This window comes from Capsicum annuum, chromosome 4, assembly GCF_002878395.1.
Source record: "Capsicum annuum cultivar UCD-10X-F1 chromosome 4, UCD10Xv1.1, whole genome shotgun sequence".
Classification (NCBI taxonomy): domain Eukaryota; kingdom Viridiplantae; phylum Streptophyta; class Magnoliopsida; order Solanales; family Solanaceae; genus Capsicum; species Capsicum annuum.
The window spans coordinates 197167649-197239737 of record NC_061114.1 but is presented as its reverse complement, the minus strand read 5'-3'; the positions used below and the strand labels follow the sequence as shown (position 1 = coordinate 197239737).

The 72089-nt window shown below is 34.9% G+C and overlaps 1 protein-coding gene across 1 annotated transcript; it reads right to left on the bottom strand.

Moving 5' to 3' along the window:
• Nucleotides 1-25825: 25825 nt before the first annotated feature.
• Nucleotides 25826-64974, bottom strand: LOC107867603 (ATPase GET3A). The gene is made up of 7 exons (XM_016713914.2): nt 64180-64974; nt 63124-63248; nt 55467-55617; nt 47137-47247; nt 26647-26785; nt 26385-26500; nt 25826-26214 (listed from the first exon to the last, which is right to left on the bottom strand). Exons 1-7 carry the CDS (start codon nt 64441-64443, stop codon nt 26032-26034), a joined length of 1089 nt encoding a protein of 362 aa, XP_016569400.1. The 5' UTR covers nt 64444-64974; the 3' UTR covers nt 25826-26031.
• Nucleotides 64975-72089: the final 7115 nt, after the last annotated feature.

The following is a 72089-nucleotide window of genomic DNA, read 5'->3' as shown; positions in this document are numbered from 1 at the left end:
GCAACAGAGTTCGAGAAGAGTTCTATATTTGTATTTTTTCCTAAAAATTAGGGATTTTTAGTTAATAATAAAAAATAAGACTTTTATTTGTATTATCTTCAAGAATAGGTTAACAATTTTGAGTTTTGATGCTAAAAACATAGGAAGAACCCAAGAAAATCCTAGTTTTATTGCAGTGTTTTGCTGACTATTGTGGTATTATTGGATGGTGTTTGTGGTGTTATTGGTGGTGTCGGTATTGGTGGTCTTGGTGGTGGTGGTGGCGGTTTTGGCGGCCTTCGTGCGGGTATTGGTGGCATTGGCAGTGGTGTTGGTGGTGGTCTTGGTGGTCCATCTATTGCAACAGGTGAAATATCTGTTGAGAGATATTAAATAGGTGTTCAAATAGATTTTCCATCTATTCCAACTGATGGGTTATCCGTTGGAGTATTTATTTGTAATGTGGCATATAATAATTTATTAAAATTTGCCTTAGATTTTTTTTAAAAAAATTATACAGACATCAAATGTAATGTATTTTTTATTTTTCTGTTGTTTGTAGTTAAAAGAAGTCCTCCAAAAGAAAAAAATTAAAAGTGGATCAACTTCTGACCACCCAACAACAAAGGCTGGAGTACAGATGAATTCGGAGGAACTTCTTGAACAATTTAAGTCAGGGAAAAATAAGGCTGAGAGAAGTTATGAAAAGGAAGGTGGAGAAAGGTATATAGAGGTTGGTGAGAAAAATAAAAGTGAGGAGGAAGAAGAAGATAAACAATATGATAATGCCTCACCAATAGGGTGTGAAATAAGATCGAAATCCCAACATGAGGCTGTCAAAACTATTAGTATTGACAGGTTTCAAGTTGCCACCGATAGATGACCCTGTAAAAGTAACTGATGATCTTGTACTTAAATGTCAATTAGGGAAACATTTTGATGAATTTAGTAATATTATGAAGAATGAAAAAATAGACGGACCTTTTAAGAAAAGCTGCTTTGGACACTTTCTTCGGCTGCCTGCAGACCATACTGTCTATTTCCAAATGAGCATGGTATATGATCTTCTCAAGCGCAGGATCAAGTACGTGGAGGATGATAAAGATTTGAAGAGGGGAAAAAATATGGATGAAATCTGAATCAACTATTGTGGAAAGCCAGTTTATTTTGGCTTGAAAGAGTTTGTCATAGTGACGGGCTTGAGATGCGAAGAATCTCTCATCAAGAAAACACCACCTGAAAGGTCCAAGTCAAGCAGGACAGTCAAACCACCACCATCAAATAGACGGAAGGCATCGTCCAAGCAACCACCCACCAAAATGAACAAACAAAAAGAAAAAATAGATGGGTTGTTGGACATTGCTCGACGTAGCTATAAAGCGATGAATTTGATAGAATATCTCAAGGATAAAACCATATCAAAGTAGTACAGGGAGAAATTGTGCTTATTTTGGTTTGCCCATGTCGTTATATTGGCAAGAGACATCAACAAAATCATAGAAAATGATTTGTTGAAGCTTGCTGATGATTTTGAGAAATTCAACAATTATCCCTGGGGATATGAAAGTTACTACTTGACTATCAAATATTTACTGACAAAGCTATACCCAAAGAGGATCATATTATACGGCTTTTCTTGGGATTTCATGGTAAATTTAATCACTATTTGTTTACTCATCCATTATTTTATATTAAATAATTTTTATGATTTTTTTTACTTGCTTCCTGTTTACATATTTTAGGCTTGGGTATTTGAAGCCATTCCTCCCCTCCGAAAGCAGGCCAAGGATTACTCGGATGAGGTTTTCCATCCAAGGATCCTTAGGTGGTTAGCTGTAAAGAGCAACACAAGAATTAAGCAGGTTAATCTCTTTAACCCTCCAAATGATGCAATACGTCTGTTTTTGCATAAAATAATTTGACTCAAAGAAAGATATTGAAATAGATGTGCCACCTGTTGAGATAAATGGGTCGTCTGTTGTAATAGATTAACCATCTACTACAACTGGTGCAACAGATGGATAATCTGTTGTGACAGACGATCTATATTTTGCAATAGATTAACCATATGTTGCTTTAGTTCTCTAAATCCAACTCAATAGATTACCCATCTACTGTAAATTATTCAATAGATGAGTAATCTGATGCAATATATTATTAATCTGTTGTGACATATAGATCAGCTATTGCGACAGATAGATCATCTGTTATATAAGTTGACTGTGTTAACATGTAACCCAAATAACTGTAAATTATTATTATATAATTTAAATGTATCTATCTTTTTTATAGAATGTGCATCCTTGGATCGTTCCTACTGAGTAGGAGTTGGGGATGAATTCTTTTATTACTCTAGGTGTTGTTGATATAATAACAGACCCAACAATAGAGTTAATAAAAAAGGGATTGGCTGGAGTAACAACCATAAGAAGAGCAGTTAGGTAAGGTCATCCTAATGTTGAAGCTCTTCATTACCAAACTACTGCAATAGATCTGGGTACTTCTTCTGGGGGTATTACTGGTGGAGTTGTTGATGTTGGCTAAAGCCATCCTGATGCTGATGCTCAAGAAAAAATAAATACATTTGAAATCACCCCTTACATAGGTCCCTCTCGCCCATACATCGGTCCATCTTACCCTTACAGCGGTCTCTCTCACCCCTCTTTACCCTCATGTTCTCCTAGGACTCTGTTGAACCTTAGGCTCTGATACCAAGTTTTTAATGCCCCGAGTCTATACCCCGGACACAACACGATGCTCATTATCCCGAAGGACCACAAACTAACCCATGACTGGTACTTACTGCAATAACTTAATAACAATACTGTAATTATGCAAAAATTAGGCAAAAATCTGCCATAAGGTTCAAATCTAAAATAAATACAAAATATCAATACTGAGAACTGAATAATGATACATCTCTCTAGTCTTAAAAGTCTCTACTGTCTGAACAAGGAGTTGATGGGACAAATCCCCAACTAACTCTAACTAATGAAGTAAACTGAGTAGTGATATAACTGAAATGATAAATCTGTCCTCGAACTATGAGGACTCACAACTAACTCTGTTGCTAATAGATTGGGCTGCTAAGTGTGGTCGGGAGCCCGTGCGTCTAGACCTATGATATAAGCCATCATAGCACAAGAGAAAAGTATATGTTAGTACTTTGAATATACTGGTATGTTAAGTGAGGTAGGTTGATATGCATGGGTTCATATGTAAGAACAATAACTGACTGAATAACATAAAACATAACTGAACGAGAGTACATACATAAATGCTTAAACTATAACTGATATCATGGTTACACTGAATACTGAGTTTTGAATCACTAGTTTACTGATATCTAAGTTTACTGATATTGTATTACTGATAACTAAGTGACTGTATCTGACAGCCCTGATGTCTGTAAAACTATTTTGAGTTTCGTACTGAACTGAGTGACTGTGTCTGACAGTCCTGATTTTTGTAGAACTGAATTGAGTTCTATTTTGAGACTGAAACTAAAATTGAGACTGTGAGAGGTAATCATCTAATTGATATGACCCTTCTCTGAACTGATTTGGGGTCCAACCTATAACCCTTTGTTGGAAAGGTTTCAGTACCGTGCCACGAGTAAAGACAAATGCTGAGTCACCATCATATGGCAGGTGCTCTGAATGAGAATGGTGGTACCCTTAACTGGTTGGTTGATGTCTCAACCTATGCTAGCTACATAGTTCTAGAATACAAGGACTGTTTCTAAGGATTACACCCTCTGTTGGCAGGTGAGTCCCCATCCTTAGATTCACTCGGTGCTGAATCCTACTCCCAACTGAAAGACACTAAAATGAACTGGACTGATACTGAGTTTACTGAGTTTTCCTGAGTTCTACAACTGACTAAGTTCTACTGATCATAACATGAATGGTACTATTTTGTCACTGACACCGGCTCTAGGTAAATAGTTAAATTATTGGGTATAAATTACCCCCAGGAATCAATAGCACAGATAATAATAAGACATGGCAATTCTGGATAATATGATAACAGTCAACTATTCACAATGCAGTCACTGAGACATTTTACCATATTCTTGTTAAGGAACCGTGGTCTCCATCGCTGGCTTCACCTAGCACCGGACTGGGCGAGGCGCCGCGGGCTAATCGTCTTGAGCTGCTGTTTTGGAGTTTCAAACACGCCCTTACGTTTGTCTACAAATTTCAAAACTCACCCGAGATTTACCACTGAATCTCCCGATCATGAATCAACTTAAAAACTAACTTTCAGAGGTCGGGAAGGTCGTAAATAAATTTCTCAAAGTTTGAGGGCTTTAGAAAAGACTAAGTTCTAACACTTAGCTGAAATTTTCTAAGTCTGGGACCCCTTATCAAGATCTAAGGGACTGAGTTACTCTTAGAATTTTAGCAGGGTCTTATAATATCTCCCCCTTGGGAATATTCATCCTCGAATGAGACTGACTAGGCTAAGAATACTGATAGACTGAATTCATGTACCAAACATGCACAATTGAACAAGATTGCATGACTGTCACTACTGACATACTGAAAATTCATACTGAACATGCATATCTGATACATGAATAAATGACTGAACTGATTCATGAATGTATGACTGGGATTGCTGATAAGCTGATGTCTCATACTGAACATGCATATCTGATGCACGAACATCTGACTGAATTGACTCATGAATGTATGATTGAATATGCAATGGTAACTGATACCAAGTTTGTAAGGGAAATATTAGCATGAAACTGAGTAAGTTTAAGAAAAACTGTTACCTTGGAATGAGTCTGAGTTTGCAGAAAAGAGGTGAGGATACTTGGTCCGCATGTCTGCTTCTGTTTCCCAAGTAGCTCCCTCAACGGACAAATTTCTCCAAAGAACTTTAACTAGAGGGACTTCTTTATTCCTTAGTCTGCGAATCTGGTAGTCAAGGATTTCGACTGGAACCTCTTCGTAAGATAGACTGTTCTGAATATCTATGCCCTCTATAGGGACTACAATTGCTGGGTCATCAATGCACTTCTTAAGCAAGGAGACATAAAATACTGGATGTACTGAATCTAGGTCTGAAGGAAACTCAAGCTCGTAATCTACCTTTTCAAAATAGTTGAGAATTTGGTAAGGACCGATATATCGGGGACTAAACTTCCCCTTCTTGCCTAATCTCTTCACTCCTTTTATAGGAGAGATTTTTAAATACACAGAGTCACCAATATCAAACTCGAGATCCTTTTTGTGCACCTCTGCGTATGATTTATGTCGTCTCTAAGATGTCTTAAGCCTTTCCCTGATCAATTGAACTTTTTCCAAAGTATCAAATACCAAGTCAGGCCCTACTACTACAGCCTCATCCACTTCAAACCAACCAATGGCAGATCTATATCTCCTTTCATTAAGTGTCTCAAATGGAGCCATCTGAATACTGGAATTATAACTGTTATTATATGCGAACTCGATCAAAGGCAAGTGGTCATCCCAACTACCTTTAAAATCAGTGACACATGCTCTTAACATATTTTTCAAAGTTTGAATGGTCCTTTCTGCTTGACCATCTGTCTGAGAGTGAAAGGCTGTACTGAACTGAACTTGGATACCAAGACTCTTTTAGAATATTTTCCAGAAATGAGAGGTAAAATGGGTACCTCTATCTATGATAATGGATACTGGAACTCTGTATAACTTGAAAAACTCTCTGATATAGAGTTTGGCATAGTCCTCGACTGAATAGGAGGTATGAACTGGTAGGAAATGAGCTGATTTCGTCATTCTGTCTACAATGACCCAAACTGAATCATGTTGACGATGGGTGTGAGGCAAACTCATCACAAAATCCATGTTCACCTCCTCCTACTTCTAAGTGGGAGTACTGAAATCCTGTATAGACCCACTAGGCTTCTGGTGCTCAATCTTAACTTGCTGACACACAGAGCATCTACCTACAAACTCTACAATGTCTTTCTTTATCCCACTCCACCAATAGATTTATCACAAGCCGTGGTACATCTTGGTGGCCCCTGGATGAATCCAGTAGCACGCACCATGCTCTTCTGCAAGAATTCGCTGTCTCAAGTCATCTATATCTGGCATGCATAACCAACCCTGGCAACGTAATACACCATCTCTCTTGGGAGAAAACCTCTACTTTCTAATCTCTGACTGATTCTTTCAATTTAACTAAACTGGGATATCTGTCCTATTTTTCCTTCACCTCGAAAACCAGAGATAATTCTAAACTACTCTGCACCCATACACTACCTTCTGCTGAATCGAATAAGAGGACACTAAGTCGGGCAAGTTGATGAACTTCCTGTGCTAACTTATTCTTATCATCTTCCTTGTGAGCAACAATACCCATAGACATCCTACTGAGAGCATCAACCACTACATTGGCCTTGCCTGGATGATAAAAAACACTCATATCACAGTCTTTTAGCAACTCAAACCACCTTATCTAACAGAGGTTTAGGTCTTTCTGAGAGAACACATATTGCAGACTCTTATGGTCAGTGAACATATCAACGTACACCCCATACAAATAGTGCCTCCAAATCTTTAAGGAAAATACCATAGTTGCTAACTCAAGATCGTGAGTGGGATAGTTTTTTTCATGAGGATTAAGCTGTCTAGAGGCATAGGCTATGACCTTACCTCTTTGTATCAATACACTGCAAACTAACTCTGGAAGCATCACAATAAATAGCAAACCCATTTGAACCATCTGGTAGAGTCAAAATTGGGGCTGTATTAATTCGAGTCTTCAACTCCTAAAAACTCTTCTTATAAGAATCTGACCACTGGAACCTAACTTTTTTCTGAGTCAATCTGGACATGGGGGACGTAATAGATGAAAATCCTTCAACAAACTGCCAGAAATAGCCACCCAAACCCAAGAAACTCCTGATATCTAATGGAGAGATGGGTCTGGGCCAGTTTCTTACCATCTTGATCTTTTGAGAATCAACTCTAATGCTATTACCAGAAATGATATGGCCAAGAAAAGCTACCGACCTTAGCCAAACTTCACACTTATTGAATTTGGCGAATAGTTGATGGTTTCTGAGAGTCTGTAAGACTATTCTGAGATGATCTGCATGATCATTCTCATTGCAGAAGTAGACAAGAATGTCATCTATGAAAACTATGATGAATATGTCCAAGTACTGCTTGAACACCTGGTTCATCAAGTCCATGAAAGCTGTTGGGGCATTGGTAAGACCAAATGACATGACTAAGAATTCGAAGTGACCATACCGAGTTTTGAAGGCTATTTTTAGAATATCACATTCCCTGACCCTGAGTTGATGATAACCTAATTGAGGTCTATCTTGGAAAAGTAACTGTCACCCTGAAGTTGGTCAAATAAGTCATCGATTTTAGGGAGTGGATACTTTTTCTTGATCGTGACTTTATTTAGCTGACGGTAGTCAATACACATTCTAAGGGAATCATATTTATTACACACGAATAGAACTGGCGCACCCCAAGAGGATATGCTAGGAATGATGAATCCCTTATCGAAGAGATTCTTCAACTATTCTTTTAACTCTTTAAGTTTTGCTGGAGCCATTCTATATGGCAAAATAGAGATAGACTGAGTATCTAGAAGAAGTTCTCTTCCAAAGTCAATTTCTCTTTCGGGAGAAACTCCAAAAAAATCTTCGGGAAATACATCTGGGAGTTCACATGCTATTGACATTGATTCAAGATTGGGGGTTTCTGATCTAGAGTCTTGGACTCGAATGAGATGGTATACACACCCATTAGATATCATTTTTCTTTCCCTTAGGTAGGAAACAAGCTAACCCCTAAGTGTTGAAGTACTAACCCTCCACTTTAGGATGGGCTCATTTGAAAACTAAAACTGGACAATTTTGTTTTTGTAGTCGACTGAGGCATAGGAAAAATAAAGCTAATCCATACCAAGAATGACATCAAAATCGATCATCTTTAATTTGACTAAGTTTGTTGAGGTAACTTTTTGAGATACCATAACCAAATAGTTCCTGTATACCCGCCGGGCTATGATAGATTTACCACTGGTTAGAGACTTAGAAAGGCTCTGTTAGAATTTTGGGAATGACTCCGAAGTCAACAGTTATATATGGAGTAACAAAGGACAAAGAAGCTCCCGGATCTAGCAAAGAATAAATATGTAAATGATAAAATCATAACGTATCACTGACCACATCAGGAAAACTTTCCTGATCCTGTTGGTACTGAAGGGCATAGAGTCTATTTGGGTGTTGCCCATTGGTGGTACTGGAAGAGGCACCTTGCTAATTCAGGCAACCTGACTGGGCTGGGGACGATTATGCTGAACCTGGGAACCTGACTGAGGATAATCTCTGACTCTGTGTCTTAGCTTTCCACACCCAAAACACACATCACTGCCAACCCTATAGATACCATGGTGGTTTCTTCCACATTTTTGGCAAAATAGATTGGTTCGGGCGCTACTGACACTACCCAGAGGCTTAGCACCTGGCACCCTGTGTCTGTTACCACCTCTGAATTTTGGCACTGGAGCACTGGCTGAGGATGAAGCTGGAATTGAGGATTTTGGGTAGAATTGAGAACAATATTCTCCCTCTGTCTTAGGTTGGGCAAAGTTAAAACTACTTGTCCTCACCTTCTTATTCTCCCTCTTATTCTCTCTATTCTTAGCCTCCTCTATTTGCTAAGCATGGACCATGAGTCTGGATATGTCCATCTCCTTAATTAGAATTGCGGTCCTACACTTTTTGACCACACTACTAGACACACCTGACATAAACTTACTCATCTTAGCGCTGTTATCCGCTACCACATGAGGAGCATATCTGGCTAACTTAGTAAACTTGAGAGAATACTCTTTCACTATCATGTTGCCCTACTTCAAATTTATGAACTCCAAAACCTTAGCTTCCCTCAACTCCAGTGGGAAGAACCTATCAAGAAAAGCAATGGCAAACTCCTTCCATTCTATGGGCCTTGCGTCAGCTGCCCTCTCTGCTTTCTACTATTTGAACCGTGAGTGAGCCACATCTTGCAACTGATATGCAGCTAGCTCAACACCTTCACTAGCTGTCACCCTTATAATATTTGTAACCTTATGCACCTGATCAAGAAATTCCTGTAGGTCCTCATCTGACTTAGACCCAGTAAATGATGGAGGGTTCATTCGGTTAAAGTCTCGAATTTTAGCTGTAGCAGTATTGGCCACTAGGTTGGACGGAATAGCATCTGGGCATTCATTCTAGGCCTCTACTGAATTGGCTAGAGTAGTAAATGGAGCCCTGAATTCAGCATGGGAGACATGCTCATTCAGAGGATCTGCCTGAATGGGTTGAGGCATTGGTTGATTTCTTGTTCTTCTTCCAATCTTCTTAGGAGGCATGTTCTGTAAACGGAAGAAATAAAGAATAAGACTGAAGTTTTTAACTTGAGCTCACGCTCACTCGCACAACATGAATACTGAAAAAAGCAAAAATTTTCCTAAAAAAGCCTCATAACTTCTTGCCCATAAGTGTGGCGCGTTACACACCCATGTGCAAGACTCTACTAAATGCGGATTTTAGAATTCCTAGGACTCTGTTGAACCTTAGGATCTGATACCAAGTTTGTAATGCCCTGAGTTTATACTCCAGACACTACACAGTGCTCATAATCCCGAAGGACCACAAGCTAACCCATGACTAGTACCTGCTGTAATAATTGAATAACAATACTATAATTATGCAGAAATTAGGCAAAAATCTATCATAAGGTTTAAATCTGAAATAAATACTGAATATCAATACTAAGAAATGAATACTGATATATCTGTCTGAAATACTCTAGTATGAAAATCCTCTACTGTCTGAACAAGGAGTTCATGGGACAAGTCCCAACTAACTCCAACTACTAAAGTAAACTGAGTAGTGATATAACTAAAATGATAAATCTATCCTCAAACTATGAGGAATCACCACTAACTTTGATGCTTATAGATTGGGTTTCTAAGTATGGTCGGGAGCCCGTGCGTCTGAACCTATGATATAAGACATCATAGCATAAGAGAAAAGTATGTGTCAGTACTTTAAATGTATTGGTATGCTAAGTGAGGTAGGCTGATGTGTATGGGTTCATATGCATAAATAATAACTGACTGAATAACATGAAACATAACTGAATGACAGTACACGCAAATATGCTTAAACTGTAACTGAGATCATGGTAACAATGAATATTGAGTTCTGAATCACTAGTTTACTGATATCTGAGTATACTGATACTGTATTACTGATAACTAAGTGACTGTATTTGACAGTCCTGATGTCTGTAGAACTATTCTGAGTTTTGTACTAAATTGAGTGACTTTATCTGATAGTGCTTATTTCTGTAAAACTGAACTAGGTTCTATACTGAGACTAGAACTGAAACTGAGAATGTATGAGATAATCATCTAACCAATATACCCCTTCTTTGAACTGATTTGGGGTCCAACCTATAACCCAAGTTGGAAGGGTGTCAGTACCGTGCCACGGGTAAAGACAAATGTTGAGTCACCCTTATCTGGCAGGTGCTCTAAATGAGAATGGTGGTACCCTCAACTGAAAGGTAAGACACCTCATCAACCCTCAACTGGCAGGTTGATTTCTCAACCTACGCTAGCTACATAGTTCTAGAACGCAAGGACTGCTTCTAAGGATCACACCCTCTATTGGCAGATGAGTCCCCATCCTTGGATTTACTCGGTGTTGAATCCTACTCCCAACTGAAAGAAACAGAACTGAACTAGACTGATATTGAGTTTACTGAGTTTTCCTGAGTTTTATAACTGACTGAGTTCTACTGATCATGACATGACTGATACTATTCTGTAACTGATACTGGCTCTAGGTAAACAGCTAAATTGTCGGCTAACTGATGCAGTCACTGGATATTTTATCATATTCTTGGGCTTGTACATGAATGGAAATACATGCTAGCATATCATAATTTCACTATTCAATTCTCATGGACATTCCATCAATCACTTACAAAGTATAGCTTTAACAAGGGAGGAAATTTGGAACATGTAGTTCTAGTATGATTTCATCATAAGGTCACCAATGGACCACAATGCACAATTTATTCCCTTAGGCATTTTGACAAACACATGGAAGGCATAACCTTATACTTGGGCATGAACAACATTCTAAAGCATCATGACTACCATAATAAATTTACACATTCAAGAGTTTAACATGGATTCACGTAATACTACACATACATCAATTACCTACATATGAAACTTGTAATAAAACATGGATTAGAAACCCAACTAGTCATTATAATCAAACCCAACATGGAATTCATGGAATCAATACACTTGAAGTTTTAAAAATAGTTTCTTGAACTCCAAGGGTGAAAGGAACCCTTGGATGAACACTTCACATACCTTCATTGTTAACTTCGTGGAGATTGGGGTGAATTCTTGAGGTTTGTTTCTTGAACTTGATAAAGCGAGGGCTTGTTCTTGAGAGAATTTTGTGACAAGAACGAGTGATTTTGCTATTTGGGGCTTTAATCTCGTGTTATGGAGCTGTGGGGTGAAGGAAAATGATTTATTTGCCCTTAAAAATGTGCAACCTGACTGCAGAAATTACACGAACCGAACTGGCCAGGGCACCGCGAGCTCTAGAGCGCAACTCTGGCCGAGGAACTGCGGTCTCCATCATGGGCTTCACCTAGCATAGGACTAGGCGAGGCGCCGCGGGCTAATCGCCCTGAGCTTCTATTTTGGAGTTTCAAACACATCCTTACGCTTGTTGAAAAATTCTAAAACTCACCCTAGATGTACCACTGACTCCCCCGATCGTGAATCAACTTAAAAACTAACTTTCAAAGGTCGGGAAAGTCATAAATAAATTCCTAAAAGTTTGAGGGATTTAGAAAAGACTAAGTTCTAACACTTAGCTAAAATTTTCTATGTCTGGGACCCCTTATCAAGCTCTAACGGACTGAGTTATGCTTAGAATTTTTGCGGGGTCTTACAATACCCAATGAAATTTGTCACCGCAATTGATTGTGATGTACACTTCACTGACCAAATGCCAAGGTAAGCCAGCTGGAATACTAAAATCTTTGATGATGTTGATTAAGCATTCCTTAGTTCGGGAAACTTCTGGCTGTTGTTGACAAAACCTATCGTAGGTATTATTCTTGTGTTTGCAACTTGGTATTCTTTCAGAGGTAGTAAAAAATAACATCTATGTGCAGAGGCGAACCCAGGATTTGAAGTCTGTGGGTGCACCAGTGCTGTCAAAGATGTGCTTAAGCCTCGCAGGAAGACTCAAAATGTGCTGAGCGCTCGCCTCGCTTAACGTGCAGCTTAGGTTCTAATTTCTGATACATACTTTCCCTTGTCAATGAGGCTTTCTGAAAAGATGAACACTAAACAAATGATATTTCATTTTATCAAAATAATTAACTTTTTTGTTCATATATTTGTCATCCATGCCTGTATTATTTGTCTTGGACAAGACATATATTTAAATCTTTTCTACCTTTATGCCTTTTTTCATTAAATCTAAGTTTTATTTGTACTTTGTGCTTAAACACAATAGACCTTGAAGCTTTTTTATGCTTGTTGCTTTTGATAATATTGTGGAGCACCAATATTATCTTAAGACATTAGAAAAACTTTCGGTGTAGATTAAGGGATATTATCATATTCAATTGGTCGTCAAAGACATGAACAATACTTAAAAATAAATATATTGAAAAAATAAGAGTTTTAAGCTAATAACTTTACTTTCTAATATCAAGTTTACTTTTAACATTTTTGAATAATCAGTCATGGTAGCTCAATGGTCAAGGAGGTTTTACCCTACGGACTGGTCGCATGTTCGAATCTCCAGTCCAGTAATTTTGTTGTTATAAATTTAGTAATAAGTCTTTTAAATTTGAAGTATTGAAAATAAAAACTAAGGTGTTGTGTGACCCGGGGATCGATCCCTGGTCGCGTGGATGGAAGCCCAAGTTTCAACCAACGCACCAAGGTGCATTACCATTCATCTTAGGGTGCACTATTAACTATATCCCAATTTCTCAAGGTATATACACATATATACATAATTTCTTTGACGTAAACGGGTGCACGTGCACCCCCACCTATAAATGTGGGTCCGCCCCTGTCGATGTGCAGCACATAGTATCAAATATTTTAGATTACATGATAATAAAATTAATACACAGATGCAATTAAATAAAATATTAATTAATAGTAATATGTATGGCATTTAAACCTCATCATTCCTTCAAGTTTGAGGCTGTGACATCAAATAGAACCAATCTTTCATTCTGGGATGTGCAATGATAAAGTCGAACATATCAAAACCAAGACTCGATTCATTTAGTTTGTAGTGTTCGTCATTTTGTTTTATATGATTTATATGTGTTAATATCATGTTTTAACAATAAGAATTGTATGGATCAATATCTTTGAAAGCTTATTTATGTACCTGCCGGCGTGATGCTTTAACAGTCCATCGATAATCCATTTTAAATAGTCGTTGATCAACTTTGATAATTTTTTTGGAGCCTCGTTTGAGATGTTGAACCCTTCAAATGGGTAATTCTTCTGCTCTCCCAAACTAACAGGCTCTATTTTTTCTTCTTCTTTGAAACCAGTTGATGGATTATCAACTGTGATATTATGTTGTTCAGCAATAGCTTCTATTGTAACATCCACCTGAAAAGCTAAAATTTTCAATGCTAATCACAGATATAAAACATATTATCTATCTTTTGTATCAGATGGATCATCTGTTGGGACAAACTCGAATAGATAAAATAGAGTTGTACGATAATTTCAAACAGATGACCCGTCTGTTGCAACATATAACTCATTTGTTCTTACAAATTAAAACTGTACTAAGATCCGTTTGTTTTACTGAAATAGATGGACATATGTTATAACAGATAACACATCTGATGCAACAGGTTATACGAAAGTTTCAATAGATATATATATATATATATATATATATATATATTTATATGTTTGATAATTTTTCAGCAAATATATAATCTGTTGAAACAGACGTGTCTGTTTGGTTGTTGGAACAGATGATATACATTCACCTTTTTCAGCTCATGCTGCTCTCCTGTGGCCCTTGTACATTGATTAAAGGTTCAAGACAAAGACAGAGGAGTTGCAATTTTGCTTTTTTCAATGCTTGATGATACCTTGGAAATTTCTTTCCTTCTCCTCTTAGCCACCTTGATCTCTAGTGGAGTGTATGGATATGAAATCCTCTTTGATGGAATGACACCCCTCTTAGATGTTACTTTTTTTAGAGAAGCAGTTAATGCATTAATGGCATTAATCACTCCATCATGTTTCGCCTTGCAGTCATGACATTTGCACGCAGAACATTCGCTGGAAGTGGAAAAATTTGTATAACCAATATGATCATAATCATAATGGTTTGTTGTTTCAAAAATTATAAAAGGAGCACCACTACCACTACCACTACCACTACCATCATCATCAACAACAAGCTCACCCTCTAAAATTATTTTTTTGTGATGGCTATTGCTCTAAAAAATTTCTCCTTTATTCTGTCAATGACCTTAGGGTCCGATAAAGTTTGCACACACCCTTAAGTAAGAAAAACTGGCATCTTCAACTCTCAATTGATCGGAACAAGCTACAGATGGACAATCTAAAATAAATCAGTACATATATTAGAATGATGAGAAATCATTTTAAGAAATCATTAATTAAAACAAAAACTTAAATAAAAAAATTTTGCATTTTTATCAGTTTTGACCGACAACCATCTCAGGATTCTTGGACAGGAAACTTCTTCCTGGTAGGTCACTTGTTGTCTCAAATAAGGAATGACTTCAAGTGCTCAAACCTATAAAATAACGCCAATAAATCAAAAGCATTATTGAATAAAAAAAAGAATCATGTCATGATAAAAGAAATATTTACCATGAAAGCCCATGGAAAACCATATAAGTTAACTGTCCTTGGCGTTAATAGAGTCAACAAATATTTGACAGTTATTTTATAGCTTTCATAACCCCAAGGATAGCTGTTATATGTCTCAAGATCCTTGGAAAGCCTTATCAAACCAAGTGGTATGTTGTTGTTAACGTCTCTCGCTCAAACTCCTTCCAACCAAAACAAACAGGCATGCCACAGTAATTTATCCACACCTCATCCATCTTATCTTTGTTTTCATACATAAACCTACGCTTGAGAAGATCATATATCATTTTCATTTGGAAACGAGCATTGTTGTCCTCCGGTAAATAAAGATATTGCACAAAGCAGCTGTCCCTGAAATAAGCATCCAATTTTTATTCTCGAAGTATTTTTCTGAAGGCTTTAAAATATTTTCTCATGGATGACTTAACCACAAAATCATCCGTTAAATTTGTGGCACCATTGCACTGCATTCTCACATGATAACGATCAATGATGAAGGTTTTGATCAACTCTTTGGTGGAAGGGCTATTAGCATTTGGATCTTCTCTTTTGAAATATTCCTCCTCCCCATGTTCATCATCTTCTACTCCTGATTGAGATAACGCTTGTAAAGAAAGCTCATAGAGTGATGGATATAGTCTAGCTGCTTTACTTGTTCCTTTACTTGGACTTGATTCGATTTATTTTCTTTTGGGAGCCATATTATCTAAAACGAATAAGAACATAAAATAGATTATAATTGATTAATGCATAGTTAAAAAAGGAAATCAGTAAATCAAATATATACAACAGTAAAATAATAGTTCCACCAGACCATACATCTATTGCACCAGATAAGATATCTGTTGCAGCATATAACCAACCTATTGCAGTGGATGATCAATCTATTGGAAACAATAAAACTAGGCCACACATTTGTTGCACCAGGTAGGATATCTGTTGCAGCATATAACCAACCTGTTGCAGCGGATGATCACTCCATTGGAAATAATGAAAATAGGTCATACATCGATTGCATTAGGTAGGATATCTGGTGTAGAATATAACTAACCTATTATAGTGGATGAGTAATCCATTGGAAATAATAAAAATAGATCACACATCTGTTACACCAGGTAGGATATTTGCTGCGACATATAAGCAATCTGTTGCAGTGGATGAGTAATCCGTTGGAAACAATAAAAACAGATCACTCATCTGTTGCATCGAGTAGGATATCTGTTCCAACCTATAACCAACTTATTACAACGGATGAGTAATCCATTGGAAACAATAAAAATAGATCACTCATTTGTTGCATCAGGTAGGTTATCCATTACAGCCTATAACCAACCTGTTGCAAGAGATGAGTAATTCTTTGGAAAAAATAAAAAATAGATCACTCATCTATTGCACCAGATCACTCATCTGCTGCTAAATGAGTTCTCTGTTGGATCAATATTAGTAAGATCTCTTCCAAATAAAAGAGTCATCTATCGCAACGGATGAATGGTCTGTTAGATTGTTCATCTGTTGCAGCATATTTTCATTGTAACATCAAATTTTCATGTGTTGCTTCAGATTTCTATCTGTTTTACCAGATGTTTCATCTGTTGCATCAGATGGTTCATATGTTGCATCAGATGGTTCATATATTACATCAGATAATTTATTTGTTGCATCAGATGATTCATCTGTTGCAACACCATTTTACCAAGAAAAATAACAAATCAACCCACCAATACCAACACAACACACACACACTAAGAACATCAATGGTGATAAAAAATCACCAAAAAAATCGAATCAACACTCTAAAAATAAGAACTGCAGTAACAACAAAAAATTATATTCCACGTCGGAAAGAGTAGAGATGAAATATCAGAAATTAGAGTTTTATTCAGTCCACATTTTAAATTTAAGCAAGAAATATTAAAATTGTTAACCAATACTAAAAGATAAGTTGGCTCAAGTTCCTCTATTTCTTCATAACTAAAAAGACATAATTTTTTACCTGTGAAAGAAAAAATGGGACGACGAAAACCCACTACAAAATAAGGCATGTATAGCTATAGAATATCTCGTAGCTAAATATGAAAATTTTCATGGCTAAACACTTTACCCGTAATTTTTTCTTCCGTAGCATTCGTAGCAAGAAGCGGCGTAACTAAAAGTTAGCTACAGACTTTACAAGGTCGGTGGTTAAGGACTAATACTTACAGCTATAAAAGATATTGTGTTGTAGCTATGATAGTAAAAAGTTCTTGCTACGGATTATATACTTGTAGCAAAAAGTTTTACCTTGTTGCCACAATAAAAAAAATCTATAGCATTTTTTATATATAGCTACAATATGTTCTACTGTGGCAAAAGACAAGATTTATTTAAAAAATTATGGCTATTTTACATTTTAATTTCCTTATAACAATATTTTTATTAGTTATGAATTAGAATATCTATAGCAATAAATGAAATTATTTGCCAAGAATATTTTTAGAAATGGCTAAAAAAAAATTTTTATGGCTTCAAAATACTCCCTCCGTTTCATAATAAATGAATTATTGGATCTTGACACACATATTAAGGAAAAAGCATTAAAGACATAAACTTAACACAATTTTCTATTTTTATCCAAAAAAAAAAAAAAAACTGACCTTGTAATCCTTTTCAAAACAACTTTTCATTATGTATTATATAATTCTTTTAGGGATCGTTTGTTGGAAAACAAGTTATCTATAGATTACTAATCCGGAAATTAGCTATCTCGGGATTAATTATTCCACCCTCAAGGAGGGAAATAAAATATTAAAATCCCCAAATAACTAATAACGATATTTATCTGTTCAATACCAATTTTTAGTGAAACGATATTTATTTGCTCAATACCAATTTTTAGAACCCATGCATATAAAATGCTTATTTTTTTATTAGCAAAAAAATATATAATCCAATGCAATACTTATATTATAAAACTTACCTCATCTATTTGAAAATTTTCATATTGTTAAAACCTAAAAAAAATAAAAAGTTGATAAGCAAAACATTACACATAAAAATTCAAATGAAACCAAAAACTAAGATAAGAAATGATGGGGGCGGAAAGGGAGGGGAAGGGGCACAGAAAAGAAAGAAATGTGGAAAGGGGAAAGGGATCTAGCTGTTCAAAGTGGTAGGAGGATTAGGTTATTTGAATAGGTTTTAAAATTTTAGAGGGAAATTTTGGTTTTTCTAATTTTTAATTTTTTGGGTGGGAAAATTTTGGGGTTTGGTTTCAAATGGAAAGGGAGGGGGCCATGGCTGGAGAGTGGAGAAAGATTTAAGTTTGGGATTTTTTAAATTTTTATTTCGTTTGGTAGATGTTTAAAAATTTTGTTGCTTCGTCTTTTTCGTTTCATTTATCTTAGTACTGTGTGTATGATTTTTACGTTTTTTTACAAAATATATTATTAATACCAACAAATTTTCTCTAATGAAATAATAATAAATATATATTTTACTTTAAGTTAATAAAAAAATTTAACTATTTTATTTGAAATAAATATTATTTCGAAATATATATTTCATTTTAACTTTTTTGGTCCTTTACAATATCGTTAATTTTGTTATCTTAGAAAAATTTAACTATTTTATTTGAAATAAATGTTATTCCAAATATATATTTCTTTTCAACTTTTTTGGTCCTTCATGATATCGTTAATTTTGTTATTTTTTCTTTTATTTTAATAAATGTTTAACTTATAGTGTTTAGTTAAATTTGTGATTATTCTGAATTTAATTTTATACTTTTAAATTACACTAAAATATAGTAACTCAAAAAAATAAATATATGGAATTAAATTTAAATGATTTTCTCTATTTCTAAGGTAAGGATAAGATCTCTACTCTTCTTAGACTATATTAGGTATGTTGTTGCTGTATATAAATTTAGAACGATTTATATGAAAGAAAACATCAAGTTTAAAATAGAAACTATATAATAAAATAAAATTATCAATATTAGAAAATCTATCTATGCAGAATTAGAGAAAAAAAATAATATTGTGATGACAAGTGTTAGTTACTATAAATTCGAGTTTGAAAATTATTTTAAGATAGAAATTTCAAATAAAAAATATTAATTCAATTTTTCTTATATTAATAACTTGAATTCAAATTCGTATTAAAGTGTTCTATATGGCAGAGTCATACTTCCACAATATTCGATTATTTTAATTTGATTTTAAATAAAAATACGAATTTGAATTAATATTTTTAATTTAAAAGACAAGAAAAAATTATAGTTAATCTAAAACGTGTCACATAACTTGAGATAGAGGGAGTAAAAAAACAGAATGTGTATAATTTTTCTAAAATTGTAAGAGCCACGTAAACTATGCACTTTAGTATAAAACACGTGCCCTTAAAAAAGTCGACATTTGGTGGAAGAAAAAGTTTCAATTATGAATATTTAAATAACTTATTTTAAAAATAAAAATAAGAATTAAAACCTACAAAAATAACTTATTAATCAACATCGTTAAATAATATTAATATCAAGCAATTGTTTAACACCTAATGGGACACTTAATATCAAATAATTTACTACCCCCACACACATACACCCCGCCCCCACATATATATATATATATATATACTAATTTAGGTGTACGCATCTTGCGCGTGTACCTCAATTTAATGAGTTCAAATATTACATTAAATAGGATATTTGTTTAAATAATTAAGATGAATATAATAATTAAATTTAATATCTTTTGAGTATGTAAAGATGGAGAATTTATTTATTAAACCTAATCTTCACAAAAAACTATTTTTAAAAGCCGATCGACATTCATCTATCATCTATAAATTGCAACAAAACAGTACAATGATAGAGACATCAAAATAATACAATTATTTATAATCTTTACACACAAATTTTCTCAAAGTCGTCTGGCACTCATTTACCACCTGTAAACAATAACAAAATAATACGATAATAGAGATATCAAAATAATACAACTAAACCTAACCTTTACATAAAAAAAATCCTCAAAGCTGACCAACACTTATCTATCACCTGTAAACTGCAATAAAATAATACGATAAAAGTGATATCAAAACAATACAATTAAACGTAAATTTTACGTGCAAAATATTTTTAAAACCAATCGAGATTCATCTACAAACTGTAAACTACCACAAAATAACAAACTAATAGAGATATTACGATAATACAATTAAACCTAGCCTTTACCTAAAAAAGTTTTTCAAAATCGTGCCACATTCATCTAACATCTGTAAATTAAAATAAAATAATAAGATAATAAAGATATCAAAACAATAAAATTAAACCTAACCTTTACACAAGAAATTTTTCAAAGTCAACCGACATTCATCTACGACCTGTAAATTATAAAAAAAATATAATAGTGATCACAAAGCTTCGATTTTGATCCATCTAATTCTTGTTTGAGTGAAAATTTTGATCCTAAAGAATGATTTTGAATGAAACCAAAGAACATACATATATACACACATGTTGAATTCCATTATGCTGACAAAAACAATAAAGAAGTTAAGGGTTAGAAAATCAAGCATTCATCAATCTAGACATGCAATCGAATCAAGTTAAATGAGCATCAATCATATTCTCCATAGGCAAACCAGGTTGTTCTCTAGTTTAACGTACATCTCAATATTTATAGAAGTATTTCCTTAATAGAGTCCTATTTTAAAATTATTTTTCTAATTGAAAAGTAGAAAGGAAAATATTAATTAATTCTCATACCATATATTTTAGGAGTCCCATGTATTTTAAGAAATCTAGTAGAAAGAAAAATATTAATTAATTCTCCTACCATATATTTTAGGAGTTTCATATATTTTAGGAAGCCTAGTTAATATATAAAAAATAATTAAATAATAAATTTAAAAAATAGTGAAAAGGTAGTTTTATCTAAAGATGAGTCTTTTAATGAAGGGTAAAAAGTTCAAATCACTTTTCTAAAGATCTTCACACTTTTAATATTATATATATATATATATATATATAAAACCTACTTTAAATAAAAATTTTAAAAATATTTAACCAACACTACTCAAAATAAATAAATTTGTTAAACAATTGTGCTAAGTTAAAACCTGCAAGTAAAATTCTATAAAATTGAATCAAGTCGAATAATAAAATTCTTAATTACAATGATTTTTTTAAAATGTTATCTCAATAAATCATGTCCAAGTCAAATAACAGTTTTGAAAATACTTGGGCAGGATAAAATATGAATGAAATAATTAGAAGTTTTTCTAAATTTGACATGATCAAGTATATATTTAAGTTGTATTTAAGACTTGCAAGGTGTAACATTGAATTAACTCAAACGATTAATACATTATATCGATAAATATATTATTCTGATGAAACATGTGCAATTGAGTCAAAATAACATTTTTGAAAGCTCTTGATCAAGATGAAGTTTCAGTGAGACTTAATGAAATTATATTTAAGTTTGGTATAATTAATGAATTAACATTAATTAGATTCTATAACCTATTTATTTAAATTATATTTGAAATTGGCAAGTAGTCATTTAAAATTGAATCTAGTCGAACGATCAATACCTCTTAATACACTAGATTAGTATTATTGCAACAAATTTCAGCTCAAAATAAAAAATAACTATTAACTACAATTTTTTTTATAATAATAATTCTAAATTATTTTTCATGAAACTTATTACTATATATTACTATATGGTTATTATTAAGTCATGCCATAATTTTGTTAATATCCAAACAAAAATATTTATTTCGTTGTAAATTTTTTATTTTAAATAACCCTTTTCGTGATTAAAAGGTCATTATTGCTGCAACAAATTTCAACACATGACAAAAGTTAATAATTTTAGCCATGAACTTCATGGTATCAAAAAATATATGACCTTATCGTTTAAGGTCTATTTGGAAAGTCACCCTGAAAATTAAATTTTGTGTAATTGAGTTTAATTACAATATCTGACATGTATAGTTGACCAAGTAATTACTTGATTAGCAGGTAATTGGGTGTAATTGACAGAGGGTAATAACACTCTCCAATTCTCATGGAGGAGCTGTGAATTGCTGATAATTACAAGGTTACTTTTTAATTTTATCCTTTTATTTTTATTTTGAATTACTTTCTATTTTTATTATTTTTTATTTTTATTATTATAATATTTTTGAAAAATATATGTTTTATTTACTGTACTTATATTTCATTTCCTTATTTCTCATTTTGCAACACTTACTTGTGATTTTTTGCAATTGTTTATATTATTTATTCTTTGTTTATTTGTTATTTTGTTTTATTTATTTATTTTCATTTAGTATAATTGTATTGCTATTCTGATTTTTTGATTAAAGTAAATTTCATTGTCAATAAGGCTATACAATTGTGGTTTCCTGTTATTTTGAATTATATTTATGTACATTATCTTGAAATTTTATGTAAGTGTTTTATGTTAACTTTTTTCATTTTGAAAATTGAACTTAAGTCATATTTTTTGTTCCAATTAATTTGCTTAGTATTATTGATTTGATATTTCACATTGTTTTAGTGATTAGAATTTATAGATTATCTTTTCTTCAAATGTCTAATAATTTGTTGTATTATATTTATAATATTAATCTTTTTGTGAAACATGTATTTCATGATGTTCTTAAATAATTATGCATTTTTAATTTTTATGCTGAATCCATTAAAAAATATTAGTTTGAAAAATATATATTAATTTTTTTCTATAATATTAGTTAAGAACATATGTTTCTTAATTAATATATTTTTAAAAGATAATATATATCTTAAATACCTAAATTAGTATCCTTTTAAATTTCACTTATTTTTAAATATTTGTGGTTTTTAACTTTTGATGATTAACTTTTATTTGGAAAATCTAGTATAAACACTTGATTACACTTGTGCAATCAAATAGTACACTTGTAATGACACTGTGACAAACAAACATGTCAACATAATTACTAGGCTTATAATTACATCAATTTTAATTACCAGGTAGCTTTCCAAGTAGACCTTTAGTTATTGTAACAATTTCTTTACAACTTGAAGCAAAAAGATTTATTTAGCTACAATATTTTATTTAAAATATCTTGTGGCTAAAAGACTATCAATTATATTAAGCCAATTATTGCCACAATTTCTTAATATTCAAAACAAAAATATTTATTACAATGCTATTTTATATTTTAAATAACATTTTTAAATGATTAAAAGGTCATTATTTACAACAAATTCCAACACGGTAAATTTAATAATTTTAGCCATGAAACTTTATCATATCAAAAAATCTATGACTATATCATTTAGCTATTGCAACAATTTCTTTTATATCTTCAAGCAAAAAGATTTATTTAGCTACAATAGTTTATTCAAATTTTTTTGTGGCTAAAAGGTTATTAATTACTACAATAAATTTCAATTCGTAGAAAAAAATAACTGTTAGTTACTAATTTTTATCATAGCAAAATAAACCTGGCAATATCATTTAACTATTGCCACAATTTTTTATAACGTGAAGCAAAATATTTGATTTAGCTAGAATATTTTGTTCAAATAGTTTACTGTGGCTAAAAATTTACAATTGCTACAATTACTCTTTTGTGTCACAAAAGCTTATAACCAGCTACAAAATTTTACCGTGACAACAAAGTTATAGCTATTTAGGCAACTACTGTCACGATTGCTAGTAACTATAGCAAAAATGAGAGATTAGCTTTATCCGTTGAATTTTCGTGGCTATGAAATTTTACGAATATATAGATAGCTACAGAATTTAAATTCTTATGGCTATTATTAGATAATAGCTAGGTTTTTTAAATTCGTAGCTAAGAATTTGTAGCTATAAATGCATTGTGTAGTAGTGAATTTGAAGTTGTTGTCGCCGGAGAACACTGCTTGTTAGGTCAATTGACGGTTGAAAGTCGAAAAGGAACTCACCCAGCTATTTGTGGCCTGAGCTTGAAGTTGTCGGGAATTGAACGGAGAAATTTTGCGAAACTGTTGGTTGGGAGAGAATTGAGAGAGACTGTCTCTCTCAAGATAGAGGAGAGAGACAGTTGATTTGGAAAGGAGAGGGGTGTGGGTTGATTTGTATTTTTGAAAAGATTAGAAAATTTTGAAAATATTAATCAAATACACAATTAACTTAATCTATTTCCTAATTATGTTTGACTCTTTAAGTTGGTCACCAATTCTTCATTCAAGACTTAAAAGACATCTTTCCTTCAATTTTCTCATGAATAAACACATAATCCTCTCCTATGTTTCAAAAAGAATGACTTACCGCCCCCCACCCCCCCACTCTCCCCCACCCTTTTTTTTAGCAATATTTTAATTTCAATTTTTCAAGTTACATATTTAAGACCACAAGATTAAAGGACATTTTGATATATTCGACATATCTTTAATTTAGGACTACAAGATTAAAAAATTTTCTTTATTTTTTTAAACTTTAAATTAGTTTATTCTTTTTGAAACAGAAGTAGTACAATTTTTTACTTCTACATAGCTATTTCTCAAAACAATATAGATATACATGCAACATACTTCAGAATTGTTTTTATACTGTTTCAACATGCTGACTTGCACATGCAACATGCAGAATTGTTGCTTTTGTTACATGGATTTCATGCAAGTCGCTGGGATGTGGGCGACTTACAAGTCGCTGGCCCACACGACTTGTAAATCCTTGACTATCCCATGATTTGTTCGTTTTGATTTTTTTAAATAATTAATTGTCCCCTTTGGCATTTTTGATTAAAAATAAATAGCCCTTTTGGCTTCGAATTCGTATCTTTTTGGGATAAATAATTTGGTGTCTACCGTGAGGCCAAGGATAGTGTGGTATTGTTTTGATCCTACTGAACTGATACTAACAAATTTTGTTTTGTGAATCAAAGTGACTAATCGACTTAGCTAGCAAGAAAATGCTCATCAGACCAACGTTATCACCAATGACAACCCCCTCTTGAATAGTCCCGTGAACAACGAGGTCGATCGGATAACTAGGGAGATTCGAGTCATAAACGGGTAGGGGACTTCCCCACCATGTGTCTCAGCGCACAATCATATGCAACATGATGAAAACAGTGATGATCAAGATATAACTATGAATCCGACTTGTCAAAAATCTATGTTAAACTGACAAGTCGGCAGAAATCAATAATGGGTTTGCTAGAGATGGAAAAGACTGCACTGGGACTTGGGGCACCGCGAAAGTAGTTGTACCATGGTCGAGGGTAGAGGTGAAAATAATATCACTGAATCCATAGCGGAGAGTCAATGTTACGCCCCAAATCTGGATGTGGTGGCAAGTGTAAAACATCAGAAGTCAAACTTATGATTATTCAATACTTAGCTTTGTTTAAGGTCAAATCTCAGATTCCAGACTTCCACGAGAGGAACCACGACCCCTGATTTGTTCAGTCCTAGCTAGCGGTAGTGGTTGTGCTAATTGAGGCTGGAAGTGGCTAATTGTCGTGTTGTTTGTAGTAGCAAGTGTGATGGTGGTTGAGAATAGTGATTGATGGTGGTAGTTGTGGTGGCGGCGGATGGAAATGGTACTAATTGTGGTGGTGAATGGTTCTGGTGGTTATTGGCGATATGTACTGTTGATAGTAGATAGTAATTGGTGATTGTTGTAGTAATGGTGGTTGGTGAGGATAATTGTAACTGCTGACTAGTGGTAATAACGGCTGATTATAGTTATTGACAACAATTGTGGGAGGTGGTGACAACCGCAATAGCTATTATGGAGGGTGATAGTGGTAGCAATGAATAGATGACATTGGTAAATGCACGACGTTAATTACAAGGAAAATAACATTTTTATCACTGATAATCGCTTGCATTCATCAAACTCCACTTGAAAATACACTATAATGGTGGTCAAGTTTACTTCATGAATATTATAACCTCATTTATTGTCTTCTTGAAGGTCCAAAAGAACCAAAAAATTGAAAAAAGTTTAATACAAAAAAAGATTAGTTTTCTCTAAGAAAAATATGATTTTTCAGATACGCTGTTTCCTAAAAAAGGATAAAAGAAAAAGTGAAGGCAACATAATGCCCTCCATCCGCCAAGTATTTCTACATTATGGTTTCTTCTTGGCCTGCTCGAAGTTTTTCCAGTTCTTCTTCGGCATCTTTCAACTGTTCTTTCAGTGTGGCTATTCTCATTTCCAGTTCCTCTACTGAACCGCGAACAAGTGAATGTTGGTACGGTGTCAGAAAGTTATGTGAAAATGCTTTCAGCGCTTCAACACCACAAACCTATCAGAGAGCACATCACTTATCAGACTGGCGAAGCTTTGTTTCTTAATATATTAAAAAAACTATTGATCATGTTCTTCCCGTGAATAAAGAATTCATTTCATTTTTCTTTTTCTTTTGTTTTTGTCTGTGGGAAGATATCCAGGATATATGCAACAGCATCTTCAAACCTCTTGTGGCAGCAAAGGCAGCTTGGTAATATTGAAGTCATCATATAACATGTAGAATTGGTCCATGTACTTTTGTTGCATCCGCATCCTAGCCTTCAGCAGCTTGGATTCAACAACTAAAAACAGACGCAAGGTCCAAGAGTAAGTTTTCTCTCACACAAAACAACTTAGGAGGAAAAGGTGATACAGACAATACCAAACACAATTGAAAAGAAACTACAAGGAATTAATACTATGTACAGAGAAGATATGAGAACTGTACCTTCTTCGTCGAAAAGCACTTGGTTAATTATAATGTTATGTGTATCAATCTCGAATCTAGTGAGTTCCTGAACAAGCCTTTCAGTCTCATATAGAGAGAGGAATTCCGGGATGCAAACACAAACGAATGTCGTCAAGTCCTGTTAAAAGAAGTGGCATTAAAGATCAGGAGAATTTGAAAAGTAACCAGAAGGTAAACAATGAAAGAAGGAAATTTATTCAGCCATTTCAGTAAAGACTATCTTTAAGGAATTTCCCCTGCCTTGGCCAGGGTAAGTAGTAGGTTACCAGAAAGCAAAATAAGATGAAAAAAACAAATAAATGGATCAACAGGCAACATCAACAGACGACTCCACCTCACAATCAAACCAAACATGCAGAACACAATGTGTATTTTTTTTTTTACCAAACCGAAACTGCTCAGATAAATAGTTGCTAGAACCACTAACGAATTGTTCAAACTCATTTTCTGTGAAAATGCAAGTCTTTGCAAGGAAAAGAATGGGAACTAGACACCACATCAGTTACATAGCTCAGTTTCCAGCAATTATGTGACTTCTGTATCCGTGATGACTGGTGAATACTTCTAAATTCTACTGATGATTTTCAAGACCCCATTACTTGGTCACATTCATGTGAAAGCTGTAAATTTCTTTTCTTTTTTTGATGAAGTACGTGGTTTCATTGGCGTTCATCAAGCAGATGCAAGAGTACCAAAGATTATGTACAAAATAGAGTATGTCAGCTCCAATATATTATACGCTATACTAAGATTCAGGAGCTAATACAGTCCAACAAATTATTAGTGGAATTTACAGGGGACAGATATAGTTGCAGATTTTCTCTCCCCCAACCAAGATCCAATTCTTACATAATGACAAAAGTTGTTGAAATTCTTTGAACTCTGTATATACATACTTGAATTTTCCTTCCCCATCTCCTAAAATGATCCCAGTCCCTACACTGAAGCTTTCTTATGCAATTTTACTTCATCTATTTTAATTTAATTGTAAATATCCTAATGCGCTCTATCAAAAGAACCAACTACCGTCAAAGGACTTATAACAAGAAATAAAAAAAAAAAATTCTCCTATCATAGTTGTAATGTGGCCATATTTTAGCCAATATTTTATTTAAAATCTCTTGATATTTTTTGTGAAAACTCATGACATTTTGTTGAAAATCTCTACCAAGAGATTTTTACTTGGAGCCAAAGTTTGGCTATGCGGATGGGATTTTTTCAAATTCTTCTTTTTTTTTTACTTGGAGCCCAAGAACATCCTCCTATAAATAGAGGAGAGTTCTTTCATTCTAAACACACACCTTGAAGCACTTGAAAAATATTCATTGCTTTCTTTCTTTTGTCTTTCTTTTTGAGTATTTTGTAAGAGCGTGAGTGTTGGGAAACACTTGTGTAATTCCTTTCTTGGAGTGATCTTTGTGAGTTTACTCTTTTGGGATATTTTGGGTTTATTAGAGTATTTATTCTAATTTTGTACTCTCTATTGTACTCTTCTTGTTGGTATAGTAAAATTGCTCCTCTCTCCTTGTGGACGTAGGTCACACTGACCTAACCACGTTAAATCTCATTTTCTTTAATTATTGTTATTATTATCTTGTTATTGTCTTTGTTATTATCATTATGCTTGTGTTTAGCTAATGTTGCAATTTTCAATGGCTGAAGAAGGAGTTTGTTAGAAGTAGAAAGGAAGTTTACAGTTTAGTCCTCTTGGTTTGTTATGTATTTCTTTTTAGTCCCTAAGTGGCTCAGTTGTAATTAGTACTATGTGTCAGAGATGGTGCTTGACCAAGGTCTATTAATAGTACTAGATGTTTTAGGAAAGGATATGAATGAAAATTCTTTTAGCTTAATTTATCTTCTTTTTTTTCTTAGCCTACAAGTAATTTTCTTCTAGTTTTTCCTTTAGTCTTCACTGTTCTATTGCATTTTTACCTGTTGCAAATTCATTTTTGCAATATTTGGTATCAGAGACACTATCCTGAGCTCAATGGGAATCATGTCCGACGAGATGAAGGAGATTAAAGAGATGTTTGATCGAATGACGATGGAGATGGCCAATTTTTCCCCAAGGCAAAAATTTGATTGAGGAACAGCACGAGAAGGCCATTAACAGCTTGCGCGAGTCCATAAACGCGATCCAAAAAGGAGATAGAGGTAAAGGGAATGCTATCAGTGAGGGAGCCATGATCTACACTTCCTCTGGCAACCCCATGATGGGCTACCTCTTTCTCTACGGGGAATCCACCAGGGTTTCAATCTCCAGCTGGCTATCAGTATGGTGCTCAAAATTCCCAACAATTCCAAACTCCAGTAGGTGAGCACTACCAGCAACAAAGTTATAGCAAAGGTCAACAATTTTTCACTACCGCAGGCCAAATACCTTCCACAGGTCAAGGAGGATGAGGATTTCATCATGCTGCAAATCCACCTTCATCTAGCCACCATAATGGATCCATGACTCGTCTAACTAAGGTAGAGTTCCCTCACTTTGATGGTACTAACCTTCGAACTTGGATGTATAAGGCCGACCAATTCTTTGCATATGATAATACCCCTGTAGTGCAGAAGGTTCGAGTAGCTGCTCTGCATTTTGATGACAAAGCCATAGAATGGCACCTCTCTTATCTTAAGAGTAGGCTACACCTTCCATTTCCAACTTGGAAGGAGTATATATATGCCTTAATGGACAGATTTGAGGGTGAATACGAGGATCCCATGGCAGAGTTTACGTTGGTAAAGCAACATGGTACTGTGAAGGAATATATGAAAGAATTAGATAGGATTATGGCTAGATTAACTATTTTTCCTGAACATGCCATCAGTGGATTCATCACAGGTTTGAAACCAGAGATTGGATTTGCTGTGAAGAGTCATAGGCCATTCACACTACCTCAGGCATATCAGTTGGCTAGGAACATTGAATCCCAGTTGCAAGCTCAGGTGAGAGTATCAAGAAATCACATGACTAATGATGGGGGTTCATTTCAAAAAAGGGGTTATAGTGCTTCTCCTGCTAGAATTATGGGGTCAAAGAAGGAACCAACTGTCAGTTTCAATAGAGAGAGAAGTAGGAGGTTGACTCACGCTGAACTAAGTGAGAAGAGGCAGAAGGGCTTATGTTTTTTCTGTGATGAAAAGTTCGTACCTGGTCACAAATGTGTGGCATCCAATAGGCTCCATCTATTAGAGGTAGATGAAGATTATGAGGTGGTGGTGGTGGATGATTGCAAGGATCCAGAACCTGAACCAGGGGCGGAATTAGAAGCAAAAAAGGAGGTTTGTGAAATATCCTTGCAAGCTATCCAAGGAGTAACTGGTTACCAAACCATGAGGGTGACAGGTTATTGTGATCATGGTCCACTCAACATCCTCATTGATACAGGTAGCACACACAATTTCATGGAAGAAGAGCTAGTCAAGAAATGGGGCATTGTAAGCAGGACTGTTAGCCCATAGCTGATCAATGTGGCTGATGGAGGGGTTAGGCAAACGGTGGAGGCATGTAAGAGGTTCAAATGGCTGATGGGGGGTACCTCTTTTGAGGACAACTTCCTTCTCATTCCCTTAGGTTCATGTGACATCATTTTGGGGGTGCAATGGCTCAAACCCCTAGGTGACTTATTCATGAACTTTCAGACTCTTACTATGAAGTTCTAATATCAAGGCAGGGAATGCACTTTGACAGGTATCAGGGAAAAGACCAAGACAGTTGAGTCCAAGAAATTGGACAAATTTGTTGATAATGGAGCTTAGTTATTCATGATAAAGGTCTCACCCAAAACAGAGGAAGTGGTGAATGAATGACAGTGAGACACCAGTGGAGATAGTGAAGTTGATTAGGGAGTATAACCAACTTTTTGCTGATCCAAAAGGATTACCACCTACCAGGGGATCTTTTGATCACAAAATTCCCTTGGTAAACAACAATCATCCAGTGAATCTCAGGCCCTACAAGTATTCTTCCAAGCAGAAGGACATAATTAAGAAGCTAGTGCAAGAATTATTGGACCAAGGAATTGTTCAAACAAGTTATAGCCCATATGCATCTCCTGTGGTCTTGGTAGGGAAGAATTATGGGTCATGGAGATTATGTGTTGATTATAGAGTACTAAACAAGGCTACCGTGAAGGATAAATTTCCAATCCCTATCATTGAAGAGTTGTTAGAAGAGCTTAGAGGGTCTAGCATATATTCTAAAATTGACCAAAGGTCAGGTTATCATCAAATAAGGATGGCCAGTGATGATGTACCCAAGACTGCATTCAAAACCCATTCTGGTCACTATGAGTATCTAGTGATGCCCTTTGGACTCACAAATGCCCCCTCTAGTTTTCAAAGCTTGATGAACCATATCTTTAAGGATCACCTTAGGAAGTTTATCTTGGTATTTTTTGATTACATATTAGTGTTCAGCAGCAGCCTGGAAGATCATTTGAGACACTTAAGAATTACCTTTGAGTTGTTACTGCAACATAACATAGTAGCCAGAAAGTACAAGTGTAATTTTGGAGCTAGCAAGGTAGAGTACATGTTATCTCAGCTGATAGAGTGGAAACTGACCCTAAGAAGATAGTAGTGGTGCAGTAATGGCCAACTCCCAAGAGCATCAAAGAATTGAGGTTTTTTTTAGGCCTAGCTGGTTATTATAGAAGGTTTATCAGACTCTATGGAATTATAAGCAAGCCTTTAACTGATTTGCTCAAAAAAGATGGGTTCCAATGGACATGCAAAGCTACCAAGGCTTTTGAAGACCTTAAATTGGCCCTCACTTCTGCTCCAGTATTAGCAATGCCTGTTAGTTATCTACAGTTTATTATGGAGACAAATGCATGTGACTTGGGGGTGGGTGTTGTATTAATGCAAGAGGGCCACCCAATAGCTTTCATTAGTAAAGGGTTATCAGGGAAGCATTTGACTCTCACAGTATATGACAAGGAGCTCTTAGCTCTAGTCATGGCTATTACCAAATGATCACAGTATCTCATGGGTAGGTTTCCTTTGTGGTGAGGACTGATCAAAGGGCTCTCAAATACCTTTTGGATCAGAAGCTGCACACTGGCCTTCAAATGAAATGGGTGGCAAAGCTCATGTAATATGATTTTGAGATTGAGTACAAGAAAGAAGAGAGAACAAGACAGCTGATGCCTTGTCAAGACTGCCTAAGACTGAGGTATTCTTGCTGGCTCTAACACCTGTTGATGCTACTTTATTCCATAGGATCCAAGAGAGCCGGAGTAAAGATAAAGAATTGGCTGTTTTGATGGAGAAAATACAAAACCACATTGGAGAATACAAGGGATACTCCTACATTCAGCAACAATTAAGGAAGCATGGTAAACTGATGGTAGGAAGTGATGCTTAGCTGAGACAAGACTTGATTTAAGTCTGGCATGATTCAACTATGGGGGGCCACTCTGGAATGGATAACACTTAAAGGAAGCTAGCAGGGTTGTTTTACTGGAAGGGTCTCAAAGAAGATGTGGCGGTCTATATCAGGAAATGTTCAACCTGTCAGAGGAGTAAAAGTGATAATGCAGCTTACCCAGGGCTATTACAACCCTTGCAAATTCTCTATACAGCCTGATCTAACATAAGTATGGATTTTGTTGAAGGTTTGCCTAAGTCACAAGGAAAGACTACCATTCTGGTGGTAGTAGATAGAATGACAAAATATGCTCATTTTTTGGTATTAACTCACCCCTACACAGCTTCAACAGTGGCCTAGTTGTTCATGGATCAAGTGTTTAAGCTACATGGCATGCCTGAAAATGTGGTAAGTGACAGAGAACCTATTTTTATCAGTAGGCTCTGGCAAGAATTGTTCCCTATACAAGGTGTTGAATTGAGTACTTCCTCTGCATACTACCCTAAGTCTGATGGACAAACAAAGGTGGTTAATAGAACTCTTGAGACTTACCTGAGGTGTTTTTGTGCTGATAGCCAAAAAGATTAGAATATGTACTTACCTCTGGCAGAATGGTGGTACAATACCACCTTCCATTCAGCTATCCAGACTAGTCCCTATGAGGCTTTATAAGGGCAACAACCCCCTCTATACTTACCTTATATGCCTAGTGAAGCTGTAGATGAAGAAGTGGATAGGAGGTTGATCACTTGGGAGTTCAAAATTCAGCTGTTGAGGTTTCATCTTGCTAGAGCACAACAGAGAATGACTGATATGGCCAACAAACACAGGAGTGATAGGCAGTTTCAAGAAGGTGTTTGGGTGTATCTATACATTCAACTTTGTAGAGAGGTTTCTTTGTCTAACCAGGCTTTCAACAAACTCTCAGTAAAGTATTATAGGCCGTATCAGGTGCTACAGAAGGTGGGAAAAGTTGCTTACAAATTGTCACGACCTGAACAGGTGGCAATACATTCTACATTCCATGTTTCCCAGCTTAAACCTTGCTATGTGATCCCTGACTCTATCAACCACCCTCCTATAGTGGATATTGCCAGCCCTTACTGTAGTGAGCCTGCTAAGATACTGGAAAGAAGGATGATAAAGAGGGGCAACAAAGCAGTATCTCAGCTCTTGGTTCAATGGAAGGATATGCCATCTGAACAGGAAACCTGGGAAGATTTTGCCAGAATGAACATTTTTTCCTTGAGGACAAGGCAAATTTTATAGATGGAGAAATGTTGCAATTCTCAATGGCTAAAGAAGGAGTTAGTTAGAAGTAGAAAGGAAGTTTACAGTTTAGTCCTCTTAGTTTGTTATATATTTCTTTTAGTCCTTAAGTGGCTCAGTTGTAATTAGTACTATGTGTCAGAGATGGTGCTTGGCCAAGGTCTATTAATAGTACTAGACGTTTCAGGAAAGGATATGAATGAAAATTCCTTTAGCTTAATTTATCTTTTTTTTTCCTTAGCCTACAAGTAATTTTCTTCTAGTTTTTCCTTTAGTCTTTACTGTTCCAATGCATTTTTACCTGTTGCAAATTCAATTTTGCAACAGCTAAATTTCGCAATAACCTGGTTTCCGATCCTAACAATAGTCATAGGCTCTGTTAGAATATGAGTAGGAATAGGAATAGCTTATAAAATCCTACTTGGAAAAGGATTGTAATGTAATGTCGTATTAGGAAAAGGATTGAAATGTATTGTCTATAAATAGAGCCTCAATGTAATAATGTAGTTACAACAATTCAATAATATTTTTCTCTTATATTTTTCACATGGTATCAGAGCCAGGCCCACCCAGTTCATTGTTTCCGATGTTGGGCCCTCGTCTTATATTGTCCACGCTCCAGATGTCCAGCCTTGGGCGTGCAGGGGGTGTTGGAGTCCCACATCGGTGGGTTAAAGGGTCCTTGGTCTCCTTATATAGTCTTGGGCGATCCTCCCCTTATGAGCTAGCTTTTGAGGTTGAGTTAGGCGCAATGTCCATTTATTTATCATGGTATCAAAGCCAAGCCCACCTAGTTCATTGTTTCCGATGTTGGGCCCCCCGTCTTATATTGTCCATGCTCCAGATATCCAGCCCTGGGCATGCGGGGAGTGTTAGAGTCTCACATCGCTGGGTTAAATGGTCCTTGGTCTCCTTATATGGTCTTGGGCAATCCTCCCCTCATGAGCTAGCTTTTGAGGTTGAGTTAGGCGCAATGTCTATTTCTTTATCATGGTATCATATCTTCTACGATCTTGGTAAAGAATCAAAGAGTTTCCGCTGCCGGTGGGCGGCTATAATCTATATATGCCGCCCGTCTGGCCAATGATTATGTTAGCAAAAGTTGGGTCACTGACTCACGGTGTATCTTTCTAGTGACTATTTTCTCATATCTTTGCGTAGAACCATGCATCTGTCCGGTGACTATTCATATCTATTTTTCTTAGCACCGTACTTCTTTTCGGTGACTATTTTCTCATATCTGATTTGCGTAGCACCGTACATCTTTCCGGACTACTGTCTCATATCTGAGTTGCATAGCACCATGCATCTTTCTGGTGACTCCTCAAATTTAATTTACATAGTTCCGTACGTCTTTCCGGTGACTCCTTAGATCTTTTTCAGTAGGGTCGTGCCATCATTCCGACCCTGCCCATATAATTTCTTTTCCAGTAGGATCGTGCCGTCATTCCGACCCTACCCATACACTTTTTTTTCCTCAGATTGTAGTCATTTTTAAGCCATCAAATCTAATAATTCAGCGTGTGAGCATGTTTCGGCTAAGTTTCCGATGACTTTCATGTTCAAGATCTATTCGTCTCTTGATTTCGAGATGACCCGTATATTTTATACCAGTTTTCGACAATTTTTCAGCGACACATCGACTTTACAGCAATATTTACTACTTTTAGATATTTTTTCAGTTTGTTCTGTTTCAATTGAGGTCTCCCAGACGTCCAAAGCAGTCCTTATTAGTTTTCTTGTAGATATCTTCACCAAGTCCCTCACCGATTCTCATATTAGTTACATCCATAACAAACTTGGTACAGATGTCTTCTATGCACTAGCTTGAGGGGGAGTGTTAGAATATGAGTAGGAATAGGAATAGCTTATAAAATCCTACTTGGAAAAGGATTGTAATGTAGTGTCCTATTAGGAAAAGGATTGGAATGTATTGTTTATAAATAGGGCCTCAATGTAATAATGTAGTTACAACAATTCAATAGTATTTTTCTCTTATATTTTTCACAGGCTCATTGCTAAGATCAATTACCTCAAAACACTTATCACCAGAAATAAAGATGATTTTCTCTTCCATAAAAGAAGATTTTCTCTTCCATAACCTAACTTATTAAAAAGATATCATCAGAAATGAAGCTCGTCGGAGCAAAGTGAAAGGGAGAGAGTTTGGAGTCGTGTACCATTTCCCAAGAGAGACTTTTTTTTAGTAAAAGAAATTCGATGCAGGCAATTTATTCCAAACTCCAGTGAATGTTTCTGGTAGTAATTGAAAGCTGTAAAGTTCTTGTTCAAGTCAAATAGTACCACTCACACCACTGCCAGCCCCTTCACTAAAACAACAGACTAAGTGCCTCTTTGGATAGTGGTTTCTTATGGTATGGTATGGTTACCAAGGAGAAAAGGTAAGGTATGGTATTTTTTTATAGTTTGGTAATCATGAAATAACTCAATTTATAGAACCACCGATTTGGTAGTTTCCCATGCTTTTCTTATTTCTTTTTCTAATAGCAAATTTGTAGTAAAAACAGTGTATGTACCTTAATCTGTTGCAGCGGAAGTATTGAATTTGCTACTGACACAATCGGCCCAAGTCAATCTTCGTCTCTCTAGGAAATGGAGAGTTGATTCACAAACTAAAAGCCTCATTTTTTGATTTTTGTTGATGTTTTTGTTGTTTACTAGACAATTTTGTTTTTCACTGATCTGTCTCCTTAAATAGAAAGAAGGAGCGTATATGTACAGTGGTGGGTGGATAAGCCAGTTACTCAGTAACTGTTTCCCCTCTTTTTCACAATTAAATTGCTCCCTTATCTTCCACTTAACTGATAATTAAAACAAAAAAAGATTGGGTCGGTTGGGTCGGTCCGTATGGGCGACCCATGACCCGTAATCTAACATCTCCCACTTCGCACATGATGGACTAGACCCGCACCAGTACGACATCAACAAGTCACCAATTCATACTGCAAATAGTTCGTGCGACCTGTGAGCATTATGAGCTTTACCTATAAGGTTTACAAGCTACAGAAAGGAATCCAATCATGTGGAAAGGATTCTCTACTAATATGAGGATTCTAATACTCACAATACCCCAGACATTATTAACTACTTCAATAGTTACTCATCCGGTCCCCCATCCTCTTAAAGAGGTAAACTCGAGTTCATGATTAACTTTATATACACAATTACACTTGACTCTTATATGATTAGTGTAATAGCCGGCTTGTGTAAACAAGCTAAAATATTCATTTTAATTGTCTTCCCTTTCTACTCGAATCTATCTGCTCCAAATTAACTGCTTTCTTAGACATGCACCGCATTGCCGAATCTCTCATGGCTATTAGTAACATGCTAAAGTAGCAACACCGATCGAAACTTCAAGAAATAATTAAAGGTCTAAGGGTATTTCAATGAAAAGTTAAAATAACTTTTTAGGGTCTTACACAATGAAGAAGCAGGGATTCATTCTTCCATTAACCGATTGGTCGCTAAGCACACGTGGTATGAAACACGCGCTACGATGTTATCACCTTATATTGGTGTGGTGTGTCTCATTCTTTTAGTCATTCAACATTGTATAGATCTAGGTCCAGACACCTTTAAATGTCTAACCTGAGTTTTTTTCTTTAATAATCCTCAAATCCATATTATTGTAGAAACTCACATCTGGCTTTACAAAACAAGGCATTATCTTATGGTGGAACTTTTCTCTTCACGTTCCTCAACGTAAGAGGCGATTGTTCGTGTGAGAGCCAATCTTGCAACTTGTTGACACACTATATTAATAAAACACATTTTCGCATGCATATGATTGAACATAAATTCAAGATTCTTATATTGATAATAATTATAATCAAGTCATCTACAATACATAAACATAATCATACCCTACGTAATCCTAGAGCCATAACATGTTTCTCAAACAAGTCTCTAGATATTGCCTTAGTAAAGGGATCAACTATCATTTCTTGTGTAGGAATGTATTGCAAAATTATTTCTCCACTTGCTACTATGTCTCTTATAAAGTTATACTTAATATCAACGTGCTTGGTCTTACCGTGATATTTAGGATCCTTCGTATATGCGATAGCCGCTTGACTGTCACAATATAAAATCATGGGACCCTTAGAATTCTTTGCGATGTTCAAATGTTCAAAGAATATCTTCAACCAAACAGCTTTTTGTATTGCAGATGCACAAGCCACAAATTCTGATTCCATAGTTGACAGGGCTGTGCAAGTTTCTTACTTTTCCACGAAATTGCACCACCATTTAGCAAGAAGGCATAACCGAAAGTTGATTTTCTATCATACCGGTCACCAGCCCAATCAGCATCTGTATAACCTCTTATGGATAAATTGGATCTACTATAGCATAGTGAATAATCCGCAGTTCCCTTCAGGTATCGAAAAATTCTCTTTACTGCTTTTCAATGATCTCTTCCAGGATTAGATTGATACCTGCTCATCAAACCTACGGCATAACAAATGTCTGGGCGAGTACACATCATAGCGTACATCAAATTCCCAACTGCACTGGAATGTGGTACTCGAGACATGTCTTCCTTTTGTTTTTCAGTCTTTGGACACATTTCAAGACTTAAAGTTTCACCTTTTTCTATAGGAGTATCCATGGATTTGCAACTATTCATTCGAAAACGTTTCAAAATTTTCATTATGTATGTTTCTTGAGATAGACTCAAAATTTTCTAGGAATAGTCTGTTTGGATTTTAACACCCAATATATAGTCTGCTTCACCCATATCTTTCATGCCAAATGACTTTGAAATCCATGAATTAACATTTTTTACATACTCCAAATTATTTCCAGCTAGTAAAATACCACCCACATAAAGAAAAAGAATCACAAAATTTTCATTGGACTTTTTCACATAGATGCAATGGTCTTTATCGATCATGGTGAAATCACTTCCTTATGAAATCTCAGGTACCACTGCCTTGAAAACTGCTTAAGGCCATATATTGATCTGTTTAATTTACAAACCTTCTTTTCTTTGCCTTTAACAACAAAACCTACAGGTTGTTTCATGTAGATTTCCTCATTTAATTCTCCATTGAGAAAAACGGTCTTCACGTCCATTTGGTGTAATTCTAAATCTAAACGTGCAACTATAGCCAAAAGCAATCGAATTGAGGTAAATTTCACAACTGGTGAAAAAGTTTCCTCATAATCTATTCCAACTTCTTGAGTAAAATCTTTTGCCACCAATCGCGCTTTGTGCCTTTCTATTGACCCATCTGATTTGCATTTAACTTTGAGAATCCACTTGTTCCCAATAGCTTTACGTCCAGAAGGAAGGTCAACTAGATTCCAGACTTTGTTGGTTTTCATTTGTTTTTTAGTCATAATTGTGTAAGAATTACTCTAGATAATGTTTCTTATGGTTTTGGACATCGTTATGATCGCTTTATTGTTTTAGATTGTAATCCTTCAACTTATGACTATTATGTTGACCGTTGTGTAATGTCATGTTATTCTAGTAATAGTGATGATGATATACTTACATGGCATGCTAGATTGGGTCACATAGGGCAAGACTGAATGAATAAATTGACAAAGGAAGGACATCTAGGTTCTTTCTCCAAAATTGAAATGTCAATTTGTCAAAATTGTCTTGCCGGAAAGATTACACGTAAAACATTTGGGAAGGCTAAAAGAGCCGAATTCCCATTGCAATTAATCCATTCTGATATCTATGGTCTAATGAATGTGAGGGCAAGGACTGCAGCTTCATATTTCATTACATTCATTGACGATTTCATGCACTTTGGTTATGTCTATTTGATATCTCATAAATCAGAAGCACTAGAATGCTTCAAAAGATATATGAATGAAGTTGAGAATCAATTAAACAAAGTATAAAGGCATTAAGAACCGATAGAGGACGTGAATATCTGTCAAAACAGTTTGAAGAACTGTGTATTGAAAAAGGCATTATCAGACAATTGACTACTCCTTATAAACCTCAACAAAATGGTGTAGCCAAAAGAAGGAATAAAACATTGTTGGATATGAGAAGGTCTATGATGGCGCAGGAAAATTTACCAAGGTGCAGGCAAATTTACCAATCTCTTTCTGGGGAGATGCGTTATTGATTGCGGCCTATATATTGAATAAAGTGCCCTCTAAATCAGTATCTTCTACTCCTTATGTAGTATGAACTGGTAATAAACCAAACTTTAATGATCTACGACTTGTTCTTTTTCTTAGAGGGTCCTTCTTCGGCCTCTTTACCCTTCCCGTTCTTTTTTCACTTCTTCTTGCGCTTGAATCCTGAAGAGTTCTTACCACTTGATTTTGCCATAAAGGCATTAGAAGCACCAAGCCGCTCATCTTCAAGTTCAACATGACGAGCAACATCAGAAAAGGTTTTGATGCTATTATTGTAGGTTAAGTTGACCTTCAAGTGTTCCCAACTGTTGGGAAGAGATTGGATCACTGCCTGAACCTGCTGATCATCTGAAAGAACATGACCAACACTTTTGAGTTGAGCTATCATATTCGACATCACCCTAAGGTGTTGTTTGATGTTCTGATCATGACGCTTCTTGTAAGTGTCAAACTTGATAGTCAGCAGTCTGAGGCGGGTGACAGAAGTACCCCCATGTGTTCCTCGCAAGTGTGTCCAAATGGTATTGGCAGTAGGAAATTTCTCACACTCATGTATGAGGTCATCAACTACAGAGCTTACAATGATTCCCCGTGCAATGGAATCAGCCTTTTTCCAAGCCTTATAAGTTTCAAGGTCTCTTCTGTGTTGTGCAGTATTGCCCTGTTCTGGTAGACTTAAGACATGGTTAATACATTCAAGAGCGTTTTGCTCTTCCTGTACATACCACATCTTACGACTCCAAATGTCGTAGTTGTCTACATTTAGTTTTTCTCCTTTGTTCAAGTCAGCAATTATGCTTTTTAATGACATGTCTGTTATTAAGAGACAATTACGCAAGTGTGTTATTCATTATGTATGCAAATTACACATTTAAGCAAATCATTTCACCTAAAGGTTTCATGTTTAGTGTAAAATCGAAAGGACACTTAAGAATCCAATCATCATATACGAACTAAACACTTAACCAAAATTAGAAATTAATTTCTTAATGTGTATTAGGATAATAACTTTTAATTAAGTCGTTTTAAACTCAACTAAATGAATGAAATTCATGAAAAAAGAGATAACTTAATATATATAATATAAAGTTAATAAATAACTTCATGTTACAAGTCAATCTAAAAATAAAAATCATTCCACAATTATTCTAGACGACTTATGTACACCCAAAAAGGCTCGCTAGGCCAAATCCGTGGTAAACATCAATTAATCTCTTGCCCCAAGGATCACGGAGAGAATTTGCTAATATAGCTAATGCTTCCCAATCCGAGATTTCTACATAGTTTTCTAGTTCTACACGTTTCATCTCAAACAGATGTATAAAACTAGCAACACTAATGTTGGGTGACATCTTAAAAGACTTGAACTCTTTCAATTTCTTTTCTCTTTCCCTCCGTATAGCCCTTTCATTCCGTAACAGATTTTGAGTCGCTCTGGGGACACCATTTCGTATGAACTCACAACCTCAAAAACATGCCCTTCGACGATGTGCTCTTCCACTATGTCTCTTTGCTCGACATCCAGAACTCCCACTTTGGAGCGATTGCGTCAGTAGCAAATTCAATACTTCCGCTGCAACAGATTAAGGTACATACACTGTTTTTACTACGAATTTGCTATCAATGGAATCAAAGACAGGTTGAAATTGCCCTAATTTTGCATGTAAAATTTACACTGTTATGCATATTAAATCGTGTGTTTTAAAAAAAAAAGGCTCTTGAAGTGGAGTTTACGTACCTTTGGCGTTTGGACTGTATTTTTTGTTGACATTGGAGAACCCATAACCTTACCTTGGCAAGGAGGAATAGATAAGTATGTGTGGATGTGGAAAGAAAAGATCCTTATCCTTTTATGGTGTTTCTTTTGTCTCAACATAAGACTCAGATTTGCTTTATTTGAGACAAAATCCAAAGAGCTTTAAAAACTACCATGGATACAAGCAACAATGAGCCTTATTTTCACCAGATCTAAATTTTTTTTTGATGAACCTGATATGTGAAAAGAAGTCAAAAGTAAGTTTTTTCTTTTCTTCTTCATATCTCGTTGTTTTTTTTTTAAAGAGATTTTTTTTTTTGGACAAAAACTGTACAAAAATATTGATACAGTTGATTTTTACAAAGAAGTTGAATGGTAAAAGGGTGACAGTGATATATATCCTATAAAATATTAATATATATGAATATAAGGAAAAGAATAGTTTGGTACCTTTATTTAATGGAATATTGTTTGTGTAATTTTATCCATGAAATCAGGATTTCCATAGAAATGATTCCTTTTGATCTTTATTTATTGATTGAAAATATAGAGCCTGCTAGTAAATATTTTTTTTTTTCATGAATCTTGTAGTGCTGATGTAGTACTAAATTCAAGTAAAGAAAAATTCATTCTATTTAGTTGTAGTGTTTCATTTATGAAAAGATAAGTGAATGTCTTTTGACATATGACAGTGATCATCATTCCTTTTAAAATGTGATTTACATAAGTGAATAAATATGGCTTGACATTTTTTCGTCTCAATTAGTCCAGAACTTTATTTTAATAGATTTTGCCTTCTACGATAAATTGTGACATAAGTTGTCACATTGAATGGTTAAACCATTCTAATTGTTTCTTGGTTCCTATTTCAGAAATAACTGGACTGGGACAAACTCGAATCACTCCAAGTGGGAGTTCTGGATGTCCAGCAAAGAGACAAAGTGGAAGAGCACATCGTTGAAGGGCATGTTTTTGAGGTCGTGAGATCATATGAAATGGTGTCCCAAGAGTGACTCAAAATCTGTTATGGAATGAAAGGGCTATACGAAGGGAAAGAGAAAAGAAATTGAAAGAGTTCAAGTCTTTTAAGATGTCACCTAACATTTGTATTGCTAGTTTTATACATTTGTTTGAGATGAAACATGTAGAACTAGAAAACTATGTAGAAATCTCGGATTGGGAAGCATTAGCTATATTAGCAAATTCTCTTTGTAATCCTTGGGGCGAGAGATTAATTGATGTTTACCACGAGATTAAGCCTAGAGAGACTTTTTGGGGGTACATAAATCGTCTAGAATATTTGTGGAATGACTTTTATTTTTAGATTGACTTGTAACATGAAGTCATCTAGAATATATTAACTTTATATATATATATATATATATATATATATATATATTAAGTTGTTTATCTCTTTTTACGTGAATTTCATTCATTTAGTTGAGTTTAAAACGACTTAATTAAAAGCTATCATCCTAATACACATTAAGAAATTAATTTCTAATTTTGGTTAAGTGTTTAGTTCGTATATGATGATTGGATTCTTAAGTGTCCTTTCGATTTTACACTAAACATGAAACCTTTAGGTGAAATGATTTGCTTAAATGTGTAATTTACATGCATAATTGATAACACACTTGCGTAATTGTCTCTTAATAACAGACATGGCATCAAAAAACATAATTGTTGACTTGAACAAAGGAGAAAAACTAAATGGAGACAACCATGACATTTGGAGTCGTAAGATGTGGTATGTACTGGAAGAGCAAAACGCTCTTGAAGGTATTAACCATATCTTAAGTCTACCAGAAAAGGGCAATACTGCACAACACAGAAGAAACCTTGAAGCTTATAAGGCTTGGAAAAAGGCTGATTCCATTGCACGGAGAATCATTGTAAGTTCTGTAATTGATGACCTTATACATGAGTGAGGAATTTCCTACTGCCAATGCCATCTGGGCGCACTTGAGAGGAACATCTAGGGGTACTTTTGTCATCAGCCTCAGACAGCTGACTATCAAGTTTGACACTTACAAGAAGCGTCATGATCGGAACATCAAACAACACCTTTTGGTGATGTCGAATATGATAGCTCAACTCAAAAGTGTTGGTCTTGTTATTTCAAATGAGCAATAGGTTTAAGCAGTGATCCGATTTCTTCCCAACAGTTGGGAACACTTGAAGGTCAACTTAACCCACAATGATAGCATCAAAACCTTTTTTGGTGTTGCTCGTCATGTTGAACTTGAAGATGAGCGGCTTGGTGTTGCTAAAGCTGCTTGTAATGCCTTTATGGCAGAATCAAGTGGTAAGAACTCTTCAGGATTCAAGCGCAAGAAGAAGTGGAAAAAGAAGGGAAAGGGTAAAGAGATCGAAGAAGGAACCTTTGAGAAAAAGAACAAGCCAAATTCCAAGAAGGGAAAACGTTTTTTCAAGAAGAAAGACAAGAGCAAGATGAAGTACTACAATTGCCAAAATTTGGGGCATTTTGCTCGTGAATGTCTTGAGCAGAAAAAGGTAGCATTTCTAAACGCAACTCTTAGTGTTGTATATGTTTCTAGCACTGGTTTATTAACTAAATCTTATCCTTTGTGGATTGTAGATTCAGGAGCCACCGACCATGTGAGTCGAGATCGAGAAGCGTTTGTGGAGTTCCGTCGAGTTTCACCTGGATCAAGGTGGATCTATGTAGGAAATAATGCAAGACTTAAAGTCCAAGGGATTGGCACTTGCAAAGTAGATTTGTGTGGAGGCCGGTCTTTAATGTTGTATGACGTTCTATATGCTCCAGAAATTCGACGAAGCTTAGTATCTGTGTCTGCTCTTTTAGATGTTCAATTTGCTACTGACACAATCACCCCAATCAATCTTCGTCTCTCTAGAAAACGGAGAGTTGATTCACAAACTAAAAGCCTCCTTTTTTGGATTTTTGTTGATGTTTTTGTTGTTTACCACACAATTTTGTTTTTCACTGATCTGTCTCCTTAAACAGAAGAAAGGAGCACATATGTACAGTGGTGGATGGATAAGTCAGTTACTTAATAACTGTTCCCCCTCTTTTTCAAAATTAAATTGCTCCCTTATCTTCCACTTAACAGATAATTAAAACAAAAAAAAGATTGGGTCGGTTCGGGTCAATCCACATAGGTGACCCATGACCCGTAATCTAACATTTTCCAATTATGTCCCTATATAATATTATCTAATCCTATTTTATCCTTTACCTTATATTACTTTCAACCCTAATATGTTTTATTTTTATGCTTTTCTGCTCAATCCTCCTCTGCGTTGTTCTCCACCATTCTCAAACCTCGTAATCACAAAATCAATTCCTCTCTATTTCAAAAAGTAAGCAGCAACAACAACATACCCAGTGTATTCCCGCATAGTGGGGTCTGAAGAGGGTAGAGTATACGCAGACCATACCACTATCTCAGGTGAAGTAGAGAGGTTGTTTCCGATAGACCCCCGGCTTAGGACCGATAACAGTATAACCAGCGCAAAAAATAAGTACATATAAACTAGTACGGTATGCAAAATAAACTAAAAGTATAACAAACTCAAAAAATAAGTGTATATAAAGGCATGCAAAATAAACTAACACCGCTAGCCACAAGATAATACTACAGCCACAACACCACGAACAAGAAACTCCAGACACAAAAGAACGCTCCCCTACTATTACCGACGCACTCTCACCTCCTAACCCTCTACCCTAATCCGCATCCTCCACACCTTCCTATCAAGGGTCACGTCCTCCGTAAGTTGTAACTGCTCCATATCATTCCTAATCACCTCCCTTCAATATTTCTTCAGTTTATCTCTACCTCGCCTAAAACCATCCATAGCCAGTGTTTCAAAAAGTAAGCACAGAACTTATTTCAATTTATTCCTCTTTGATTAGATCTTTCTCCAATATTTTCTTCCATTTTTTGTTGTTGTACGTTGTCAGCCACTTGGCATATGTCCTACATAACAACCAAAAGAAAACATTCAACTTCTAATCTTCATACAACCAAAGTGCAGTCAAATTTATGGTGCATGTTCACTGCTTGCTGCTGCCATGTATTTGGGGAGGAAAAAATGCATCTAATGACTTGTGTTCATCAACGCATTTGAATCCCAAAGCAGCTATCCAAATTAACTTGGCGTTTTTCTGAGTTTTTAAGCTATTTATGGTAGCTTAACTTGCTAGGTGTTAACCCCAGAAGAGACACAGCAACAAAAATCACATGCAGTTGTTATTGTAGGATGTCCATGTTTCTGCAGTTTACATGATCATTTCATGAATGTAAAGTTTTAATTTTGTTATAATTTTCATAAATTTAATTACTTAATATATTTATAATGCATGATTTGTGATAAATCTATAGAAAGAAAATTATTTTTTTAACAATTATTAATAAATTTAAAATTTACAATAATTAAGGACATTTTAGTAAACTTATCCATTACGATATAGTACTATACCATAAAAAACAAAATTGTTATTAAACAGCCGTGAATTATACAGTTCATCCAAATATTGTATTGTACTATACTATACAGTACCATACCATACTGCACCGTATATTATGAAACCATGACAAACTACCATACAAACAAAGTGTAAAATAAAGTTGCATTGGATTTTTTATTTTTTTTTGGGAAAGGACAAAAATGACCATCAGAATGAAACTATTGGCATCGGATGGCCCAAGATACTTCAAAGACATTATATAGCCATTTAAATGTCCAACCGAATTAAATGGTTCATTTATAATCTGACTTTACTGGAGTTTTGTTTCTTTCGCTCCTTAGTTTTTTGTTCTTATTTTATTTTTTGGTTGCTTCCTGTTATTTTTTTAACTCCTTTGTTTAAAAGAAAAACTAGTCTTAGTATTATTTTGTATGTTTATCCCAGAAAAAAAACAAATGAATGTTATAGTATTTTTAGCAATTAAATACAATTGTAACATTATAATTGCTATTTCTTTTTATTAATCAAATACAAAAAGTGTATTTTATTTGTTATATAAAAATAACATATTTTATACAATAATGATACACACACACACACACATATATATATATATATCACAGTCTATACATATACATATTCTATACAATAATGATATAGTTTTTATACCCATCTTATATACATTCTATACATATACATATTTTATACAACAATGATACAGTTTCTATACACTTCGTTATTTTATACAAAACTATATAATTTCTATATACTTCATATATAATTTTTAGGTGCAACAATTATTTAGACACATACAACAATTATACAGACAGTTTATATACACATCCTATATATATAGAGAGAGATACAATTTCTATATACAATTGTATTTAATTGTTAAAAGAAGCAGATTGTTTAGTCAAAAAATTTGTAGCAAATCCAAAAAAAAAAAAGAAGTCAAAAGGAATAATAAAAGAAGCTGAAACCAAAAAAAAAAAAAAAAACAGAAGTAAACTATTTGAAAATGGGCTGAAATAGCGCATAATGGCCGACTGGCCATGCTATGGTATTACTTTGAAATGGTCATTTTAGGTGGAAATACTATGGTTTTATGGGTATGTGTTGTCTTTTTCCTTTTGTTTTTTTGGAAGAGGGTTGGAGTGTACAAGCAGGAGTATAATAAATGAAAAAGAAAAGGCATGAATGCTCAGTCGTACATATTTCTAGTGCTAGCTGATAACGTCTCATCAACAAGAAGATATTATGTGTCACTACTTTCACTAAAGCATAAGACATATAAGTTGTTCAGGTCCTGTTAAAAGAGATATTCTGCCACAGCTTCCTGATTTTATTGATGCTTCTTACTCAAACTTATTAAAAGTTTTCCCAGGTCTAAATAAAAAGATCCTCTGAACTTTACTAATTACAGCATAACAGCATAAAATCAACTTTTTCATTATAAGGAAGACCATTTCAAGGTAAAAATCTTACTGGATCCTTGAACTGTCTGTTCACTTGTTCAATTATATCTTTCATGCCTTCAAGTTTTCCTAGGATCGCATCCTCACCAAATTCAGTGTCGACCCCAAAGATACGACTCATCTGCAATAGATGTGTAATCTTTCAGTAAATTCAAGCTGGCAAATGAAGATGAATTGTCTTTTTTTTTGGAACATTCCAAATGATTTTTCGCTTGTAAAAGTAGCAAGCTCCCCACCCCCACCGAGTAAATTTTGTTATTCTTTGTTTTGTTACATAAAAGTTACATTATTCTTTATGTTGTTACATAAAAGTTATTTAACTTATCTTTTACCTTTCACAAAAGTAACTTTGACAAAATCTAGTAAAAACACTAACATAATGTGGGATGAAATTAAAAAAAAAGTTACCATATGTTTGAGGGTAAGTTCAAAATGGCCTATCAAATATACTTTTGAACAGTTTTGATACTTTAAGCTTGATAAATGTGAGTAAATTTGACTTCATTAAATACTTAACAAACTCCGAATGTTAAATTATACAGATTTGTGAAAAAAATTAATATTAATTCACATTTAGAGGTGTATTCTGTGCATTTTTATTTTTTTGATTTATTGCAAGATTTGGTGTAGCTAATTGCTCGACATAATTTATCCATCTATAGAATAATTTCGTCAATCCTTCATAATTTTCGCTTCATAACGTTGATATGTCATGTTACATATGATACCACACTTAGTTTGATTATTTTGATTCTTTGTAACATTCCATTAACGTATTTATCACTGCTGCAAAAATGTATATTTAAACTTATTTTCCCCTATTAATACAACAATTTTACTTGATTAATTTTACAAACTTGTTGTATTAGTTTTAGCCTTTTTAGTTATTTCATTCATTATTACTATTAAATAAAAATAAAATAAAATAAAATAAAAATAAAGAGCAAGTTTTAATTTATTTTTTGTTGTTAGACACTAATATTAAGATTAGTTGAAATAATTTATTGTTTATGAAATGATTGAAATATCACGAAGTGAAATACTTGTATAAATTTTTAAAATTTTCATCATGTCATTATTTTCAACTTCCAACAAATATCTCAGCTCCGTTCCCGGCCTCTACAGAAAATCTCTCATCCACAACTTTTAAAGTTTTTTCATTTCATAATAAGTAACTGTTAAGCCATTCGTTTTGATGATTGACAAATCATATGTTCGGACTTGGTTCCTACTTGGTTCCTGAAGAATAGTTGATGACAAAGCTGCAACTACTTAGGAAATAGGTTGGCCGCATTTACGTCATTGTCATGCACGGCTGGACGATAGTACAAAAAAGGGAGAGAAAGTTGCTGCACTTTTTGGTCTCAGCCAATGAGACACGTCCTAGGTTTTCTTGTCTCATATATATTGCTCATCTTTCACAACAACAAGTAAACCAAGCTTCCATATTCTCACAACAAAATATTCTCTTGAAGCTCTTGAATGAAAGCCTCATTCGCAACAAGGAACCAATTTGCTCACAAGTAGAAATTCATGTTCTTGTTGTAACTGAGGCTTTGTATTGTGATTACAAACGCTGCCTACAGTTGTTGTTATTATTAATAGGTTTCTTGTTCTAGTTCTTAAACTCATTGTTATAATCTAGAGTTAGGTGATACCGAAGCTAGAGTTAGTTTGTCGACTAAGTTAGAGTTAGTCGGGTGTTGGTGAAGTAAAGGTATTGCACATTTCTCTTTCTAATAGAATTATTACTAGGATAAGAAGGATTAGGAGTCTTAATACTTGATGTCATGGAGTTTGTATTCAAGTTTTCTTGAATATTAGTAAAGCTTTGGAAATCCTAGAGGTAGGTCGTGGTCTCTCTCCCTTGAGCAAGGAATTTTCACGTAAAATTTGTGTTTCTTATTTATTCATTTCACATACTGCTTTGTTAAGTTTCTCGTTGTTTACATGTGTTTAGGACCAGGTCCGAAAGTTGGAGGGCAACTCGTATAACTCTTCATTTGGTATCAGAGCAAGGTCTTCCTAAAAAAGTTTAACACCTTGGAAGGATCTTTGACATGGCTGCTCCTCCAAACCTTGAAAAAGGCCAGTCTACCACTCGATCACCCAGATTCAATGGGGAGTACTATGGGTGGTGGAAGACTAGAATGCATGATTTCATCATGACAAAAGATTTTGAGCTGTGGGATGTGATTGAAGATGTTCCTTTTGTTCCCACAAAGTCAGAAAGAGTTGGTGAGGTGACTTCAAATGGTCCTAAAACTAAAAAGAAATATGATGACGCTGACAGGAAGAAGATTGAAAAGAACTCTAAAGTTAAAAATCTGTTGGTTTGTGGTATTGGCCCTGATAAGTACAATAGAATTTCTGCTTGTGAGACTACTAAAGAAATATGGGACTGCCTTCAAACAACACATGAGGGAACTACCCAAGTAAAGAAGTCAAAGTTTGATATGCTAACTACTCAATATGAAACCTTCACCATGAGGGAAGGAGAGTCTATCCAGGAAATGCACGCAAGGTTCACTGCTATAAACAATGAACTCCACTATTTAGGTGAGGATATTCGAACCACCAAACAGGTTTGCAAGGTTCTGAGTATTCTACCCAAGCAATGAGAGAATAAAGTTAATGCAAATACTGAAGCCAGGAATCTAAAAGTCATGACCATGGATGAGCTGATTGGAAATCTCAAGAACTATGAGATCATGAAGATGCAGGACAAACCTAAGGGTGAGCACAAGATGGAGAAGAACCTGGTCCTAAAAGCAACTGAGGAGACCACCCATGCTGAGGATGAGGAAACTGCTTACATTGCCAAACGGGTCCTCAAGACCTTGAGGAAGTCACCTAGAAGAGGAGAATCCAGCAGGCACATGAGAGAAAAAAAGAAAAATGACACTTGCAACCAAGGTGGAAAGTTGGGTCACTACATCAAATACTGTTCTCTGCACAAAGTGGAATCAAGGAGTATGTTAAGCAAGGTGTTGAAAAAAAAAGAGGCAAGGATCGACAGGAAAGCTGAAGCTGATAAGGTTGCAAACAAGTCATAGCTGTCCTGGGTGATTCTTCAAGGGATTTCAGATAAATCAAAGTGGCAAGAAGATGTCTCCATGATGGTGGTAGAAGATGAAGTCTATGTTTATGACTCTCTCTTTGCATTGATGGCTAATTCAAATGATGATGAAGATGACAAAGTAACCCTCTTAGATATCAAAGAGAATCTAAAAAATTATTCTCTTAAAGAATTGAAGTCTCTTGCTATTGTACTTATAAATACTATTAATGATCTCACTAAAGATAAACAGTGTCTGAAGAAAGATCTAGAAAAATGTGAAGAACAAACGATTGAATTATCTATGCAAGTAACTGAGATTTTCATGAAACTGGCAATTCACTCTGTCTTAAAAATGATCTCTTAAATGAAAAACTTAGTGAAATGTCTAAGTCAACTCAAAAGGAAAGTATGAAGGAAGCAAGATTCAATTTGAGCAGAAAGAAGAACTGGCTAAGGCTAGAGCTAATCTGATTGTCTTGCTGGAAAGGAATTCAAAACTTGAGAGGGAACTGGTTCGGGTCAAGGCTGAGCTTGAAAAGGCTTCTTAAGTAGACTGCATCATCTCAAGCTCTAACCAGTCTCACTAGTCAAGTTCAAGTACTAGGAAGTTCAAATGTACCCTCTAACCCACATAGGAAATATGTCACTATCAAGGACAACCTCTTATACACTCACTGTGGCAGAGATGGTCATACAAGAGACCTATGCTCCTCAACGATAACTGTTGTTAGAAGCATAAAAACCTTTTTTGCTTCAAAGGAAAGTGCTGGAAATTTACCTGGCTGGATCAAGAAAAAATTGATATTTCCTTTGTCACTATTCTGGGAACTCAAGTTAAAATGGTTTCCCAAAGTTATCAACTGATTGTTAAAATGGGTTCCCAAAGTTATCAACTGATTGTTGATGCAGGCAAAGCAGGATGAAGAAGCCACCACTGAATCGTAAATAGTAATTGGTCAAAAATCGTGACGGGAAGAATTGAGAACTTTCTCTGCTTGAAGCCCATGAAGGAGGCAATGTCTCCTTAGTGATGGTAATAAGGGATACATTGTTGGAATTGAAAAGTGGAAACTGGTTAAAGCATGCTATTGGTGATGTACATTTATAGATGGACTCAAATTTATATTGCTAAGTGTTGCACAAATCTATAAAAAAGGCAATGAGGGACCATGTTTAGGACCGGAAGATCAAGACTAAGAGGATCATCAAAACCATGGTCCTTCACACACTTCGTATGAAGAATCCAATCCTAGTTCTAGTGAAGGAAATTACCTATCTCCTGAGGGTAACACCTCAATAGGAACTGGTCTTTGCTCAAGTCAACTCACTCCTGAGAGGCTCAATAGGAAGCATAAAAAATGGATGCAAAAAGTATACTACTGAATGGTTATCTCAAGGGAGAAGTGCATGTGAAGACAGCCCTTCCCAGGTTTAGAAGATGTGGATCCTCACAATCATATATTCAAATTCATCAAAATTTTGTATGGGTTGAAGCAGGGTTCCAGATGGGAGGAGAGGATTCCAAAGTCCTTGCTAGAAAATGACATCAAAAAGGGGAAAGATTGATAACACGTTGTCTCAGGAAGAAACCTACTTAGGTGGATGTTGATGTCATCACATTTGAGACTACAACCTATTCCTTATGTGATGAATCTGCCTAATTGATGAGACCAAGCTGAATACATGTCATTCTTTTTAATCCTGCAAAATGGGCTATGATTTGATGGATAGGTATCCATGTAAGATAATGTCACACATGTCTAATTCAGTCTCAGATCTTCTGCAAATATACACCCATGGCAAGGAGAAGAAGATAAGGACATAAGTGAGACAGTTCAGAGTAGATAGTGTTAAGAAAATCATGTGGGGACCAGGATCCTAATTAGGTTAGTATCACACCCTATTCTTGAACTGTGACTTTTTGCAATTTTCTAATATGAGTGTCATATCACTCTCCTGCCCATTCTTAAAAGATGCCATCCTCACTTTTGAGTCCACAAGACAAATCCCATAACTCATAATGGCTCATCAGATCTGAACCACTTCTTTCTCCCTATCTAAGTCAAAATCTGACCCTTTATCTGCCTATTTTTGCAAGATCCTTCCCAACATAGCCTATCAGTTCCCAAATCATTTCCTAAGCCTTCATCTTGCTTCGTTTTTCAAAATTTAAAGGACACCAAAAAAAAGAGAGAGACTGTGGCCAAACCTCCAGCTAAAAAGGTTGTATCAGTTGACGATACAACTAGGGCCAATACACTAGAAGAGGATGTTGTTTCTAAAAAAAAAGGCCAAGGGGAGGTGCTACCACGTGATGATCAGGAAACCAGTGCCCACAAGCACCAACGAACCAAGTTTCAGTGATAACTCTACTGAGACCTCCTCGCACCTGCAGTTCGTACAATAGGAACTGGTCCCAACCTCCTTCTGGTCCTTCCTCCTAGATCTCTCCCCTACCCACTCCTTACTCTTAAGCCCCGTTTAGTATGGTTTTCCCAGGTTCTTGTTGCTTCCTGATGTATGGCACTACTATTTATAAATGCTAATGCTACTGTTTGGAGCTCGTATTGGGGCAGGGTTGTTGAAATGGAGGCTCGCTTTGGGAGTTTTATGTGATAAGAAGGTGTCGCCGAAGCTTGAAGGTAAGTTCTGCAGAATGACAGTCCGACCGGCTATGTTGTATGGAGCGGAGTGTTGGTTAGTTAAGAAATCCCACATTCAGAAGTTGAACGTGGCGGAGATGAGGATATTGCGAATGGATGTGTGGCCATACTAGGAAAAATAGGGTAAAGAATGAGAGTATTCGGGAGAAAGTGGGGGTGGCTTTGATGGAGGACAAGATGCGAGAAGTGCGGTTACGTTGGTTCGGGCACGTGATAAGGAGGGGCTCTGATGCTCCAGTGCGGAGGTGTGAGTCACTGGCTATGGATGGTTTTAGGCAGGGTAGAGGTAGGCCGAAAAAATATTGGAAGGAGGTAATTAGGCATAATATGGAGTAGTTACAGCTAACAGAGGACATGACCCTTAATAGAAAGGTATGGAGGATGCAGATTAGGGTAGAGGGTTAGGGGGTGGGAGCGTTTCTTTATTTGTGTTTGAAGTTTCTTGTTCGTGGGTATTGAGTGATGTCTCTGTTTTCGGTTAGATAATTTTTTAGTAGTATCTGGTGGCTATTGTATTATCTTGTGGATACCGGTGTTAGTTTATTTTGCATACTATACTAGTCTGTACGCATTTATGTTTTGTGATTTGCTATACTGTTATCGGTCCTAAGTCGGGGGTGTATCGAAAACAACCTCTCAACTTCGGAGGTAGTGGTATGGTCTCCCCAGACCCCACTATGTGGGAATACACTTGGTATGTTGTTGTTGTTGTTGTTGCTACTGTTTGAATAGTGTATGGTACTATCCTCCCTGATTAATGAATGACTCTACTTTGTGCTATCATCTTTCCTACTTGTTCTGATCTTTCTTGCTCATGTGAGTGTAGCCTCAATAGCCATGACATGTGTGCTTGTCTATATTTGGTTTACTGTTCCTTCACTTTGATAATGCCAAAAGGGAGAAAATAAGGTGTAGTGACGTGAGTAGATGTAGATAAAGTTTAATGATGAGGTGTAATGGTGTAAACAGTGTGTCTCTTATGCGAGGAACAAGTCCTCATACTCAGAGGGAAAGTATGAAAGTGGTATCGGTGACAGGCGGAACAGGTTGTGAATGCTTGAACATACTTGAAGGTATGTATGAGTTTCTCATCATTAAAAAGGAAAAAATTGTTAAGTCCTTAGTTTTGATGATTGATAAATCACATGTAAAGACCTGGTTCCTGAAGAATAGGTGATCACAAAGCTACAACAACTTAGGGAACAAGTTGACCGTATTCATGTCACTGTCATGCACAACTGGATGATAATACAAAAGTTGGTGAGAAAGTTGCTGCAATTTTTTATCTCAGCCAATGAAACACGTCCTAGGTTTTCTTGTCTCATATATATTGCCCATCTTCCACAATAAAAAAACCAAGCTTCTATATTCTCACAACAAAATACTCTCCTGAAGCTCTTGAATCAAAGCCTCATTCATAACAAGGAACCAATTTTTTCACACGTTGTATTTCATGTTCTTGTTGTAACTGAGTCTTTGTATTGTGATTACAAACGTTGCCTACTGTTGTTGTTATTATTAGTAGGTGTTTTGTTCTAGTTCTTAACCTCATTATTGTCATCTAGAGTTAGGTGATATCGAAGCTAGAGTTAGCTTGTCGACTCAGTTAGAGTTGGGTGTTGGTGCAGTAGAGGTATTGCGCATTTCTCCTTGTAATAGAGTTATTACTAGGAGAAAAAGGATTAGGAGTCTTAATCCTTGATGTCATGGAGTTTGTACTCAAGTTTTCTCGAATATTAATGGAGCTTTGGAAATTCTGGAGACAGGTCGTGGTTTTTCTCCTTTGAACAAGAAGTTTTCATGTAAAATTTGTGTGTTTCTTATTTAATCATTTCACTTATTGCTTTGTTAAGTTTCTCGTTGTTTACACGTGTTTGAGACCAAGTCCTAAAGTTGGAGGGCAACTCATATAACTCTTCAATAATATTATTTTATTTTTTGTTTTCTATTAATAACTCTATTTTGTTAAAAGTGTTACAGTTTAGGTCACACAATCAATGTATTGATAATAATATTCATAGAAACTATTACAAAATAATTTGAAAATCATATTTATTTACTTAATAATGTATTGATAGTATGAACAAAATATATTTAACAAAAGTAAAGAAAAGGTATCGATAAATTAGATAAGCGAAATAATATATTAGTAAAGGGTAAGTAAATGAAAATGTAATTATTTTACATTATGATGAATAGAATTCAAGATTTTTTCCTGGCTTTACTTTGTTCCAATTTTGTTAAATTTAGTAGATAGAGTAGGTCAAATGTATGAAAATAAAAAGGCTCATTTTTAGCAAAATAGTGGATCAAAATTGGTAAAAAATATACTTAAGGAACCATTTTGAACTTATCCTCAAACATACAGAATATTTTTGTTATTTTCTCGCACATTTAAGGTAGAGTTTTTTTCAAATTTTGTCTAAGTTATTTTTGTGAAAGATGACACAAAGTTAAATGACTTTTTGTGTAACAAAACAAAGAATAATGACACACAAAATTAAATGACCAACCATGAAATTAACTCCACCCCTACCCTGCCCCAAATCATCATATTACAAGCTCAAAAAGGGAAAGTAGAAAAAAGTTTTTTTCAGGCAGGTGTGGGAGATTTACCTGACTTATAACACCGCCAAATTTATTCCTCAAGCCCATCACTTTGGCAAGCCCCTTCTCTAGTGTTGATGGGAATTGTAATAACCGTAGAGTATGTCCAGTTGGGGCTGTATCAAACACTATGACAGAGTAGTCCATTGTTTGCACCAATCTAGAAAGAAACAGATACAAATGAATTTTAGTCTTAACTGACAAAGACAACACACCAGAAATATTAGAAAAAGTCCAGCACAGTTCATGGCCTCTAGAGACTCTACAAAATAGTGACACTAACATAACATTTGAGCACTATGAATGTACCATAAGTAAATTAATGTTGGTAATCATACATGCTAAAAATATCTATAGTGATAAATATTCTGGAACCACTGAAAAATACATAAATAGTTTAGAATCCTAGTTCGGACCTAGTGCAACTCCAAAGCTTTAAATACTTATGAATTACCAACCTCCCCACCCTCACCCCACAAGAAGACCTTAATCTCCTAGGACCTTAATATCTTTATCCACCTGACAAGCAAGTGAAAAGACGGTCTGATCCCCAAGATTTTCCAGCTCAGACTCCGAACACTTAATTCAATCTCATTAAACCATTCCAAATACCATTAAGAAACAAGACGAGATACAGTAACCAAGAAATTTAAAGCATCTACTTCAGTAACTTAAGTAAAATATGCTACTAGTACTTTCTCGTCCCTCATATTTTGAATTTCTTCTGGGAAACGTAAATACATTCTGTCTTATCTAAAACAAGATAGGCAAACATCTAATGCCAGATCAAACGAGACAAGTAATCGAGTTACTTTTGGTAGTCTAGTGGCAAGCCAGGATGCTGAAATATGGGCATGAAGTTGGATTAAAACAGGGGAGGGAAAGGGACGACCCGGTTCATACCTACTCCGTAGGTGTCGGGGAGGGGGGACCACTCCGGGCCTGACCTACGCGCCCTCACCCCAGCTTCGCTGGAGGGGCGTTTCGAACCCCCGACCCTGGCACACCACGGTAAGCAAGCTTACCGCTGAGCCAAGGCCATCCCTTAGTTGGATTAAAACAGGAAAGAAGAATATTTTGGGAAATGAAAGAAAAATAATAGTGAGTGCAACTGTCAAGATGTTAACGACCACTGACCAGTGATGTAACGATAACTAGGATATCTTAACATGATCGGTGTTGAAGATAATTGTTCACGATCAAGAGCAGATGGACCCTATACTAGAATCCCCAATAAGAAGATTAATATCGACAAATATGTAGCATGTTAAGAGTCAGTTTCACATCCTTTAGGTAGGAAATACTTAGGGTTGCATAACTCAAACCAAGGGAGTTGCAACAGAAGCCTTATCCACAAGTTGCATCTTCTTATCAGTTACCGCAAGTCCTATTTTACTATTTCATGGTAAATTCAAAATACAAGTCTAGGTTAGAGCACTCTCATCAGAAAGATTCAATAGCCTGTTTGTCGCTACAGTTAGAGATCATGATTTTTTCTCTTGTGAACCTGACCATGTACTCTCTGAGAGTTTCTTCTGTACATTGTTCATCATATCACTTCTGACACCAACATATCCGATTTTACTAACAATTTCCTGTTAAATAATAAGCTTTTCTTTTTATAAAGAATTAAATAATGAATACTGATGACATACCAACTTCAATATTTCAAGTCATTATTCCGACCCAGCAACTACAAACTTGACAGATTTATGAGACTTCAGGAAGGAATGCAGAAAAAAGAAAAAAAGACTTGGCTAAAATTGTCAGAACTACCAGCATCGAAAGAAAAAGGGGGACTAAGTATCAAGAACTTGGGATTGTAATAGAAGAGTTTGTCATTCAAGTAGTGGAGGTTCAACAATCATCAAGATTATGCAAGGTGGTTGTCAAGATGAATTGTTGTATTGCAGATTAATGCTGCACCAATCCAGTCTTAGAATCACATTGGATTACTCTCCATTGACAGCTACCGGCGGAGCTCATAATATGGCGAAACTGAAGAAGCTGGCAAAAGAAAAACTAGATAATGGCTGTACGGTGGATAGAGAATACCCCTTTGAAGAAAATATTTCCAGATTTACATCTTATGGGAGACTACAACTGCAGAGTACAGAGATGAAATGGATGGATCATACTTAGAAGAGATCTCCAAGTTCTTTTAGTGCATAGATTAACCCAATTTTTCAGAAAGTTCTGTGAATAAGATATTTTTTGCACATAATTCAAAGGGAGTAAAAACTGAAGCCATAAAATTAAAGTCATTGCACATAGTCTAGAATGCTAAAGGAGCTATTGTGGACCTGATTCACTGGTTAGATAAAGAACGCGATTTTACTGTTTAATTCTGTTACAACCTGAAAATAGATACAGGTAAAGATCACAGACAGCAGCTCTGCAATAGGTTCTCAAAATCTAATGCTCCCCTAAGTGGCTTGAGTTGGTTGGCTAATACATGTGGCATGTCTTCCGCAATACAATCTGCAGAAGAAGGGTTTCATCATGGGTAAAAGATGTTATTTGTGTCAACAACATTTCGAAGCCCCAAGCAACTTGTTCTGGTATTATAAAATGGGTCATGTCAAGTACCTTGAAGGAAGCTATGATCAGTTCACAGTGTCAGAACATAGACCTCACAAAACCTTCTGGACTTTTACAACTATAATGAGCAATTATGGACAGTTTGGAACGAGAGGAACTCCAGATAATGTGAAACTAGAGGCACTTTATAGCTAGAGATCTAGGTGCTTATAATTGTTTCCTTTTTGATATAATATGAAAAATGTACATGGTTTTGAAAGTTTCATTGATTCACCGACTCTCTCCATTGTCAAAGCAGCTTATGTCCTATATTTTTGTAAAGATAAAGAACTTTCTTGGTGCTGTTAGTTAGTGAATAGAATTACTTCACATAACGAACATTAACACATTATCTTCTACCAATTTTATCTTTCATTAACTATCAACTACTAGAAACCTGCTTAAGAAACCCTGCCTTAAGCAGGCTTCTGTATCTGTCAAAGGCTGATTTTTTCATTTAACAACAAAAATATTTATCATAACCGAGAAAAGACAAGGGCCAGTTGGTGCTTAGTTTGAAACGTGCTCCACTTCCTCAACTTCGAATGGTCGTTGCAGCATTTCCTCCTCAATCAAATTAATATTATGAAAGACAATACCATCTAATGGTAGTATCCAATACTCATTTTCCTTGTATAAAGCTCACTTGTATTTATGTTATATCTTCATGACTTTATTTTCGCGTTCCAAGACTGGTACATTAATTTCTTTTTCAATTAAATTATGCTTTATGTGATAATTGGTCATTTGGTGGAAATTGGTGTTATTATCTCCCTCTTTCAGCAATTAAATATGAGATTTCTTTTCCTAGGCAATGAGCATTTGTCTGAACTTCTCTTTTATTTCTTCACCCACAAGTTCCTCATCTTCGGAAAGATTATCTAGGTTGGACTTTCATTTCAAAGAATTCAATTAATGCATGAGATTAGCAATTTTATCATCCACCCTGTCATACAGCTACAAAAAAAATAAATTGACGAGGTAACAAATTGTGTATATAAATCATCAGCAGTTCAGCAATAAGACTGGTGTCCAAAAATTTGCCGCAATTAAACTACTCGAAAAGAGTAAAATCAAAGACTATCCCTAAATTTTGTCTCATCTTATAAGGATACTAGGATGCCTACAATAGAAACTGAGTCGTCTATACTGCACAAATAACAAAAGCTTAGAATGCAATTCATTTTAATCCTATGTATTGAGCTATTGTTGCATTCATAACACTTAGTACGTGTTTGGCCGTGTTTCATTGTGAAAATAGAAAAAAGTATTTTTTGTTTTCAAAGTGAAAATGATGTTTGGAAGTTAAAGTTGTGTTTGGCCATGAAATAAATCTAAGTTGTTTTTGAATTTTTGTGGGTAATTTGGAGTGGAAAAAGTGAAATCATTTTTTGTTGTTCTTGAAGAAAAGTAAACACAGAATTTTTCGCAATTTTATGGTCAAACATGTTTTTCAGAGTTCAACTCCAGAAATAAGTGAAAAAGTTTCACGGACAAATGGGCCCCTACAGTTTCTCTCCTACCAAATGGTCCAACATATTATTGCTGGGACAATTCTTCATCTGACTTTATTTGTGCTGCATCCACCCTCAGTATTCCAGCTTATTAGAGCATGTCCTGTTCTTTTAGGCATAGTCCACCTTATGCCTCTGAAGATGGTAAACAGATTCCATTGCTGGCTCACTACTTTACAATGAAGAAACAGATGCTTGATTGACTGCCTTTTGTAAACAAAAATAGCATCTTGGACACAAATGTTTGCCCCTCTTCATGGGATTCTTGATTTAGAACAAGTTACAACTTCTTTCACAACCAACCAAGTGAAAATAGCCACTTCATAAGGAATTTTGATTTTCCAGATAAGCTTTCAAGGCATACACCTATCTATTTCAAATCTTGGATCCTTTACAGTCTAGCTTAAAGAACAATTTAAAGCTCGGTACCCGTTGATAGTGTAGCTCTCACACCAGTCATCAATTCGTTGAAACCGTCTTTCTTAAGTCAAATATGTTTACACGAAAGGGTGATAACCCCATTCATTCTGTCAATATTTGGTGAAAGAGGACAGCGTATGGTACAGACTTTTGACAATGACTGCTGGATGAAATCAAACAATTCCTTTTGCCAATTGCTACATATAATTTACCGATGCGTAATGTCGTTTCTCTGTAAATCACAAGTAGAGATTGAACCTACGAGTGCCAAATAAATGATATTAACATTTTTTTATGAACCCAAAAAAAGTCGTTGGTTACATCTCCCACAATTTGTCGACTCCTCCTTTCTTTAACGAATCTATTAGCATTGGAATACCCTGCAATCACGCATTAACCTGTCATTGTTGCCTACTTCATATTTTTCCACTATAAAACTTGTAGAGATAATATGCAATTACCACTCTGAACTATACCCAAAAGGGTTGTGACACACCTCAACTTAAAGAGGGTCCTATTACCCCCCTAAACTAATTAAAAGTGTAATTTTGACACCCTTAGTACCTACGTGACACATACATGGCACAACACACTGAAGTGTCCACGTAGGCACACGTGGATGCCACGTATGTGCCACATAGGCACTAAGGGTGTCAAAATTACACTTTTAATTAGTTCTGGGGGTAATAGGACCCCCTTTAAGTTGAGGTGTGTCACAACCTTTTTGGATATAGTTCGAGGGTAATTGGGTATTTTCTCAAACTTGTATACTATTCTACATTCCCTGTATATGTGGATAAATCCCATTCATAATCTTCTTTAATCACTCTGAAGTAATAAAATAAAACTTGTGACGTCAGTACCTCCTCGAGAACATAAAGTACCTTTCTATCCCATTAAAATCAATAAGCCATCTATAACACCTTTAGAACCCAGAGAGGCCTATCCAACTACCTACTTTTGCATACACTGCGAGTCACCTGAATTACTTTCGTCTTTTCTAGACGAGTTACCTGCAAGGGACCACATATAACCCTTTTTTTTGTTGCTCCTTTAACAATCCCTCATTTAGGGATCATTTAGACCAGTTGCATTCCACATAATAATTTTTAAAGGCGTACTGGTACAATACTATCATGCATCTTTCTTCCCCCTTCTTTCATTTCCTAGTTTTCTACTGTAATTCACAGTTGCAACAAGGTGACTAGCTACAAATCTTTCTTACATTACTGATAGGGAATCAGCATTTCTTTTAACATTGCTTACCTTTCTCACACTGCCTTTTCCTCAATTCTGAACAAAAAATCTATTGTTTCCCTCTCAAAGCTCGTAAAGGGAATCTCCGAACTGCAAAATAAGGTCTATACAAAAATCCTTACTTCATCTAAGGTGTATGCATGAATCTGTATAAACCCACACAAAACTAGGGATTTTTTATGATTTAGCCACATTGTGAGTATCAGTCTTTCTATATGTTACAATAAGAGGAGAACGGTTCTAACTGCATAATCTAAGTAGAGGATGTATGGTTTTAGCTGGTGTTGCTTATGTAAACTATATGGAGAAACTGTGAACCACCAGGTATTGCATTGATTTTGCTACGGAGTTGCAGAGATTGGTTTATGTGGCATTCAATTTAAAGTGGGAGCAGAATTCCATCAAATGTATTGAAGTTGTGGAAGTGTTACCAAGATCTGTTGTGAAGATGCTTATGCATTAAAAATTAAGAAAATTGGAATCTGGAAAAAGAATGACTGACGTACTCAATTTTGTAACTTTTGGTTATTTTTAATAATTGTGGGGTCCGAGCTAGCTTGCGAGCACCTTGACTACTTCAATGGGGTATCTGCTATCTCCTAAGGTCCTCTAAGGTCTGGATAGATGGGATGAAAGCATATAGTGTTTTCTCCTTAGCTAGAATTTGAACCCGAGACCTCATGATTCTCAACACACTTCACCGCCCACTAGGCCACATTCTTGAGTACAATTTTTGGGTTAATGTGGAGAGAAAGGATCAAGAGCCCTATATTGCAGGTTAAAAGCTTGCCACCAGTTATTTCTCATGCAATCTAGATAAGAAAGGGAGAACGAATATTCTAGTTCACCCCATGAAATTTAGAGTTAAAATGCTCAGCAATATATCACCAGTTTAGTTAATGATATATGATGTAGCTGAATTCCTGAAGTCAGTAGATACTACAATAACCACCAAGAAAATAGAACCGATCTTTCAAAATCGTAACAACTTATGAACAAGTGCAACGACCAATTCTAATAACTGTGGTCATCCTCAAGTTACTTGATGTGCTTGCCATATGAAATATCTCCCAGATACAAAAGTCTTAGGAATCATTTCAGTTATAGTTACTAAGGTCCTGCCTAATCTAAAATCTATGCAATAACTGGATTTAATATTGAAAATTAGCCAACTTTTCCATTCACCGTGTATAGTGAACAAAAGCATCCAAAGAACTCCATGAAGTACATTTCCTTATGACATACTTAGTTAAAGAGACGATAACATTGTTAGAGACTCAAAGAAATAAGTAAGCCAGAAGAAGATTCGGAATATAGTACCTGCTTGTGTCTGCTGGGTTGTATGGAAGGAAAGAAATGACAGATGTTTTGAAGGGAAAATAAATACTGTACAAAAGCTCAAATAGAGATATATGTGATTGTTCGCTTTGTGGTGTAATCTTCAGGATGTAAAGAATGAACAATGAACGCTAGATTTTATAGATAATTTACAAGAAATAGGTGTGCAGTAGAATCCTCTCTTTTTGTTTTTGATTTGTTACGAGGGATTCCTAGCCAGCAATTTCTTAGTGACGGTTGCTTTGTGCTATAATATATATGCGGGATTCCTAACCAGCAATTTCTTAGTGTCAATTGCTTTGTGCTATAATATAATGCTTACTTACCTTTCAAAAAAGTATCCAAAGAACCCTTTTCGTAATCCCATACAATAGACAAACCCCATCTCGTTTATCCTTATATAATCCAACGCTAATCCTCATTATTCAGGAATCAAAAAGACTTAATTAACTGCATATCTTTAACACCTGATATTAGAAGTTCATAAACCATCTTATTCTTTTGGAAGCAGCAGCAATATATATGGGATTTAGCTGTCATGGAGAAACATCACTTACTTGAGCATCTCCGCAAAACTCATAGCTTCATCAATTCCAGGAATAGCATTTGCCAAATCAGACAGAAAATCATCCATTCCATCTGATCCAAGCGTATCGTCATTCTCCACAGTTGGATCAACTTCCTAAAGAACATAATTTCAGTCATAAAATCCTGACGAATAACAGCACATCTGAACAAAATTGGCCTTTAATTCAAAATGGTAAAAAAAATTGATAATCAAAGTAGATATCAGCCTTTGAGTACAGTACATTAAGACCTGTAACAACTAGGTCTCATTCCCAAACTATTTGAGTCAAATGTATGGATTCTCAGTAACCATTAAACACCATTCTGCCCCTTTCCCACTCCAATAATCAAGAATTTGTTTTTCAGGACAAATTAGTGGTCCTTTAAAACCAGTAGTTATATAAAATCACACAGTTATACCTATTCTTTGACTTAACAGCGTGCAGACTTACCCCATTTTTTGTGAAGGTAAAGAGGTTATTTCCGATAGACTTGGCTCAAGTAAAGCATACCAAAATCAAGTACTGAAAGGAAATACAATAGTGAAAAGTCATACTTAAAATAAAGAATGAAGAAGAAAACAATAGCAACAGTAAATAATAGCAAAAGAAATAATAAAATCAAAGACTACAGACAATAAAAAGTAATAATAATAATACTAAATAAAAAGAGAAACAACACAACTCTTGACTACCTACTAAACTCGATACTCCTATCTAGAATCACGTCCTCAATAAGCTATAGGTATGTCATATCATAGCTAATCAACTCTTCTCAGTACTTACTCGCCCTACCTCTACTTCTCATACTCACAATAGCCAACCTTATGTTTTCTCTATCCAAAGAAGAAGGTAAAAAAGAAGAAGAAATGGCGAATGCACCCAAGGGTGTGGGTGGGTTGAAAACTTGAGTACTCAGGTTCAAGTCATAGTAAAGACAAAAAAACACCCAACGTGATTATTCCCATCTGTCCTGTAGATTTAGTAAATGTGCACAAAAGCTTGCCCGGACACCATATGTTTATAGCGAATGAAAGGCGTACGTACCATGGCGTACAAGTTGTTGAATCCATTGATAAGAGTAGGGGCCTTGGTGAAACGTTGTTGAAAAGCATCACTGAGATTATGAGCAGGATCAGTAGATATGATGAGAACTGATGATCGAACCTGAGATAGAAGAATACCCAATGTGGAACTGCATGTTGTTTTTCCAACACCACCTTTCCCTCCTACAAATACCCACTTCAACGTATCCTGTTCCACCACATTTTTTACTGTTCCTTGCGGTAAATCTTCATTACTTGTACCCATCGATATATTTTTATTTATTATCTCCCCCCTATTTAATTATTGTGCGTCACAATTGTCGCCAGCAAAATATTAATATCAAGGAAGGCCTTTTTTTCATGCTATTAAAATATATGTTCTGCTTTCAAATGTCTTTTTTTTTTTTTTTCTTTCTTTTAGAACCCAGCCGTATAGGAGAAATCCAGAAGAATTGGGGAGGGGAAACTCAGAAGAGGTCCTAATGTTGGCCAGCAGATCCTATACAAAAACATGTTCATCCTTCAGATTGAGCATTGATCTCTCTTTTTCTTTTTCTTTGATCCATCAAAAATAGGGATCATTGATCAATCTAGGACTCATTTGTTTCAATTTCATCTACCTTTTACAACTTTTTTTTTTTTTTTTTTTGACAAAGAGACCTTTTACAACTTGTTTAACACGTAAATTATTTTGAGAAGTATTTTTGTCAAAAATATGTTCAAAGAGAAATAATTTGTGTTTTGTTCTCTTCTTTTGAGAGGTGGTTTTTTTTTTTTTATATATATATAACATGATTGATCAATTTTTTCAGAAAGTTCTTCCGAGTATCAATTTATGAAAATAGATAAATATCATAGCATATTTTGCTATTAGAATTGTTTATTGGAGAGAAATTATTTTATATATTTATTATGAAAATCTTTTAAATTATGTGAAAAACTATTAATTTTTTTATTTAGTTTTTTTGCAAAACTTTGTTATTGTTATTTAATAGAGAAGAGAGATAGAGTCATAAAGGAAAGGAATAAAAGAAATGGGGAGAAGTAGCTTGTATAGTTGTACTAGAGGCCCGTGCCAATATAAATTATTTTTTATCTCAATTTATACGACACAAATATAATTTAAATAATTAATCATATTTTTAATATATATATATATACATATTTTAAGTTGTTAATGTTTGTAATTTAAAATAATTTTTATGTAATTTTCAAATAATATATGTTACTTTCCTTATCCAAACTTTTGTGGCATTGATAGTCAATTATTTTTTAAAAATAATTTAAGTTTTAATTATTGAGATTTATAATACTTTTTCTTCTTTTCCAATTTAAGTGATTTATAGTATTTTTTTTACGTTTATTTTTGAAATATATAATAAATTAATTTTTTTTAGATATTTCAAGTTTTTAACTATTATAATTTGTAATAATTTTTATGTAATTTTTAATTAATATATGTTACTCTCCTTATTCAAATTTTTGTGGTATTGATAGTCAATTATATATATATTTTTTAAATTAGGTTTTTAATTATTGTGATTTATAATACTTTTTGTTCTATTCCAATTTAAGTGGTACTAATATAATTTTAAGAGTTTGATAAATATTTTATATCTTTTAAATTTTTTATGTTGTTAATTATTATGATTTATAGTATTTTTTACGTATTTTTATCTCAATTTATGTGACACAAATAAAATTTAAATAATTAATTATTTTTTAATATGTTTTTAGATAATTTAAGTTGTTATCTATTGTAATTTATAATACTTTTTTGGCACTGTAATTTACTATTTTAAGCCGTTAGCTATTGTAATTTATAGTACTCTTTTCTTGTTGAAACTTTTGTGACATTGATAGTCATTTATATTTTAAAAATAATTTAAGTTTTTAATTATTGTGATTTATAATATTTTTTCTTTTATTTCAATTTAAGTAACAATACTTGATGGTAAAATTTAAGTTGACATCATATAAGACGTCAAGTTAATTTAAAACATCAAAAGTTAATTTATATCTTATGTTTATTTTATATTTTTTTTAAATATTATTATTTTTTAATAGTTAAATGATTTATATTAATTAATTAGGGTAACATAGTAAAAATATGGTTGAAGCAGCTGAAACAGATATGTCATAGAAGATAGTAAAAATACTTGTGAAATAAAACTTAAGTAGGTATCATATAAGAAGTCAAGTTAATTTAAAACATCAAGAGTTAATTTATCATTTTATGTTTTTATTAAATATTATTAATTTTTAATAGTTAAACGACTTATAATGATTAATTAATGGTGACATAGTAAAATTACGATTGAAGTGGCTGAAGCAAACATGTGGTATATATCTATTTTACCTTTTTAATTAAATATTATTATTTTTTTAATATATATAATAATTAATTAAGGATGATATAGTAAAATTACGGAGCAGCAGCTGAATATCGGCAAGGAGGACGACGTGAAGCTCGTGGCAGCTGCTTTATTTTAATTAAATGTTATTAATTTTTTAATAGTTAAGCAACTTATAATAATTAATTAAGGGTGACATAGTAAAATTACGGTTAAAGCAGCTGAAGCAGACATATTATAAATATCTATTTTATTTTTAATTAAATATTATTATTTTTAATATTTAAATAATATATAATAATTAATTAAAAATAATATAATAAAATAACGATGCAAGCAGGTGAATTGATCGGTAAGGAGGACGACCGGAAGCTCCTCAATTGCCTCTTATAATATAAGAGAATTTACGGTGGAGGAATACTTTAGAAAGGAAAGGGAGAGGAAGATTTGAAAAATAGAAATAGAAAAGGTAAGATGAAAATCCAAAGGAAAAAAAAGAGCTTGCTTATAATAAGAATAAGAATATTTTTCTCTTGAAAAATGAACTATTTACTTTTTCTTCTCAGAAAAAAAGTTTATCGACATAGGGTGTGTTTGGTATGAAGGAAAATGTTTTCCGTTAAAAATGTTTTCCTAGAAAACAAGTTGATTTCTTACTTATTTTCCTTTTGTTTGGTTGGTGGATGGAAAATATTTTATAGTGTTTGGTTGGTGAATAAAAAAATATTTTTCAAAAAATACATTTGAGTGTTCAGTTAAAGCGTAAAAATACATTTTAGAAAAATAATTTTTTATCTCAAAAAATAATTTTTTTAAGGTACGTTCGATATGAAGGAGGAAAAATATTTTCTAGAAAAATAAGTTATTTCTTACTTATATTCGTGTGATCGTTATGCAAATTGGATAAGTATATGTTTTCTAAAAGTATTTGTATATATTTAACAAAAACAATGAGAATAGATAGGACAAAAAGGGTGAGATAAGAAAAAAGTTTTGAATATTTTTAAAAAATAAATTAAAAATATATTTTTTTTTGGAGAGAGGGTTGGGGTTAGTAAAATAGGTAATAAGGGTGGGGTAAGAAAACAATTTTGATTTTTTAAAAACAAATTAATTTTTTTTTTTTTGGGGGGGGGGATTGGGGGGGTAGGGGGGGGGGGGGGGGGTGGGGGAGTGAGGATGGGATAAGGAAAAAATTAAAATTTTTCAAAAAATTAATTTTTTTTTTAGAGGGGGGGAGGGGAATGGGAGTTTGGAAGGGAGTAGGGTTTGGGTTTTGGGTAAGGGATGAGGTAAGAAAAAAATTTAAAATATTTTTTTTAATAGGGGTGGTAGGGGGCGGGGTGGGGGTGAGTGATTCAGGGTCGAAGTAGGATAGATGATTTTGAGAATTGTATAAATATTTCAACTTAAGAGTGAGGTCGAATGAGAGTTTTGAAAAATGTTTTCCTTACTTTTTGAAATTGCATCTTTCTTCAAAATAAACAGTGAATGATCTTGAGCATTTTGGCCATATCCAACACTCAACAATGCCTCGGTGAGTTTGATGTTCCATTGTCTGGAAGCTTGCTTAAGTCCATAAAGAGACTTAAGTAGCTTGCATACCTTATTCTCTCCCTAAACAACAAAACCAAGAAACAGGGATATGTAAACCTCTTCATAAAGGTCACCTTGCAAGAAAGCATTATTGACATCTATTTGTAACATTTTCCATCCTTGAGAAGCTGATTTACTGATCACAGTTCTCACAGTGACCATCTTAGCCACCGCAGAGAAAGTATCATGATAATCTAATCCCTCCTTCTGGTTGTAACCTTTGGCTACCAACCTTGCTTTATGTCTTTCTACTTCACCTTATGCCTTGTATTTGATCTTATAAACCCAGTTAGAACCAATAGGCTTCTTGCCCAATGGAAGATCCACTATTTCCCAAGTGTGATTATCTACTAAAATCATCAACTATGGTGACAAAATAATGTTTTCTGTCATAAGTAGGATGTTTGTGAGGACCCCATACATCTAGGTGAAGAAGTTCCAAAACTCTACTAGATTTAGTCACGCTAACTGAAAATTTTAACCTGCACTATTTTGCCAAAGGGCATATAATGCAATCTTCTTGAACATCATCCTCCACTTTATTCTCCAGCAATGGAATATGTTTCATAATCTTCAGTGAAGTATGTCCTAAGCGAAGATGCCATAACCTTGAATCCTCCCTGTTCTTCAACACTATCCCAGCTACAATTGAAAATTTATTCTTCAATATATAGAGGCCACTAGACTCTTTACCAATCCCAATCACCTTCCCATTGAAGAGTTCCTGTAATACACACCAGTCAGGGTAGAAAGACACACAACAATTAAGTGTCTTTGTCAACTTAGACACAAATAGTGGGTTGAATTTGAAATCTGGAACATTGAGAACATCCTTCAGGGTAATGTTTCCTAAAATCTTTGCAGATCTTATTCCCTCTAAATGTATTTTGGCTCATATTGGTACCTTCAGCCTATTACAATTTGAGTCCTTTACTGCTTTATGATTAGTTAATACCTTTCTACAATGTGTGATATGATGTGAAGCACCGGAGTCAATTATCCATTCATACTCTGTAATGCTTGGTTGTAATGAAGTCATACCTGCCATGTTGGACTTACATTCTGTTGCTGACTCCTCATCCAACATGTCCAGAATCTTCCCATATTGTTCTTCTGAGAAGTGCCTTCCTTGAAGTTGTTGGTTTGAGCTGCTTCTAATTTCAAATGCTGAAGTATATGCATAAGACTTTTGACCTCAGCATGTCCATATTTTGGTGAACTTTGCCGATAGAATCTATTGGATCCATTTCCTTGGTCATTTCAATTGTGAGCATATGTTCCAGCATTGTTTCCTTGTTCATTCGAAATCTTTTCACCTATTTTACTCTTAAAATCTAGAAGATAACCTTTTAAACGATAGCAGTTTATGGACAAGTGCCCTTTGCACCCACAGTGGATACACTTCTGGTATCGATCGCTTCTTTGATATCCTTGATACCGTTGATTCTTATGTAAACCATAGTGTTGATTCTTCTGGAAACCTTGATTCCTTCTAGCAAACAATGTTAAAGCCTCCTAGAATCTATCATTCCCAATTTCCTTTGGTTTTCTTCTTGATTTACTATTGCATACACCTGATTCACACTAGGTACAAGTGTTTTAAGCAAGATACCACTTCTCACTTGAGCAAAACTTTCATTCAATCCAATAAGAAATTGCAGTAAACGTAACTGCACCATGTGTTCGATAAAAGGCTTTGTTTCTTCACATTCACACCCCGATTATGGTATCATAACATCTAATTCAACCCACAAGTCTCTCAATTTAGAATAATAGGTAGTTACTGAATTTGAACCTTGTGTGAGTGAGCCTATCTCCTTACATAAATGAAAAATTCTGGTCAAGTTTGATTCATCAAACCTTTTCTTGAAATCATTCCAATTTTTCGTGAATTTGAAGCATACATGATGCTCATCATCAACTCGGGAGCTACTGTTGCACTGATCCATGATAAAACCACAGCATCACATCTGTCCCATTGTGCCTCTCAATTTCCTTTGTAAGAGTTGTTTACATAAGTTCCGTTCACAACAACAACAATAGCAACAAACCCAGTATATTCCCACATCGTGGGGTCTGAGGAAGGTAGAATGTACGCAGATCCATACCACTACCTCTAAAAAAGTAGAGAGGCTATTTCTGATAAATCCTCGGCTCGAGACAAAGGACAGTATAAAAATACATCAAAAGCATGGGACATGATAAAATAACATAGGCATAACATCCACAAAAATATTGTACATCGCCAAATAAAGGACACCAAAGCCCTCCTAACTACAGACTACGACTCACTCACACACCTTAGCCCTCTATCCTAATATTTTTCCTCTATACCTTCCTATCTAGGGTCATATCCTCAGTCAGCTGTATCTGCTCCATGTCACTTTTAATCACTTTCCTCCAGTATTTCTTCGGTCTACCCCTACCCCACTTGAAACCATCCAAGCCCAACCTCTCACACCTACGAACCGGGGCATCCGTACCCCTCCTCATCACATAACCAAACCATCTTAACCTCACTTCTCGTATTTTATCCTCCACTGATACCATACCCACCTTCTCATGAATAATATCATTCCTAACCCTATCAACCCTTGTAAATCCACACATCCAACGCAACATCTTTATTTCCGCCACCTTCATTTTTTGGATATGAGAATTCTTAACAGGCTAACACTCCGCTCCATATAATATAACCGATCGGACTGTGATTCTATAGAATTTGCCTTTCAACTTGGGGGCACCATCTTATCGCATAAAATGCCCAAAGTGAGACTCTATTTCATCTAACCTACCCCAATACGGTGAGAGACATCCTCATAGAGAGACTCCATAATCCATAAACCCTAGTTTATTATTTACCAAAAGAGTTTATCTCATGTAGCGACTCCATAATCCATATTTTTCAGGTCCTGTAAGTTTTATTGGAATCAAAGTAGCACCTGGAATATCAGAATTCCCCAAATGCAGCGGATCGTTATTGTCTATTTGTGTTGGCTCTGCAATACCTGTATTTTGTGTTTTCGCCATTATCAAAGCACTGAGATTTCTTCAATGGCCTTCCTATCAGCTTTCTTTATGCAACTTTGGACCTAAACCTAGGTCTCTGATACCATGTCAACTTCCTTGCAGATTTTACTAACAATGCAGAGAATTGAAGAGTAGAAAACTAGAGAGAGAATTCTTTCATTTCATCCGTTTCTATATTGATTACAAAGCATCTTCACTCCTTATATAGAAGCTTCCACTAACCTTCTAGATAGTCATATGCCTTGCATATGCAGATTCTAACTAACTCTTAGCTGTTCATAACTAACTAACAACTCATTAATACACTTTTGTAATCCTGCTAATACCATCAACATTTTATCAACGTTCTCGCTGAGGTTTGCCCTACTATATCTGATTTTCCTAGACTCGATACTAAGGCTTGCCCTATTTTTCTGGGATTTGTCTGAACTTGGTTTAATTTTGGTTTACCATTGACAAGGCTGACACATGAGGTGCTCTGATACTATTTGTAATGGCCCTGCCTGCTAGTGATATTGTCCCATGTGAATTTACGCCACCCATAACTTTAAACGTGTCACTAAGTGTAACACCTCAAACTTCTGAACCAAGATTCGAGCCATTCTTCAAATACATATAGATCCAAACCCAATAATTTCTAATGGTACATAAGTGTTAAGCCCAATTCCTTTGTGTGGGAATAACTTTGGATATGAATTAAGGTCATCAGGAACTTCAAGATCAAAGTTAAGTTGAAAGTTTCCTAATCGATTGATTTTTCATACAAGATTTTACTAGGGTCAACTTCAAACAATAATAACTCCTAGAATATGAAGAATTTCGCATTTAAGACCCACTAAATGAAAGGACTTTGAGTCTTCTTTATAATGCTATCAACCGTTTGTTAATCCATTTTTGGAGTAGAAAACTATGACCAATTTACCAACATATA

Excerpts from the sequence above, each read along its gene's own strand:
- LOC107867603 (XM_016713914.2), bottom strand. The coding sequence starts at position 64,443 with ATGGGTACAAGTAATGAAGATTTACCGCAAGGAACAGTAAAAAATGTG. Across the intron at positions 63,249-64,179 it reads TCAACAACTTGTACGCCATG|GAAGTTGATCCAACTGTGGA; the intron begins GTACGTACGCCT and ends TATGTTCTTTAG. Across the intron at positions 26,501-26,646 it reads AGTGCTTTTCGACGAAGAAG|TTGTTGAATCCAAGCTGCTG; the intron begins GTACAGTTCTCA and ends GTCTGTTTTTAG.